The 72,089-nt window shown below is 35.2% G+C and overlaps 1 pseudogene; it reads left to right on the top strand.

Moving 5' to 3' along the window:
* Positions 1 to 40,360: 40,360 nt before the first annotated feature.
* LOC105474995 (probable C-mannosyltransferase DPY19L4) lies at positions 40,361 to 47,904 on the top strand (annotated as a pseudogene).
* Positions 47,905 to 72,089: the final 24,185 nt, after the last annotated feature.

The following is a 72,089-nucleotide window of genomic DNA, read 5'->3' as shown; positions in this document are numbered from 1 at the left end:
TTATCAAAATTTCTCCAATGTATAAACGGGTGAATACAACTTAAACAATTTAAAAATTATGAAATAAATTCAGGTTTTAATTTTACTTTCATCAGTTTTTACTTTTGTGACTCTAAGCGAAGTTATGTAACCTTTTTTCTTCTCTACAAAATGGAGAAAATAATAACTACTTTGCATGGTGGTTGTGATGATGAGTGTAATACACAGTGTTTAGAATTGTGCAGTCACATAGTTTATTATATATTGAGAAAATGAAAACGATTATTTTTATTAGTGGGAAAACACATGTTGAGTCGGAGGAGAAAATACTAGGTTGTTTTGCATATCATATTATTCGGTCATAAAATGCAAGTAATTTCCATGCTTATGAATTAAATATGAAGATTGTTTAAATGCTCTTTAAAGTATAATTATTTTCAAAAGCTTAAATTGTATGAGGAGTTTTTCTAAACCAAATACATTTAATGATTACCTACAAATACATGGAATAATTAAACTTGACGATGTGTTTGTTTGTTTTTATAAAGATATAACTGATGACTACACTACACAGAGGATAACAAGACAACAGGGCACCCAAATGGAGAATTAACCTTGCATTGTATTCCATGTAAGCACCATCTTTAAGGTAGTGATAGCAGAGGTCTTTTTTCTTTGTTTTAGGGGGTGATAAGGTAGTCACAATGTTTGTTACATCATTTTATCTAGGATCTTACAAGTCCAGTTTCAGAACAAAGTGACTGTGTCTGTATCGTGGAAAGAATGTATCTTTAGCTAGGTGCATTCAATGATAAACTATCAGTATCCTTTAGAAAAGAGGAAAATTATTGCAGAGTCAAAATGAAAATGATAAACTAAGTGACCAAAGGAAAGACAGAATGAAGAGATAGGACATTATACATTAAACTAAATAGTAACATTATAAAATATGCTAAATTATTTGGTCCATTATTAGCAGTATCTGTTTCCTTGCTTTAAAATAAGTCATATAACAGCTGTAGTAATATATAAGTCTTTTTACAACTGAATACTTAAATGGATCTTAACATTTGGTGTATGTGAGTTATTCATAATATTGTCTGAGAGTTAAGGGGAAATCCCCAGGAAATCTCCTATGATTATCCTTTGGGGTGGAAGAAGTTTTTCTTGTTTTTGAAAATAGAGCAATAGTTACATTTGAATATTAATACTATTAGCCTCCATGTACCTCCGCCAGAGTTTGGATAGGGATTTTTTTTTTTTTTTAACTGCTCTGTCCATTCATACGTGTCATAGATAACTACTAAGTCCTTTGGGCAACTTTTTTTTCCCCAGTAACTTCACCCTTCCTTTTATCTTTTTCATTCTGCTTTCTTATTACTCTTTTTCCGTCTGGCTCAGTAATGTTGAGGGTTTTTCTTCTTGTTTAAAAATAATACGACTCCAACCTTTGTTGCACCTTTTTGAAAAATATTATACTCTGGAATTGAGATACAAGAATGGGAATCATGGGGAAAGACAATTTACCTTTCAAAGAAAATTTGACCAATTTGGTGTTTGGCTAAATTAAATATCATCTAAAATTTCAAAAATATATTATTACACTTCCCTAGGACATAGAAGTGTCTTTGGTCAGTGTTTGTGTTGAACAGTACGTATTTTTCTTTTCATCAGTCAACATATGGTAATTTGGTGAAATTTGGTACTCAACAAATAAATGGCAATTATAAACAAAATGCTGTTTCTCATCAGAGCAATGAAAAATTATCAAGTTTTTCGTTGTTAAGAGTAAAATAAGGTTTGCTAACTCATTTGGGTATGTCAAGTATAAGACCTATGACATACATCATGTATCAATCCCAATTTATAGATATAAAATATATGACTATATTCTTTTTCCTGTTTCCCCTGCAATGTTAAATTGATCTCTTTAATATTTACCAGTTTGATAAATATTAAATGTAACTCATGGTTACTTTAATTTACATTCCTTTCACTATTGTATTTAAATACATCTTTTTTGTTATTCATTTGGTTTAACTCTTCTACAGGTTGCCTATTCATATATTCTGTCAATTTTCTCTTTATCTTTTTATAAACTAATGAGTTCCTTATTATTATAGTTTTCAATTTTTTCCAAAATTGATTATTCATGTATTCTGTCAACTTTTTCTTGCTTTTTTAAAAATAAAGTAGTAAGAGTTTCTTATCATTATAGTTTTCAATTTTTAAGTTTTTTCAATCTGCAATGCCATCTCTATCTTATATCATAGAGATACATGTGCATCAAAAATATACATCTTCCAGAGCATCACTTACTATGAAGACCTTCATTGTGTGATTTGTCTTCTGCAAACTGTCATCCCATAGAACACAATGAGCTGTGCCTTTTGCAATTTCCTAGGCTAACGATGTTTAAGTATGTTAACAACTGGGCTGAGCTTTAAGTACCAAATATAGAATCACCATGTGAATAAAGAGGTCCAAAGAAAAAATAAGCAACAGGATTACAATAGGCTATCAACAAAATGTGAGTCCTGGAGGACAAATAGAATATTTTTTAAAGTGAGCTAATGTATATGCATACAGGCATTTCACACACACACACACACACACACACGTGCATGCACATATAAATAGGTATACATGCATATGACACCTACAATGATCATATATAGCACAAACTTCAATTTTTGGAATAGAAAATACCCTGCGATTTCCAAAAATAAAACCTTAAATTTTGAGTGAAATGTCCTCACATTCTGAGCAATAATTACCAAATGAGGACAGTCCTGCACAGAGGACTGGGAGACTCATGCATAAAAACGAAAAGTTTCATATATCACAAAACTTAAGTATGCCTATGGAGAAAGAAAAAGGGGATAAAGATATTTTCCCCATGTGTATTTCTTGGGAAATTGGGAGTACAAAAGAGAGAGGGAAAATTCTAAATGTTTGAAGTCTATACATTGATACCTTTAGAATTTCAGAAAAAAATGGTAATGTATTACTTAGTCAAGGGAATGCAGTGAAATTAAAATCAAAGGCACTAGAACTAGCCAGATGATTTTTTACTCAAATCCCACTAACTGAAAACAAGTAGATGACGTCATCAATGATAAATGAATCAAGAGCATATACATATTGTTTCTCAGGAAGCACCATACATTCTCTCCAGATAGGATTACAGTTAGAATTTTCTTCAACTTTGGCAGCACCTGATGTGAAAGACTTAATTTTTGCCAACTGGGAGGGTTTGTAACACATCAGTGTAGCTAGATTTTAAATGTATGATTAATACTGATATTGAGTGCTGTATCATAAAGTTATTGGCTAATCGAGTTCCTTTCTTTGATGTGGGAAACGCTTATTTTTAGTATTTTGTTCATGTTACACTGGTTTGTCTTGTCATTTCCTTGTTGAGTTACAAAATTTCTTTATACACGTTTTGCTTGTGTTTTTAGTCTCTTCATGATGTATGTACAAAGTTTTACAATTTACTGATGCTTACATTTGTCAATGTTTTCTTTTGTAATTAGTGATTTTGTGTCTCATTTAAGCAATTTTCTACCCTAAAGTCATAAAGATGTTTTCCTATATGTTTTTAAAATTCTATAGTTGTGTTTTACATTTAATTTTTTAATATATTTAGAATTGACTTTGTGCATAATATAAAATAGTGGCCTACAATTAGTTCCTTTCTTCCTTTTTCCTTCCTTTTTACTTTTCTCCCTTCCTTTTATCCTTCCTTCTTCTTTCATTTTTCTTTCTTCTTTTTCTATATGGATACCCACTGCTCCTTATTTATTGACATATTTACCTTTCCTCCTCTGATGTGCAATGTCATCTCTGTCTTATATCATGAGGATACATGTGTATCAGTCAAGGTACAATCAGTAGACAGGAATCTCATGGTAATAAGAAGAGAGAAAGTTTAACATAAAGAACTAATAACATGGGATTAGAGAAATGGGGATTTGTCAGTAAGATTTAAGATGAACTTAAAGAACACAGAAATTGCATGTATAAGGAGGAGCTACTACCTACAGGGTTGAGATAGAGTATCCAAGGAAGACCCCAGTTCTGCTCCTCCACTAAAAGACTGAGATCGGACTGTATTGGAGGGTGCCTAGTTGTGGCTCATGGATAATGGAGAGGTGCCATGCTGTCAGGACTCCCTGGGAATCATCCCTCTGGACTTCACATCCCTGTGGTCACACATTCTGAATTGTGGTAGCGTGATATATCCCTGCTTCCTGCAGTTAGCACTTCATCTGACTTGAAAATAAATCTGTTTGCATAATGTAGCTTTGTGGTGTTTAGAACTACAAAAACAAGCTCAACAGAGAAATTAATCTACAATGTGCTCCTAAGTGTGATCTAAAATAATAAACTTACATACATCTAATGAAGTTTTAAATAATGCCAATGAATTTGTACATTAAAAAATCCATATAAAGCTAATATAAATGAGTGATATGATGGGAAATAACCGGTGCACAGGAGCAGCAGGGTAAAATGTAGAGCAACCAAGTAGATATGTATTAGTATCCTTTTTATTACACTTATTATTCATCTTTTGTAACATTAAATTAGTCATAGAAACAGTTTATCCATAATACAACCTGATGCATAATACAGAATAGCACTCATGAAAATTCAGCATCAAAATAAAAACCACCAGATGCACCTCCTAAGATGGTGGTGTCTAGGGCCAGTGGATTAATGGTGGACATGTGGGAAGTTGTCAAGTACTGCATGAATTTTGAAATAGTAGGGACAGAATTTGCTAACGAAGTTTGATGTGTAATGTGAAAGCAAGAGGAATCTACGGTGACTTTCAGATTTTGGTGTGAAAATTAGAAGAATATAGTTACCTTTGACTGAGATAAAAAAGAAAAATAAAGTAGGGAGTATGGGGTGGGAGCAGGGATCGAGGAGTTGAGCTTTGCAAATGCTCAGTTTGAGATGCTTACTACAAACTATAAAAGAGGCAATTGAATATATGTGACCAGAAATCTGGGGAAGGATATTAGGTGGATAAATAAATTTGAGAATCCTCAGAGAATGAATGGGAAAATACATGGTACCTGCTTTGTGGATAAATGGTTAGAACATTCTCTTAAATATTTTCGTGTTTGGCTCTCATATATTGTTAAATAATTTTTGTAAGATTCTAGAGTTTTTAATGAAGAGTTAGGACAACATTAACTTATTTTATTATAGAGAGTATTTTAGGAACATCTAGGTACAGCAGTAAGGCTAGACTTAAGTATTATAAAGAGTCGTGGCATATTCCTAGTGAAATTACAGCTGGAAAAAAAAAAGAAAAATTGTGCTAAAAGTGTATCTAAATTTTACCAAAGCTTTAACAATAGCAGATCACTATATAATGCTCAGTATAACATGAAAAAGTGATTTGCTTATACATAAGATTGACACTGTTTTTAGAAGGCTTTGACTATTGAGATCTTGTTTTAATCAAGAACAATAAAAATCTTAGATGTGTATGAAGATTATATTACTTTCATTTAATTTAAATTTTTATTTGTTGTATTCAATTACATTGAATTAGCAAAATGTATTTGTAAGTATTAGGCCTTGGGTAAAGCAATGACATTGACAGAAACAAAATAATAAAAATAGAGAGAAAATGCCTAACTGTACAGACAGTTATAGCATTTTTAAAAGTGTATTTTGTAATAGCCCATGCAAGGGAACTTTTATCAGGATTTGATAATAATTGTCAATGAAATACTTATACATCACTCCCTGTTAATTTAGGAATCCAAAGGATTCTACATATTACTTCTCTGTCTAAATAATTTTTAAAATCAGGTGTTACCACTCCCGTTAGTCTCTTATTTTCCAGAGCTTATCTTGAAGATGTGCATAAAAATTCACCTGTCATTTTCTGTATTGAAAAAAGAAGCAGTTTGTTTGACCTGACAGACACATTTTTTTTTTCTGCAAGTGACATTAGAAAAGAATAAAGTCGAGGTTTTATGTACTAATTGGGTTGTAATTAGTTTGATGCAAAGTAGTAGTAAATAAAGGTAACAGTAGGACTTAGATTGTGTTAGACCGTAGTTGCCAGTTTATTTGAATCTTATTTTGTATGTGTTGAGGGACAACTGAAGGGTTTGGGAACAAGAATGCAATGCCTATAAAGAAACATCTTGGGAAATTCATTCTACTGCAAGTTATAAAATCAATGGGAATAGAAGGTATTTTCTCATCATACCACACTTCTTCTATGAAGAATTAAAATCCTTACCAACAATTATTTATGTACTTCTAAACACTGAGCAATATACCATGTGTTCAGAGAAACAAAACAAAAACTGTCTAAATGTCTTCTAACCTCAAAGGGTTTGTGGTGTTATGAAACAATAGGAAGCAAATCAGAAAAGATAAATATGATAGTAAGAAGACGCTGAGCATCATCAGAGCGATTAGGCAATTACAAAAGAGGAAGTGCTTACTAAAATTTAAAAAGATTTGTGTAACCTTTGAAACTGCTTATGTAGAACAGATAATGACTTGATAGATGGGGTAAAAGTGCTGAGAATATTCCACATGGGAAAAAAGCATGCATAAAAGTCTATGTATTAAATCGAATGTGAGACAACCAATAAACCAATTGGTCTAAAGTGTAGTGTCACATGGAAAAGTAATAGTAAATAAGAATAAATGAGAGTAAGTGAAGGACTTTGATTGTGACAGACCCTGATTGCTGGTTTATCTGGATCTCATTTTGTTTGTGTTGAGGAACCACTGAAGATTTTTGGAAGAAAGATGCAATGCCTAAGAAACAGGATATTAAGAAGTTTTGTGTAGTACAAGTTACAGGGTCAATGAGGTAGCAGCTTGAAGTGAAGGACTTCAGACAGAAAACCAAATGGGGAGGTGAAGCCTACATTGAAGATAAATGGTGGTGAAAATGCAGAGAAAAAAAACGAAATCAAGAGGAAAAATGAAAGCAAATTTAATATAATAAATGAGTGATTAAATTTGGAAAGGAGCATATCAAAGGTGAGTTCTGAAATATGATCTAGGTGAAATATCCACCACACCACAAGAAACTGACACTCACACATTTTCCATAATCACTTTGGTAATGGAAGCTTATTTCAGGCATCAGAGGAATATGAGATAGAAAATAGTACTCTTTCTAGCCATCCAAGTGGGTTTGTGTGCTTGTAGTGTTCTGTGAACTTCACGAATAAACCTACATGATAATACCACATCTTCTACAATATAACTTAAAATTACTTTGGTTTTAGACAGTTTCAACAGTAAGCTAACGAAGCTTAATCTTCACTGTTTCTCAATTAATCTGTCCCTTTAATGAGCCCTGCACATACTTTTGAGTTTACAAATTCACATATTCAAATATATTTTACAAATTGTTTTACAAATCTACATATTCTCTTAAAGATCCCCGCAGATTCTCAGTTTTAGACCCACCAAAACCTGAAGTTTTACAGCACAAGTGATAGGAATTAATGCATTAAATATTTTTTCTATTTCATCAAAAGTATCAAGGGACATAGAAAGCGCTTGCAGAATTAAGGACTTCTGCATCCTGTCTAGTATAGATGATTAAGAGAATGATTTACCTGTGTAAATTCAGTGACTGGGTTTGGTGGTGCATTAGTTTTGATTGATTTTGGCATGGGGAATGTAAGATAACCTCCATATGGCAAAGGGTAATACCCTACAGAAACACAAGAGAAAGGTCAGAACAGCTCATGCATGTACTGCTGTGCTTGGCTTGTGTTCAGAACTGTCTATATAAGTGATTGGTCACTCAAGAATATTCTGATTTGAAAGAGACATCCCAATAAAGATAGGCACTAGGTTAGCACATGATCTTAAATAGAATCTTAAAAAAAACTTGACTTACTTTTGTTCATTAAATTTTTTCATTTGAATTTGAAACTTGAATTCTGGTACCTCTAGGGATTTGGTTATCACAGAAGAGTATATTGAGAAGCCTGGTTAAAGGGCTATCTTTGATATTTCCAAGAGACAGTCTCCTAGGGGAGCAGTATTCCCTCTCATTAAAAAAAGAATCCTTCCATCTGTGCTCATCAACCTACACCCTTCCATTCCTACGAGGATATTATTAACATTGGTGCTCTCTCTGATGTATTTAACTTTTTTCTTACTGCTGATTTCTTAATAAAGCATTTAAGGATCCCAACGTCTTTCCTACATATAAAAAATTACCTCTGTTTTCTACTTGTTCCCGTGACTGCTTTCTCATCTATCACCACTCCTACTTCATAAACCCTTCCTCATTTTTACATCAGAACCTCAAAGAAAGAGTCAGTAGTTGCCACCTGTTTCTGCACCTCTTATTCCTATATTCCCATTAACTGCCTTCACACTTAAGCCACTACCACTCCACTGGGATCACACCGATCAGTGCCACTGATGACCTCATTATTTAATCCATCCAGTAGAGCCTTTCCAGGTCTGTATTTTTATATCTGTATTGTTTGACAACATTGACTATATTTTTTTTTTTATTAAATACTACTTATTCTGTTGGTTTTCATTGATTTCACCCAGTTCCTTCTCTTCTGGTTCATTCTTTACAGTGTTTTTGTAAGTCATTCACTCTCTGTCTATGCTTATAGGTTGTGGTCTTCAAAATTATTTTCATTTTAATGTTTTTCTTGCTCTCCATATATATTTGAAGTGGGCAATGATATTCAATACCATGTATTTTGTTATAAAACTCTAAAAAGCTACCCTTGCCACTTCTTACCCTGTGTATTGACTTCACATGAGCTTGATCTCTTCTTGTCCTTCATCTAAATCCAATTATATCCACTTGATCATTAAGGTTTTTAACATTTATTCCCAAAATATTTTACCAGTGGTTTTTGTCTCCTTTCCTACATTACCATTTCATTATCACCACTGTAAAGTAAGGCCCCGTCAGATCTCTTAGCTTTTCCTGACTTGTCCTTTAAATCTACCCTCTACGTTGTAGCCATGTTTTTAAGCCTAAATATAATACCTTACGCCTGTGCTTAAAAAACTTTTATATCTGTCCCCACCATTTACAGAACATATCTTTAATCTGACCCAGCAGGTAATACCCTTCACAATTTAATCCTAATCTAAAATTTCAAGGCATATTTGTGTGCGTGTGTGCGTGTTTGTGTGTGTGTGTGTGAAAACATAAATATAATACCTTTAACACACATGGCCATTAATGTAATTTTGTTGACCTTAAGAATCCTGATAGGATAGATTCACAGAATCATAAAATCATAGAACATTAGTCCTAATATAATCCAGACAAAAATTAATACTCAGAGAACTAACCAGAGTTGTTTAAGTGCATAAAATTTGTTATTGACAGAACAAGAACAAAAACCATAGTGTAACACATTTGGAGCCATTAGTCTCCTTCTTGGCAATGCAAATACATCCTACAAATGTACAGAATTAGGGCATCAATACATTGGTAAACAGAAACTGCCAACTTGTTATACTTATTCAACTGTTGCTTGGTAATTGTCAACCCCTTGTTTTGTACATCTGGCTAACATCCAAATTCCAACTGGAAATCTCTGTAAAAATCTTCACAGGTAGCTTATCAATTTTTTGTTATTTGACTTTCAATCAAAAATGAGTTGTTGTAAGATTTTTATTTTATACTGAGGTACTAGATATTTATCAATATTAACTTCTTAAGGACCAGTAGTAGGGAAATTCATGCTAATTGTAAAACATTTCAATATTAAGAATTATAGTGAGAAAAAAAGAGAACTAGTATTTCTTTCTTCTCACCATTCTCTTCTAGTAAATGACATTATCTCTTCAAGATAGAATCATCATAAATTTTCATATATTTTCAAAATATCTTTAATTTTGTTCCATTTATTAATACTTAAGGATTATTTGGTTGTGTTGACATGAAAAACCAAAACTTGGTTAAGTCTGTTAGTCATAAGAAACATTAGAGATTTGTTTTCATCATTCATTTTTATAATAATGGGAAGAAGTATAACTAAAAGATTTGTTATAACTTTGAGAATGACTTCTTAGGGTAATCAGGCTTAGAGAAGGCAATCTCCTTATTTCCTTGGCGTGGGAAATGACATATGGCTGATACAATTTCCTAGTCTTGTTTGAAACAATGGAATACCGTTTTTAAAGTTGCCCATGAAATAGGCTGGAGGGGCACATCCTGTCATCAGAGATTTAAATGAATTTTTAAAACTAGTGTTAGTGAACCACATAGTTTCATTTAAAACATTTCACAAAAAGTAATTGACTTTTTCTTCCCCTACTTGCTTATTAGGGAGTTGATAGATGTCAGAATCACTGTGCTTTGAATACTGGCATATATTATGAAATTTGGTTAACAAAGCTTTGATTGTTAAAGGGTCATTCTTTTGAAACAGTTAATAAGTGATGGGCATAGTCCTCAAAGTGCTGTTTTCCTTGCATGGATTATGCATTTTGGAACTCATTGCTTTTTAATTTAGAATTTGAAATTAACTCATATCACAGCCATTATTGTGGGAAATGACCACCTGCCATCCCCATATGTTGGCTTTAATTATGAATATTTCCTGCATTCTATACAAGATCAAACAAAGAGGACCAACATTTTGTGAAACATCTTTAAGCAAATAATATCTTATTATGAGGAGCTTCACAGCAAACAAATAAATAAATAAGATGACTTGTGAAAAAAGTAATGTTAGAGACACAGCAGATGGTTCATAGTAAGAGATTTGTTAAGTTAGTTACATGAAGCTATGAGAACACAAAGGAATAAGAATGATAAATTGGACTCTGGGGACTCGGGAAATAGTGGGAGGGGGGTGAGGGATAAAAGACTACACATTGGGTACAGTGTACACTGCTCAGGTGATGGGTGCACCAAAATCTCAGAAATCACCACTAAAGAACTTATTCATGTAACAAAAAAAAATGCCCACTTAAAAAATCTTTCACAACTCATAATGCTTTATGATAATTTTTTAAGATCCTGCTCATAGCACAGTAGTTCTAGTATATATTTTCATTTGTATTTCCTTGGTTTGATAATTCTTTTTTCCCCCTCTCTCTGCCTCCTTCTCCATTTTTGCTTCCTTTCTTCCTTCTTGCTTTGCAATTTACATCAAGCAACAATCAGCATTAAATAAAAGTTAACTTTAGACAATATTTCTTTTTTTTTTTTTTTTTTTTTTTTTTTTTTTTGAGATGGAGTCTCGCTCTGTCGCCCAGGCTGGAGTGCTGTGGCCGGATCTCAGCTCACTGCAAGCTCCGCCTCCCGGGTTCCCGCCATTCTCCTGGCTCAGCCTCCCGAGTAGCTGGGACTACAGGCGCCCGCCACCTCGCCCGGCTAGTTTTTTGTATTTTTTAGTAGAGATGGGGTTTCTTTTTTTTTTTTTAATTTATTTATTATTATTATACTTTAAGTTGTAGGGTACATGTGCATAACGTGCAGGTTTGTTACATATGTATACTTGTGCCATGTTGCTGTGCTACACCCATCAACTCGTCATTTACATCAGGTATAACTCCCAATGCAATCCCTCCCCCCTCCCCCCTCCCCATGATAGGCCCCGGTGTGTGATGTTCCCCTTCCTGAGTCCGAGTGATCTCATTGTTCAGTTCCCACCTATGAGTGAGAACATGTGGTGTTTGGTTTTCTGTTCTTGTGATAGTTTGCTAAGAATGATGGATTCCAGCTGCATCCAAGTCCCTACAAAGGACTCAAACTCATCCTTTTTTATGGCTGCATAGTATTCCATGGTGTATATGTGCCACATTTTCTTAATCCAATCTGTCACTGATGGACATTTGGGTTGATTCCAAGTCTTTGCTATTGTGAATAGTGCTGCAATAAACATACGTGTGCATGTGTCTTTATAGCAGCATAATTTATAATCCTTTGGGTATATACCCAGTAATGGGATGGCTGGGTCATATGGTACATCTAGTTCTAGATCCTTGAGGAATCACCATACTGTTTTCCATAATGGTTGAACTAGTTTACAGTCCCACCAACAGTGTAAAAGTGTTCCTATTTCTCCACATCCTCTCCAGCACCTGTTGTTTCCTGACTTTTTAATGATTGCCATTCTAACTGGTGTGAGATGGTAGGTATCTCATTGTGGTTTTGATTTGCATTTCTCTGATGGCCAGTGATGATGAGCATTTTTTCATGTGTCTGTTGGCTGTATGAATGTCTTCTTTTGAGAAATGTCTGTTCATATCCTTTGCCCACTTTTTGATGGGGTTGTTTGTTTTTTTCTTGTAAATTTGTTTGAGTTCTTTGTAGGTTCTGGATATTAGCCCTTTGTCAGATGAGTAGATTGCAAAAATTTTCTCCCATTCTGTAGGTTGCCTGTTCACTCTGATGGTAGTTTCTTTTGCTGTGCAGAAGCTCTTTAGTTTAATGAGATCCCATTTGTCAATTTTGGCTTTTGCTGCCGTTGCTTTTGGTGTTTTAGACATGAAGTCTTTGCCCATGCCTATGTCCTGAATGGTAAGAGATGGGGTTTCACCGTGTTAGCCAGGATGGTCTCGATCTCCTGACCTCGTGATCCGCCCATCTCGGCCTCCCAAAGTGCTGGGATTACAGGCTTGAGCCACCGCACCCGGCCAACTTTAGACAATATTTCTAAGGAAAATTTCATAATCTCCATCTGACCATTTGGTTCCTTACTAGCAGCTCTCATTTTCCTTTTGGCTTATTCTACAGCATGCATTAGTATGTTCTTTTTGTGTTCCAGATACTTTATAGTTGCTGGAGGTGCAAATCATATTAGAACATGGTCCTTTCATTCAATGACCTCTCAGTGAAAGGCTGGAAACAGTCCTGTCAATATAAGGTAAGTTTCAAAATAGGGGCAGAAACAAGCAATACAGCAACTACTGTAGCGTAAAGAACTTACCTGCCTGGAAAGCTCAGGCAGGTAAATTTACTGGAAATAACAGTAAATAATTTTGATGTTGATAAAGTATGGGCAACAGCGTGAAAGATGCTTAAGAATTTTCTAGGAAGCGTCATCCTCATGGAGATGGTGGGGGTGATTAAACAAACATAAATCTCCTAAGGTTGACATTTAGTTTCCTGGGTAACTAACCTCTGTCTCATTTGTAGGAAATCACTGTCATTGTTCTCAACCTATATGTTAGCTGAGAATCCTTTCTTAATCTGCCATAGTGTATTTTTATTGACAATGTCTCTCTTTGAAAACTAAACATTTTCTTATACAAGGAAAAGGGTTTCCAGGGTTGTAGAAAACAACATTTTAAAAACTGACTAAAGGCTAAGTATTTTGTTTATGCAATTTTATCAAATCCTTTCTACCATATTATTAATATTAGGGAGATTTGTTACAAATGGGTGAACTGAGAGTTAGGTCAAGTAAGTCACATAGCAAGTAAGAGATTATTCAGAATTTGAAATTAAGTTCTATATTCAGATTCCCTAGAATGAGGAAGATAGTGGAGTACAACCTTTGACTCTTTGCTTTTTTTGTTCTTTTGTTCTTATTAGAATTCAACTGAACCTCCTATTTCCCATTTTTATTTATGTTATTCTCCCATCTCTGCCACTCAAATTCTAACCAATACTTCCAGACTCAGATCAAATGCATTTTCTCTATGAAATCTTTTCTGATTACTTATGACAAAATATTATTCCTCCTCTGAGTTTCTCAATGATTTGCCTCATTTGCCTAGTAACAATTATCAGGCTCTGATTAAATGAATACCTCCGTGAATTCTAATCTCAAAAATTATAAAAAGAAAAAATACCCACTAAATTTCTATCTGCCTTTCATCAGTGTCTCTTGGGTACACCAACCATAGCGTTTCTTCCTTCATAGAACTACAGAAGCCTAATGATATAAAGATGTGGCTTTTATCTCCATGAAGTGAGACAGATCTGACTCCTTGACGGCAGACCCTGCTTAAAAATAGCACTTTGCAACAAGTCTTTCTGACAACACCCAATCTTAGCAATGATTTTTGTTGCTGTTTCTAACACTACCTTAGACATCTCTACTTCCTCATGTTTCAGCTTGACAAACATATCTTTATCCCAGTCCCTGAAACTACAATATTATCTTACCTGTACTAATAAGTATATCCTGCCACATCTGACATTTTACTTGTCTGAATGTTCCCATGTTACAACCTCATAGGGAGTGGAGAATTGCAGAATTTCCGTTGTTGACTATCTAGTCTAAATAGCTTCAACCTATTAAGCAATATTAAACATTTATAGTGAAAAATAAATATCATACAGTGGAACCATAGGGTACATAGCCTCTTGTGTTTGACTTCTCTTACTTCATTTAATGTTTTTGAGATATATCCATGTATTTGTTCCATTTTATTGCTGAATATTATCTCATCTAATGAATATTACACAATTTTTTTTATTTATTCAGTATTTGAAGGATATTTGCAGACACCGTTTCTGGTTTTTCCAATTACAAACAAAATCACTGTAAACATTTGTACCCAGATCATTGCATGGATGCACACTGAGTCTTTTAAATACATTTCTAGGAATAAATTAGCTGTGGTAGTATGTATAGTAGCATATGGTAGAATATATTTGTATAAGAAACTGCTACTTTCTTGTTCAAAGTGACCATACCATTTTGAATTTCTATCAGCAATGTATGAAAGCTTCAATTGCTCCATGTTCTTGTCAGCACATGATACTGTCAATTCTTTTACTTTTAGCTATTATAGTCTGTGTAAAGTACAATCTTACTATTGTTTTAATTTGCATTGCTGTGGTGATTAATGATGTTAAGCATTTTCCATGTATTTATCTGTCATTTATATACTTTTTTTGGTAAAGTGTCTGTTAAATATTGTTATCCATTGTTTACATTGGTTTATTTCTTTTATTAAATTTTAAAGGTTATTTATATTTTGGAAACAGGCACTTTATAAGAAATACCATTTGTAAATATGTTCTCCCAGTTTGAATATTTTATTTTTAGTATTTAATTGTAAATGTTGGTGAGTACATAGTAGGTATATATATATTTACATGGGGTAAGTGAGATATTTTGATCCAGACATGCAATATGTAAGAATCACTTCATGGAAAATGGAGGGTCCATCTCCTTAAGCATTTAACCTTTGCATTGCAAACAGTCCAATTATACTTTTCACTACTTTAAAATGTACAATTAAATTATTTGACTATTGTCACCCTGTTGTGCAATAAAATGCTAGGTATTATTCATTCTTTCAAACTATTTTTTTAACTCGTTAACCATCCCCACTTTCCCTGCCCATACACTCCTCTACCCTTCTCAGCCTCTGATAACCATCCTTCTACTCTCTATCACCATGTGTTCAGTTATTTGATTTTTACATCCCACAGATAAGTGAGAACATGCAATGTTTGTTTTTCTGTGCCTGGCCTGTTTCACTTAACATAATGACCGCCAGTTGAATCTTGTCTTATTAACTTAAGCATGTTTTCCATACAACAGAACCTTAAAATTAGGATATAGTTCAGTTTTCATTGTTTCCTTTTAGGTTTTATGCTTTTTTGTAACCTATACTTATTAAATGTCTTTGCTTAACTGATGGTTATAAAGCTTTTTCTTCCAGTTCTTTCTAGCTTTATAATTTTAGTCCTTACATTTAGCTCTATGATCAATTTCATCTTATTTTTTATATATGGGTACAAGTGAGGATCTTTGCTCACATATATGCTCATCTATATTTACATCATACATTTCTTGCTTGGGATTTCCAAGATTCTTGTCTCTGTGGCTTTTTGTCATTTCTTAATTAAGATGGAAAAAAATGTTTATTCTTCTCCTATTCCCTTTTCCTTTACCCTCTCAGACTTCAATTGCATAGAATTAGATTTTAGATATTTAGAAATTCTCCCATACCTCTAAAATGCTTTATTTGGCCCTCAGTCATGTTCAGCCTGCTGATAAAGTGCATCAAAAGAGTTTTTAACCTCTGATGTATTTTTTAAACTGCTAACATAGCTGACATAGCTGACTTTCAAATAGTTTTAATCACTTCTATAAAATTTCCTAACTCTTCATTTATGACTTCTGTCTTTTACTCTAGAGCCTATAAGTATTAATCAGTTATTTACAATCCCAGTTTAATACTTCCAACATTTGGGTCATCTCTGGTTCTAGTTTTGTAAACTCCTTTATCTCTTGATTGTAGTCATCAGAACCAGAACTAAAGTTGTATTGCTTTTTTTCTCATTTTTTTGTGTTTTATAATTGTTTAATCAATGGTGGATATTGTATGCAGAAGAATAATAGAGCCTGAGGCATAACCTTTTTGCCTGGGAATGGATACTCCTCTTCTCTCAGGCTGTTAGCTTGGTTGTTTGCTCCAATGTAAACAATTCATTTGGCTGGTTTGGGGTTTTGTTGTTGCTATAGTTATTTTCAGTGCCCCACGTTTTCAAATTTCTCCAGCATTAGACAATTACTCCTGTGAGTTCAGTGTGAGGGTTGCAGAACACTTTTCTCAGTGTTTCTACACCAGCCTCTGTTTGGAAGCCATTGCCTATCTGTGGCACAGAGGGATCCTCTCTTCCTCCTGCCTACCCTAGGAGTATACTTTGATCGTACATACCTTAGCACAGTGGTTGAACTTTTTTCACTCAGTGTTTCTGCTCCAGCCCCAGTCTAAGCCTCTATGTACCTACGTGTCTAAACATGGCCAAGGGATGGGGTTTTCTTAATAGGTTTGCTTCTCTCCCTCAGCTAAATAGTCTCTACCACATAGTGGTGGACAATCTTGTTCTGGAGTTAGATCCCTGCTTCTTTTTCAGCTCTAGCAGATATCTTGAGCTATTGTGAGATATTGGACTGAAGTGAGTTTCTGTTCCTTTCCCAGTGGCAGATGGCTTTTTCTTTACCCCTCTCTCAGATCCAGCAGAACTTTTCCTTGAATTACGGGGTGGATAAGCATGCTGCCCTTCCTGTTGCTTTTACTCTTTAATCCAGCAGCACTGGGCCTTTGATTGCTTCTGGGAAGATATAGGGTTTGTGCTTTTCTCCCAGGAATGAAAACTTTTGTTTCACAGGAGAGCAAAGTCTGGCAGGATTTTATATCACTGCACCACTGAGGAAGGCTTTTCCTTGTCTCCTGCACTGTACTCAATCTCTTCTCTGAGCATCCCGGGAGGCCCATGGAAAAGATCTTGTCTTTGACCCCTCCTTGTGTCTGGGGCTCCCAGAGATTCCAGACAGTCACAATAGTTCACATTACTGGTGTGAACAAAATTGATACATGTGTTTATATGCATAGAATATCTCTGGAAGAGTACAGAGAAAATAAGTAAGAATAATTGACTCTTGGCGGGAAATCTGATGGGTACAGAGGGTGGAAGGATTACTGTTCGCATCATTCATTTTATTGTTTAAATATGTTACCATGTACATTTTTCATCTAGAAAAAATTAGTTAAAGACAATAGTATAAGCAATTTAATTTAGTGTTTGAATTTATTAATGTATGTATGTTGTTTCCATAAAGAAATACTTCACTAAGACAATAGAAAGTGCTGGACATGTGCATTTTTAAAGTTTTTATTTATTTTTTAGTTTTACTTTTGAGACAGCATCCTACTTTATCACCCAGGTTGGAGAGCAGTTGAGCAATCATGTCTCACTTCAGCCTCAACCTCCTGGAACCAAGCAATCCTCTTGCCTCAGCCTCCTGAGTAGCTGGTACCATAGGTGCACATCATCACACCCAGCTCTGGTCATGTGTCTTGAGTCATGTTCTGAAACATCTCTGAGACAGATGTTCTTATGTTATAATCAGTAACTTCTGTCTCATACAGGTAGTTCTCAACTTTGCACAATAACATAACCTGGAGACCTTTTAAAAAAATGCTCAAGTAGAACCTGCACTTAGATATTTTTATTGTATTAGAACTGTATTAAGATTATGTATTAATTTTCTCTTTTATTCAATATTCTGTTTTATTTCCCCTTTCACGAGGCATAGTACAGGAAAAAATTAAAATATGAATGATTAATAAATATTTTAATACTACAAATAAATAAGCAATTATATGTATATATGTATGACCCAGATTAAGAAATACAATATTGCCAGTCTTTCCTAGCATGGTTTCTCCACTTCCTCGTCTGTCAGTGCCTCTAAATAATGACTGTCCTGAATTTTAGGTGGGTTATGCCTTTGTTTTACTTTGTAGCTATGCCTCCTAAAAGTACAATTTTGCATTCCTAAAAATGTAGTTAGGTTTTATCTGGTATAGAACTTCAGAAAAAGAGAAATTTATTATATTACTTCATGTCTTAATAATGTCTATCAATACATTAATAAAAGTTTTATTTTTTATTTTATTTATGATTTGTTTATTTATTTACTTTTTGTAACAGAGTCTCACTCTGTCACCCAGGCTGGAGTACAGTGCCACAGTCATAACTCACTGCAAGCTCCGCCTCCTGGGTTCACACCATTCTCCTGCCTCAACCTCCTGAGTAGCTGGGACTACAGGTGCCCTCCACCATGCCTGATGAATTTTTTGTATTTTTAGTAGAGACGGGATTTCAATGTGTTAGCCAAGATGGTCTCGATCTCCAGACCTTGTGATCCACTGGCCTTGGCCTCCCAAAGTGCTGGGATTACAGGCTTGAGCCACCATGCCCGGCCATCTATTTTTAAAAGTACCTGCATCTACATTAACTTTTAATTGCTGTACTGCAATCCAGTACATGAGCATAGCATGGTATGCATATCTTTTCTTCTCTTGATAGATATTTGTGTCATATCTTGTTTTGGGTTATTACAGACAATGCTCTCATAAACTATCATATATATGTTATTGGGGGAAACCCCACCCCTGATATTCAATGTGGGTTCTTTTCTATTACCCTTAAGCATTGGCTGGTCTGAGAAATAAAGTGAAAGAGTACAAGAGAGAGAAATTTTAAAGCTGGGTGTCCAGGGGAGACATCACATGTTGGCAGGTTCTGTGATGCCCCCTGAGTCATAAAACAAGCAAGTTTTTATTAGTGATTTTCAAAAGGGGAGGGAGTGTACAAATAGGGTGTGGGTCACAGAGATCACATGCTTCAAAGGTAATACAATATCACAAAGCAAATGGAGGCAAGGCGAGATCACAGGGCCACAGGACAGGGTGAAATTAAAATTGCTAATGAAGTTTAGTTTCGGGCACAAATGATCATTAATAACATGTCATCAGGAGACAGGGTTTGAGAGCAGACAACCTGTCTGACCAAAATTTATTAGGTGGGAATTTCCTCATCCTAATAAGCCTGGGAGCGCTACAGGAGGCCAGGTGCTCGTTTCATCCCTTTGTCTTTGACTGTAAAAGATAGCCACCCCCAAAGTGGCCATTTCAGAGGCCTATCCTCAGGGGCTCATTCTCTTTCTCAGGGATGTTCCTTGCTGAGAAAAATAATTCAGTGATATTTCTCCTATTTGCTTTTGAAAGAAGAGAACTATGGCTCTGTTCCACCCAGCTCACCAGCAGTTAGAGTTTAAGGTTATCTCCCTTGTTCCCTGAACATTGCTGTTATCCTGTTCTTTTTTCATGGTGCCCAGATTTCATATTGTTCAAACACACATCCTCTACAAACAATCTGTGCAGTTAACACAATCATCACAGGGTCCTGAGGTGACATACATCCTCCTCAGCTCACGAAGATGACAGGATTAAGAGATTCAAGTGAAGACAGGCATAGGAAATCACAAAGGTATTGATTCGGGAAGTGATAAGTGTCCATGAAATCTTCACAATTTATGTTCAGAGATCGCAGTAAAGACAGGTGTAAGAAACTATAAAAGTATTAATTTGGGGAACAAATAAATGTCCATGAAATCTTCACAATTTATGTTCTTCTGCCACGGCTTCAGCTGGTCCCTCCGTTCGGGGTCCCTGACTTCCCGCAACAATATATATAATATACACACACGCATATTTTTAAATTTTATTTTTAAATGTTTAAATTATTTTTAAAATTGTTGTGGGTATATAGTAGGTGCACATATTTATGGGGTACATGAGACATTTTGATACAGGTGTGCAATGTAAAATAAACACATCATGGAAAATGGGGTATCCATCCCCTCAAGCATTTGTCTTTTGAGGTACAAACAATCCAATTATATATTTATGTTATTGTAAAACAGACAATTAAGTTATTATTGACTAAAATCACTCTATGATGCTATAAAATAGTAGGTCTTATCCATTCTTTCTAATTTTTCTGTACCCATTAACCATCCCTACCTCTCTACCAACCCCCACTACCCATCCCAGCCTCTGGTAACCATCCTTCTACTCTCTCAGTCCATGAGTTCAATTGATTTGATATTTATTTTGCTGTTCATTTGCAGAATTTTCTCTAGAGTATAGAACTAGGAGTGGATTTGTTAAGTCAAAGGTAGCCATATCTAGAATTTTACTATATTAGATTATACTGTTTTTCAAAGTGGCTATTTCCAGATACATTCCTACCAGCAATGTGTAGGAATAAACAGTGATCCATAGATTTGCCAGCCCTTTACTTTGTCAGATTATTTTTGAAAAAAACTTGGCTATGTGGTAGATGTGTAATGGTATATAAAAGTCTACTAATATGCAAAGTTTGATATAAAGCAATTCCTGATTGTCTCCTAAACTCTAACCTGGTAATTTGAAGAGATTCATCCCAATGAGATCATTAATTTCCCAATAACACAATGCAATATATTACATGTGATTATTTTGGTTCCCACTCATAAAATTATGGAAAAATATTACTTAAATGTGCATTTCCATGACTACTAATAGACTTCATGCCATATGTTTATAAGCCTCTTGGATTTTTTGGTGTGCAATGTATATTCATCTTTGCTTTTTGTGCTTTTTTCTTTTTAGATCTCTATGTTTTATCTTTTGATATGTAGGAGTTCTTTATATAATCTCCATATTCACCTTGCTTTGGTTATATTATTGTGTATATATTCTCCAAATTTGGGACTTGCGTTTTCACTTATTAGATGATGTCTTCTGATGAATACCTGTTGTTAATTTTAATTAGATGTCTTAATGTTTTTTATTTTTATTGATGTTATTTTGTGTCTTGATCAAGAAATCTTTCCCTACCTCAAGATCATGAACATACTGTCCTATGTTATCTACCGGGAGTTTTATGGATTGCTTAAGAGTTTTACGTGCAACTGTGATCAAACTCTGACAAATTTCACTGAACTCTCAAAATGTTTCCAATTGTCATCTCAGCTTTCAAACCTGTGTGAAGATTCTTCCATAGCCAACTTTTCAAGGATGCTTTTTTCCTTTTTACTTTTTCTCCCTTACTCCACTCAGCATCGGGGTCCACCATCCATAGAGTTGAAAAAGCTTTGTTTCTAATTCACCCTCACCCTGAGAGTAGATCTCTTTGGAGAGCAAGCTCAAAATGAACACATTCTCCTAAAAGTTACCCCTGAAGAGGGAGGATTTAGCCTTGCCTTCTGCTCTACTCATCTGTAAGGTTCCTGCAAAGCTCGCTCAAATTTGCTTGGGCTGGCCTCTCATCCTCAAGGCAAAATTGTTTTTGTTGCTTGGGTGTTTTTCATACATACAACTTTCATATCCCATTTTCTCTTAGATGTTTGCCTGGTAGTTTTCTTATTATGCTGTCCACATTATGATGCATTTAAGAAAATGATAGCTATAATTCAACTAATACATTTTATTGTGTTTAGTAGAAAACTTATTCTACGTGTGATGGTTAGTCTTCCACATCAACTTGGTGAGACTACAGTAGTCAGTTAAATTGTAAAATATTAATCTAGGTGTTGCTGTAAAGTTACTTTTTGTATGTGGTTAACATCTATAAGCAGCTGACTTTAAATAGAGGAGATTTCCTTCAATACTCTAGGTGAGTCTTATTCAATCACTTCAAAGCCTTAAAAGCAAAAATTGATGTTTCCCAGAGAAAAAGAAATTCTGCCTCACGACTGCAATACCAATTTCTGCATGAATTACCTGCCCACTTGCCAGCACTACATATTCGGACATTCTAGCCCCCACAACTGCATGAGACATTTCCTTTAAATCAGTTCAAGTGTTACTATGGAGAACCCTGACTGATACACTGAGCTGTCTTATCGTTACTGAAATTGAAGTTCTCTCTCTCCCCACTCCCTCTTTCTCTCTCAGTATTGGTTTCTATCTGTGTCTCTTCCCAAACATAACAGCCTAATTTTGTTTCAGGGAAATGATATCACTTCAAATATCTCTGATGAAACTCATCAGGGAACTTTTCTTTTCCTGAATTATATATTTTGTTTCCAATAAGCTCTTCTGCTTCTTTATCTTATTCTTACTCTTTTAAATTTCAGGCTTTGCTTAATATTTGAGAATGCTTTCAAGGCCAGTTGAGAACCCTGTGCATGTGGGCAGGCAGATAAGCTTTAGTTTAGATGAGAGTTTTGGAATTGAGACATTTTTATGGGAGATCTTCAATACTTGAGTTAAAAGGGCATTACTCTGGTATTCCACCATTTTTTTTCTCTCCTTTGTATCACATTAAATCCTGTAGTCACTTTTCCTAGAAAAAAGTCTGCTATTTATTCCACTGATATTATTTCCACTGTATCCAGACACTTCTTATTCTTGGTTTTCCCTCATCCTCTATCTTTGTGTTCAGAACCTCTCCAGGTTTATGAGAACAAGTTGACTTCATCCTCTACTTCCACTCTAGGTAGCAACTTATTTATATTTATATTTTTATATTAATTTATATTTATATTATATTTATATTTCATAAACTCGTTGATTTTTTTGTTTTATTCTCTTTTAGATAATACATCTGCCCTAAATAATTTTCTTACTTTGAAACAAGGTATTAAAGGAAGAAGAGTTATTATTTTTTAAAAAAATTAAATTGACAAGTAAAAATTGTGTATTTTCATCATGTAAAATGTATTTTGAAATATGTATCCATTGTAGAATGGCTCAATTAAACTAATTAACATATGTGTTATGTCATATACTTACTTTTTTGTGGTGAGAATGCAAAATCTACTCTCAGGGATTTTCAAAATAAAACACATTGTTATTAAATACAGTCACCATGTTGTAAAGTAGATCTGAAATTTGAATCCTTGGACCAAGTTCTTCTCCCCAACAGCCATTGTTCCCCACAGCTCCCACCAGTCCCTGGAAAACACCATTTTACTCTCTACTTCTGTCAGTTCAACTTTTTTATATTCCATATATAATTGAATCATCCCATATTTGTGTTTCTGTGCCTGACTTATTTCACTGAACATAATGTTCTCCAGGCTCATCTACATTGTTACAAATGGCAAGATTTTTTTGTTTCTTTAAGGCTGAATAATATTCCATCATGTATATATGCCACTTTTGTTTTCTGGAGACCTAGTGCCTGGCACCGTGAAGCCCTGCCTTTAAGCCTGAGTCTGTGGGGTCTGGCTTGGTGTTGGGACAGGCCAGAAGCCAGAGGGTACTGGGTCCAGCTCTGCACTGGGGTCAGTCCAGAGCCTGGGGACACTGGAGTTGGCCTGGAGTTGGGGTGAACACAGAGACTGAGTATGCAGAGCAGGCCTGAATTCTGAGGCTGCAAGAGCCAACCTGGCACTGGCACAGGCCGGCAGGATTGGTTTCCAGGTACCTGCCTGAAGTCGAGGCCATGGGGGCCTGCCCAGCATTGAGTTTTACTGGGGTGAGTGTGACGTTGGGTTCTAAAGTCTGGCGTTCACTTCTCTCTCCTTTCCCCACACAGAGGACTTTCTCCGTGCTGTGCACCTAGGGTTGAGAGCAGGGGTGAAACAGGTAATGTAATACTGTTCCTCCTACCCTATTTGATGCATCTTTTTTTGTTTCTTTGCTATAGCCATGTGCTGTCATCTCTTACCTGGTTTCCTTAGCTCTTGTGAAAGTATCTTATGGCTATTGAGAGAGATGAGTGCTGGCAAGTCCCATTCCACCATCTTGCAGACATGAGTCTCTTCAATCAAGTAATTTTATGTGTTTGTATAATTCAGTATCTTAATCCAAAAGCCAATTTTATATATTAAAAAGGATGATAAACAAAATCAATTGCTTATATTTTTCAATTCTCTCACATTGATGAATATTTTACTGGAAAACTACCTTTCACCTTTGCTTTCAATTTCAATATATTTCTCATTGTTTATCCTGTTGTTAAAAAGCCACACACTGCTAAAAGTCTGCATAAATTGCTCTTTCCTGCTTCTCTAGTTTCTGCCCCTTCAATTACATGTTAAAACTTAATTATCTCTGATGAAACTAATGGAAGTAGGGAAGAAAAAACTACTTGGTAAAACTCCTAATATACTTGATTAATCATAAACCCAAGACTCATTATTAATTTTGATTGGAATGCTGAAACGCAGTATACTGGAAAGCATAGATTCAGTTGCAATATGTGCGCTCCCAAGGGGAAGACAAGCTTAGGGAATGCAGCAGGGAATAAGAGCTACAATAAATGGTTCCTTCTGTGCATGTTTAAGCTGATTTGCAAAATCAGAATCTTTAAATTCAACACTTCATAATTTCAGAGTTTGTTCCATTGATTTCCAAGTTATTTAAGCACCCAGACTCAATTACATATTTCTTAAATTACATATCTCTTTGTAATTACACATCAATTACATATCTCTATATTACTATATGCTCTTTTGAAAACATGGAAACACTATTTGAAGTTCGATTTTCCAATGAACACTATAGTGTAACTCTCTCAGGTCTAGAAGCATTAATATCAAATAACCAAAAAACAACATGTTGAAGATTCTAGAAAGGTGGCAGCAATTGTATTGTTTTAATGTCTCAGGACTCTCTTAGTAAGTAGACAAGGAAACTAGACAGCAAAAGCAAAATCTCATAGACATTACAGATACTTGCAACAAAAGTAATTGGGAAGTTATCCCTATAATAGATACATGGCAAAAACTTTAAACATTTGTAAGACCTCTGTGGAATCAGTTTTGAGCAGAAGGAAGGAGAGAAAAGAAATGAGAAACACAAAAATATTTTAAATCTGGAAAATCCAAAGTATTCCACAGTTATTCACTGACAATGGGAGGGGTTTTGCCCAATCCAGTAGTTGGTGAATCTAAGGCATCAGAGGCATTGTCTGAATGAACTGAGGCAGTGCAGTCCCTGTGATCCCACAAAGCTCATCAGTGAGAGCTGACTCCAAGGATAAGACATCACATTGAGGAGAAACTCCTGGCATGGCCAAAATTTAAAAAGCAGGAGGATAACAGAGAGAAAAGAAAAGACAATCAAAATAATATTAAAGGGGGTGGAACAGATGTAGTAAATCTCAGCAAACATGCTGCCGAATATGTGTTTTTTTCAAATAACTAGAGTAAAACTATAGAAAAGGGGGTTATACCAAATTAGGAAAGGTACCTGAACCACAGGCCCTTCTAAAAGTTCAGAAAAATAAATTTTACACCTGCAAAAATAATCATAAAAGTTGTAGTTAAGCCTTTTATCGAGTGATTATGAGCTAAACAAGAATGAAAAACACAATAATATTCTTGTAGAGTAGATACTAAGTTAAAAGACAGAAATATGAAAGAGAATAAAACTATGACTTATTATTCTAAATGACTTAAATGAATCAGAGATTCTTTAAAACTTTTACTAACTTAGAATGATTTGTATTTTCCAGTAAATATGTCCTTCTTCCTCCTCATCTGTTCTTACCATAGGTAGTGATTAGTCACATCAATTAGCCTGAACTAGACACTGGAAAGCATGATGTTCTTCTTGCTCTTCAACAGCTCTTTATCTCTACTCAGTCACTGAGTTCTGGAAATACTTTCTCCTAAAAATTTATTGAATCTATTTTTTTTTCCTCTATCTCTAAGTTGAAAACTGTATTATCTCTCATGTATATTAGGGTCACACTCCTTATCTGTGTTCTTATTTTATGGTAGTCATCTCCAGTCCACATGGCAAATTGAATTAATGGAAAATGATCTAAAATAGAATTTAAAAACTGATATTTATAAAATAATGACTTTAATGACCTTTCATTTTCTCACTATAGTCTGCCTTTTCCATCTCATCGTCCACCATTCCTTTTTATGTATTGTATAGAATACTTATGTTTCTTTGCATAAATGACTGTCTTCCACATTCCTATGCCTTTTTACATTTGGTGTCCTTTTTTAGAGGGCTTCATCCCCTTATTCAGCTGGAAGATTCCAGCTAATACTTCAAGATTCAATTCAAATATCCACCTCTCTAAGATGATATCCTCGACCTGATAGGTAAAAGTTTGACATCTCTTTTCTATCATAGTTTATGGCTATTATTTGTTTACATGCAAATGTTACCCTCCATTAGCTCAGAGGTCAGCAAATTTTTCTGCAAAGGGCCAGAGAGTAAATATTTGAGGCTCTGTGAGCCATACAGTCTCTGTCACAACCACTCGACTCTCACTGTCGTGAGAAAGGAGCCATAAACAGTATGTACATGAATGGGCGTGGCTATGTACAGGTAGAACTTTATTTACAACAACAGGGAATCACCCGGCTTTCGGCCCTGGGCCATCGTTTGCCAACTTCTGAGTTAGTTGACTAAGGTTTACATTTGAAGCTTGCTATAAAACATATATGATAAAGTGTTTGTATTTATTATATTTTAATACACATAGAAGTCTGATCTCCTAAAAAGACCTTGAGTTCCCAAAGGAAACCACTGTCTCAACTGGCTGTTTCTCATCACCAACAGATTCTTGTATATATATTAAAATCAAAAAAGAAAAAAAAACTAATCCCATGAATTAATTACAAAGACTATACCAAAAATTAGACATAGTGCATTTTGTTATAATATTGTGTAGAAAATATCCCTGAAAAAAATTGGTTAGGAAATGTACATCTTCATTCTATATGGTCCCTCCCTTTTGAACATCATAAGTTAACCTGTTTGGTTCTATATGGTGTTTTACTCAGAGCACAGCATCATCCAATGTGCCTCACAGGTGTTTTTAGAGGTTCTTTGCTCTTAAGAGTGTTACAGTTTGTTAAAGAACAATGTAAGGACAACAATTCATAAAAATGGCATTTATTTTGATGTATATTTCTTGAGTTTATAGTAGAATAATTTTACTGTAGATATAGTTCCTTTTCTCCTAATGATATTTGCACTGTATGATTTTATGATCACAGCGAGTTTTTCTTGGGTCTTGTGTCAACAATAATCTTTCTAGCCTGCAGGTAGTTATAATTCTCTTCCTTTAAACTAAAACCTAGGAAAGGAGAGATACAGAAATCATTAAAGCGTGTCATATAAAACCTACCACAACAGATTGCTTTTTTTTAAAGATCAAAACCTTAAAATCTAATGTTGTTCTAATTTGAGTACAATAGAGGAGAAGCTATCTAGAGTCTGAATTCTATGTCAACACAGATTTCCCAAGCCCTTCGAATATGACCTAATAAAGGTTAAGCTAATAAGGCATACCCTTGAAGATTGCTATTAAGTTGAAATGAGGTAATATTAGTTTACTATTTTTCAATCAATATAAGGTCCCGCTGGTATTTTCTTTTCTAAATTTAAATTACCTTTCCTCCTAAGGTTTTCAGGAGGAACATTCAAGTGAAGATGAAGTGATCTTAGTAATCATAAGTATTTCGAGTCTGTTTGAGGGTGTGTGTGCACAAACATGTTTTTAGCATATTCCTAACAACATTTGAAATACATATTTTTTCCACTTGAAATAAGTTTGATAAACTGGCGTATTGATTCCAATTGCTGCTGTAAAAAAATCACAAAAAGTTTAGCAGTTTAAACAATACAAATGTACTATCCCACATTTCTAGTGGTTAGAAATCCGGTATGGGTCTCACTAGACAAAAATGCAGGTGTCAGCAGCACTCCTTTCTGGAGATTTTAAGGAAGAATCTGTTTCTGTGTTCATTCATGTTGTTAGCAGAATTCAATTCCTTGCACCTACAGGACCAACAACCCTGCTTTCTTGCTGGCTGTCACCTGAGGACCATTCCCAGCTTTTAAAATTAATCTGCAAAATTTATATATATATATCGGGTTTCTTGACTCGTGATTCCATTTCTTCATCTTCAAAGCCAGAGAATACGGGTGGAGTCCCTCTCAAGGTACGTCATTAGGTCCTTCTCTGCTTTCTCTTCTGCCGTTAAGAGTACTTGTGATTACACTGGGCTCACCTGGATAATCTCCCTATTGTAAGGTTGACTGATTAGAGAACTTGATTCTACCTGCATCCTTAATTCCCTTTTGATATATAACGTATTCACAGGGCCCAGGGTTAGGATGTGGGCATCTTTGGGAAACCCATATTCAACCTGCTGCATTTTGTAATTCCTAATATCCACAGTAGCAGCGGTCAACCCAATTACTACCTACAAAACTTAGGGCAAAATAATAATAACAATATAATGCAATGATCATATTTTATATTTTAGGTCCATAATTACCATAATAAAGAAAAAAGGAACCAAAAATAAAACAGATACTTATAAAGGATATTTGATATGGATAGTGCCTGTGTGAGCTGTAGTCAAATTTTATTGCAATTGTATTGTTTGAACAATAATTCATTTTTAAATTTAATTTTAAGAGAAAGTAACATTTATAGTGGTAATTTCTAAAACTGTGAGCCCAGATGTGGTAGCTCATGCCTATAACCCTGGCACTTTGGGAGGCCGAAGTGGGAGGGTCACTTGAGCCCAGGAGTTTGACACTTGCCTAGCAACATGGCAAGACCCTGTCTCTACAATAATAATAATAACAATAATAATAATAAAATAATCAAATTGTGACAACTGCTGAAGTCAAAGAGGGCTTAAGCTGCCTTTTGTGTATTGCAGAATAAAAGTTCTAGTTGTGGTATAAATATGGATCATAAAGATTAATTCTTAGGTAAACATGAAAAGGTTTTATATAACTACCAAAAAAAGTAATATCGAAAAATACATTCCCAAAATTGTTTGTCCTCTGTACTATCTCAATCAATCCATGTCAGAAGACACAGGATTAATTTTAGTTCTATCATTGGCTAGCTTAGTTTTTCATCCTTAAAATTAATTTGTAGAATTTTGTATTGATTATATCTTTCCACCAACAGTAAGAAACTTCTGCCATCTAAGTGCTCCCAAATTTCTGTGAAAACATGGATCAGTAATATGGTAAATAAATGGGCACCCTTATCCAAAACGCTAGTGACCAGAAGTGTTCAGACATTCATATTTTGAATTTTTTAGATTTTGGAATATTTGCATATACCTAATGAGATGTCTTGAGGATGGGACCCAAGTGTAAACATGAAACTCATTTATATTTCGTGTATACCTTATACACATAGCCTGAAGGTAATTTTACACAATATGTACATAGTTTTTTTAAAAAACAAAGTTTTGACTGGGTTTTGACTGTGACTTGTCACATGAGGTCAGGTATAGAGTTTTCCACTTGCGGGGTTGTGTCAGCATTCTAGAGGATCCAGAATTTGAAGCAGTGTAGATTTTGTATTTTTGGAATACAACCTGTACTTTATTTTGGGCATCAAATTGAAGAAAGACTAATATGCTTGAATATGTCCAAGGGGAATGAATAATAAAATAAATAGATCTGACATTTTTTTAAATGTTTGATGAAATTAGAGATGTTTGATCTGGAAAAAAAAAAAAACATTAAGTGACACCTAGTGTTGATTTTTTAAATATTTCATTGACTTTTTTAGAGAATGTTAGTATAACTAATATTCAAGTACTTTACTATATCTTAATAATATGTTGATATTATTATATTATTAAAATGATGTAAGCTGGTTCTCCAAAAAACTGAAGAAGTATGATTTTGGCATTTAGTCATATGCTTAGGAAGACCCTCCATGTGCCACAAATATTCACCAAGTACCTACATTCTACCAGGATGTTCAAGGGCCATGGAACACAGTGGTGAGCTAACAATGCAACCCAGACAAAAACAAAAACAGAATAACCAAAAGAAAAAATACTTCCTCTCAGAGCTTACCTTTTCATAGTACAAATGAAAATGAACAAAATTAATAAGAAAATCATGTAGTATATCTATATTGAAATCTGTTCATTGTTCCTCAATTTTTACTCCAACCTTCTTTCACATAGTGATGGAGACCTCCCTTCAAGTTCTGGAAACATATCTGTCAGTTACAGTTTAGATTTTCCAGCTTCAGTGTTACCTATGTGATTCATGTGCCTAAATTCTTACCAAGGAATTACAAATGAAATGCATATGTATGTGTAACTTTTGTGTCCATTACCTCAAGGGGGTCTCTTGAAAGGTTATGCTTCTGGCACTGGCAGACCAGTGGGTTTAGGCCAAACCCTCTCAAACCATGAGTAACTGGAAGAGCTGGAGAAAGTATAAAATAAAAAGAATCTATTTGAAGACATCAGAGGAGTATCAAGGCCACGATGCTGGATAAAAGAGAACTCCAGAGAGATGAACCTTACATTTGATATCAATATTTACCTCTAAATAATTTGCTATTTACAAACATTAGCTGAGTGGCTGAAGAGCAAACTAAAAGTAGTGGGGAGAGGCTGAGTTCTTAGCAGCTTTACAGGGAAAGAAAATAACAATAGATCACGCTCTGTATTCCAAGTTTGTTAGTGTCTGTATTTTCTTTGTTTTTGTCACTGTGTACTATATTGCAAGTTTTTTCCTTTGATCTACTTTCTAATTTCCTTATTCTCTTTAAAACCGCGTCTAATTTTCTGTTAGAATTCTGCAATAAATACTTGATTTTCATTAATATGTTTTTCTATTTCTAGATATTCTATTTGGTTCTTTTCTAACCCGTAGGTTGCTTTTTACAGTTTTACGCTCCCTAAAGATATTTTCAGGTTTGACTTTCATTTCTTTAAAAATAACAATTACTATTGATTTCCAATTTCTACCAGATGTCTTTGTAGATACTGTCTGTGACATGTTTCAGCTGGTACCTATTTGCTGTACCTTCTGTGCTTGGTAATTATTTTATCTTATTTTAATTTTACTTTAGGCTGCCCATTTGTCTTTGTTAATTACTCTTGAGGCATAAGATGATGATGACACCCTCCAGAGAAGGAATTTAATTAATTAAGTTTGTTTCCTGTACTAGCTAAATCTTATTCCAACTTTTGTCTTTTTGCTCTGTAATTTTCTCAATGAGTATATGTATTAGTCAGTTCTCTCATTGCTATATAGAAATACCTTTGACTGGGTAATTTATAAAGAAAAGAGGTTTAATTTCATGGTTCCATAGGTTGTACAGGAAGCAGGATGCTGGCATCTGCTTGGCTTCCGGGGAGGCCTCAGGAAACTTACAATCATGGCAGAAGGCAAAGATGGTACAAGTGTCTTACTTGGCAGGAGCAGAACTAAGAGAGAAAGTGGAGAGGTGCTACAGTTTTAAACAACCAGATAGCACAACAGTTCAGTCACTCACTACCATGAGTACAGCATGTAGGAGATGGCGCTAACCCATTCGTGAGAACTCCACCCCCATCATCCAATTACCTCCATCCAGGCCCAACCTCCAATACTGTAGATTACAATAGGACATGTAATTTGGTGGAGGAAGATCCAAACCACATCAATATGTTAACATATTTGACTATGATTGTGATTCTGTCAGCTCTTTGATATATATGTTGAGGTTGTTTGGGTCACCCAGTTATAGGGAATTTAGGCTTTAAATCCCTGCAGGAGGTACCTTATAAATACATTGTCTCAGGCAAGTTATTTTTCTAGCTTAGTAACAATTCAATTTTCTTTGTAATTATCTAAATAGTTTCCTTCGGATTCAGCATTACAGTAAAGGACTTCTTTAGTTTTTGTTTCTGCCCTGCTTGTCTCATAAATCCATCAAAACTAATTGTCATCTGTGCATAGTCCAACTTCAAAGTGGCTTCAGTGCTCTTCTTATTCCTCTGGGTTCTGACTTTCTCGTGGATTTTGACCTGGTATTTCCCTTGTATCCTTTAGGGATTTTGAGGAATTAAAATTTATTTTCAATATTTTATGCAGCATTTAATTTTTTTATTTCTTTAAATAATCTATCAAATTTACCTCCCCAAAATATAAATCCTCTGCTCCTAACTTTATTACTTATTTACTGTGAAAGATTTTCATTCTATGCTTTAAGTTCTTTATTCTATCTTTTTGAATTGCTCTTTTATAACCTGGGGATGTTGGTTGCTTTTGTTTTTTGAATGAATACATTTCCTTCAAAGTACGCCTTAAGTAGCATTTCCTAATTTTAAAAACTTCAGAACATTTTCTACTTAATCCATGGATTGTATTTTTAGATTTCAAACACATTTTTCCTACCAGTCTAATTATTGGTTTCTAACTAATTTCATCGTGGAAAAAAAAAGAGTAAGTTCTATAGGCAACTAATATTTTTAATGAGTTGCGGCTTATGTCATGACCTATAAAAATGTCAATTTTTAGAAATAGAACAGTCCACTGTGTGTGCAAAGTTCTCGCTCTGGCTCTCTCTACATGAGATATATATGTTAGTATAGCTTGTTAATTGTGTTTTTCCAATCTGCTACATATTTTCTGTCTGCTTAGACTATCACTTTTGAGAAAGACATGTTAAAATCATCCGTTATTATTTCTTATACATTTTTCTATGTTTCTGTCAACACTTCTTTTAATGTTAGGAGACCATATTTTTGGGTGTATATACATTCACAGTGATAATATCTTATGCTAGTTTATTTCTTTATCATGTAGTGATTATCTTAGCACTTATTCTTACACCTCATGCTGCTTGATGCCTACTTTTCTTAATATCTCCATGTAGAGTCTTTCTGTCTTATTTTCTTTTAAATATATTTATTTTATGGGACATATGGCTAGATTTTTAATGCAATTTATATCTTAGGGTTTTAGTAGATTATTAGCAATTATTACTACTTATTACAAATATTTCAATTAACTTTTATTTTGACTTTTTCCCTCTTTCTGCAGCCGTTTTTCAATGCACCATTTTTTTGTTAGTAATGTCTTTCTTCCTTTATTCTTTCTTCTTACATTAGAAGTATAATTTAAATTTAAAGTTTCATTAAATTAACATATGACTTTTTTTTTAATTTTAGCAAAGTTTGCTGTTTTTAACGTTTTCTCTTTTATTCTTGAGTAGAACTTGCAATTAATGTGTTTTGTTGCCCCTTGTATTCCATCACTTACATCACCTATATTATTTGTGCTAAAGTTTAATTCTTAATTTTTAAGCATAAAAATATAAGTATTATTTTTAATAGCCTATAGTTAATTAGATTCAACAGTATGTTTTACTAATTCTCCTGGGTTTAATTTTTTCCTCAGTAAGTGTGTTCTTTCCCAATAGTTCTTTCTCAGAAAGTTTTTAGGTGGTAAAATGTTTTAACACATTTAAATAATAATGTTCTTATTTTATTCCTGTGTTATTCATTGGAAAATATTATATTTGGCGATATCAGTCCAGATTGACAAATATTTTCCCTCAGCACTTTTGAGGCACAACATCATCTTCTTGCATCTATTTTTGCTGCTAAATACATCATTAGCTTCATTATCACTCCCTTGTAAGATAGCTGTCCTCCTGCGTAACTGTTAGATATTTGTTTCCTTAATTTTCCCCAATATATTATTATAAACAATTTCAAATTCATGGGAAAGTTGAACAAATGTGAGCCGATGAATGCTTGTATTTCTACCACATATTATGCTATATCTGCTTTATCTCTCTCTCTCTGTGTCCCTCACACACACACACACACGCACACGCGCGCGTGCGCACACACGTACTCCAATATCTATCTTCTTTGGATGACTTGCAAACTTAATCTTAGATTTGATTTAATTAAAAAGTATTGCTATTCATGGCGGGGCACAGTGACTCATGCCTGTAATCCCAGCACTTTGGGAGGCTGAGGTGGGCAGATCATGCAGTCAAGAGATGGAGACCATCCTGGCCAACATGGTGAAAACCAATCTCTACTAAAAATACAAAGCAATTAGCTGGGCGTGGCACATACCTGTAGTCCCAGCTACGCGGGAAGCTCACACAGGAGAATCGCTTGAACCTGAGAGGCAGAGGTTGCAGTGAGCCAAGATCACGCCACTGCACTCCACCCTGGTGACAGAGCGAGACTCCATCTCAAAAAAAAAAAAAAAAAAAAAAAAAAAAAAAAATCGCTATTTATAATTATATTCATAATTAACAGTCTTTTTAAGGTATGATAGAAATGTAATGAACTACGTATTTTAAGTGTAGAATTTCGTAAGTTATGGCTAAATTCATACTCACAATCAAGATAATGAACGTAATCATCCAAGAAAGGCATCCGTGTCTTTGCACAACACATCCCTCAACTCTCCTTCACCAAGCAAACAATTATCTGTTTTCTTACACTACCATTTCCAACGTGTTAGCTTACATTTCCAAAAATTTTATTTTATGATTTATACAGTATGTCTTCTTTCCATCTGGCTTTTTTCACTGAGTGTAATTTTTGTTAGATTACCTTATATTGCAGTGTGTATCAATAGTTCATTATGTTTTTATTGCCGAGTAATATTTCATTATATGAATACACTACAATTTACTTATCCATTCATATGTTCATGGGTATTTGGGTACTTTCCAGTTGTTAGCTATTCCAAATAAAGGTGCTCTGAGTAGTTTTTGTGCTAGCCTTTGCATGGACATATGCTTTCCTTCTTTTGGGTGAATATGTAGTAATGCAATGATTATATTACCTGGTGGTGCATATTTAAATTTTCAGGGAACTGTCAAATTGTTTTCAAAACTATTTTTAGAAATTGCAATGCAAGAGAATTCCATGTATACATATTGTTCCCAATTCTTGTATTTTTAATGTTGATCATTCTAATATATGTGTCCTGGCACCACTGATTTCTATTAACGACTACAGATGTTGAGTAATCTTTCATGTGCTTAGTTGTCTGTAAAACTTCCATGGTCAATTGCCAAATAAAATTTTTGCTCATTTTTAATTGGATTGTTCCCTTACTATTGAATTTTGAGAATGTGTATTCTGGATTCAACTCTATTCGATGTATGATCTGCAAACATTTTCTTCCAGTCTGGGATAAAAGGTATAGTATATTTACACAGCACACCCCACTGAGGGGCTGAAATGTTCTTTTTACCAATGATAAAAGTAAAGTAGTTACTTAAGTTTGTTCACTCATTTTCTGGGGAAACAAAAGACTAAGACTTATGCTCTGTTCAGATTTAATTTTGAAATTTTGTAATTCTATGGAACACAATATTTATACTAAAATTTAATATATTTATATGTTTTTTAATGTCAGGGGTTTTTACAAGTCATATAAGAAAAATAAGAGATCCTCATCTTTTCAGTGTTACACACAAAAATAGGACAGAAAATACTTTCAGTATCTGCAATTAAACACATCAACATGAATGGGATAATCTAGCAGAGGCCATTATTTAGATACTTAATATTTGATTGAGACAATTTAGTTATTAAAATCATTTTTACTTGTAATGGTGTAAAAGCACATTAGAGCTATATTAAGATTGTAATATCAGGGATATAAAGACAAGAAAATTGAAGAAATCTACATTTCTTCCAGCAATGTTATCATAGCCATTTACTATTAAGTTTTAAAATATGTATTTATTATCAAATAATCTTGTTGAAAGTAAATTAATCACTAATTGAAATAAGTGAGCATTATGTCTTATATAGAAGTTGATCAAGTTATAAGAATTCTTTCTGTTTGGTTGAAATATTCCATCTTAATATTTAATTGAGGGTATGAACCTTTACAATTGCCCTTTCTGCATCATACAAGGTATTCAAAATGATTGAGGACAGATTGAGCCAGTGGGTAGGAACATTGCCTGACCTTGAGTAATTGCTTAAATCCAAATGGTAAACTTGTTGTGGTTGCTAATAATAAAGTCTGCCTTAGTCTTCCTCTATACTCTGTCATTTTTATAGTCTCAGTGGACAGTATTTTTTCAAGTACTTCACTAATCCACAGAATTCCTGAATTCTGCTCACTGTTTAGACCTAAAGATATTTTCTCTGTTCTTCCCTCTTGACTGATGTCCTTCCATTTTACATTCATTAAGATTGTTCTCCATACAATGGGCTTGCAATTTTCTTAAGAGAAAACTCTTTACCTGCTTAACAGTTACTTTTAAAAATGGAGGGTTAATACAAGTATTGAATTCCAATTTGTCTTTTTTTTTTTTTGTAGGAATCATGCTATTGAGGAAATCAAAGACTCTCCCTTGTCCGATAATATTATGAGTCTAAAATTAAAAGACATTTAATACCTGTAAGGTCTCATTGTATTTCTCTTACTGCATCTCCAACAATTGTTTTCATATTGATATCAATATTAATTTATTCACTGTTACTTAAAAATTGTGCTTTCCTGTTCTTCCCCATCCCACTCCTTTTACTTGGCATTATTTAATACTTACGTCCACTCTCACTAGTCTTTCATCTCCATTTCCTTTTGTCTTAAATTTGATGTTTATATTTGTTTACACATTTAAAGTACCTATTTAAAATTCTCAATAATAAAATAAAATTTTGATTTCTTGCTCCCTTCTGAATATATTGAATCTTTATTATCTAAAAATCAATAAAAATCCAGATCTTACCCTTGACCCCTTCTTTTTAACCCATTTGTTATTTAATACTCTAAATATTTCTAAGATACTAAAACATAAAATTCATTTACTATTTACTTATATCTGAAAACCACAATCTGCTGTGTTTTCTTCCAATTGATTCCAACAGCTGAAAATCACTGTCTGCCTTATTATAATGATGTAGATATTTTTCTTTGAAAAGTCAAGCAGTGGGCTGGCATTACAGCTTTTCCTATGTGGGGTCACAACCCCCATGACACTCAGGGAAGAACACGTTGGCAATGTCAAACACGTCCTCTTTCCTTGCACATCATCAGTAGTTTCATAACATGACACATTTCTGTTCTTCTTAGATTCATATATTAGTTTCTTGAAGATAGTTATTGGTTTTGTTTTTCTCAGTGTTTCTAATTCTATTATTTTCATTGTTGAAAGAAGAAACATATGCCCTCTTCAATAGATTCCTTCAATATTCCAGCACCTGAAAGACTTCATCTCTTGAATAGAATCTACTCCATTTTTCTATTGACATTTTCCTTACTGCTCAGGAATTTCTTGTTTACATTTGTCCTGATTATTACCAGGCTATCTAGAAAGTTATTATTTTAAAATTTATTTGCTTTGAACTCCTTACTTAACTCTGAAACAGGAGAGTTCCTTGACCTGTGAAGGGGTTGGCTTGTTTACTCAGCCCACAGCTCTCAACCAGTCATGGGAGTGAGATCAAGCAAGTGAGCGTCTAGGAGTTGCCAGCAACCCCTAGAGGCCCAGAGGGTGTGTGTTACTTGCTGCTTTTTTAGTTTTGCCGTCCACGGATGGCTGAAGTGTTAGCCCAGTGGAGGGTCAGTGTGACAGCCTCCTTCACCTGCATTTGGGACCTTGTCTGGCTTCCAGGAGGAATCAGGTCACAGGAACAAATTGAAGGTGGTAAATGTGTAGGATTTTTATCACCGATGAAAGTGGCTGTCAATGGGATGGGGAGCTGGAAAGTGGATGGAGTGGGAAGGTGGTCTTCCCCTGGAGTTTGGTTATTTCCAGCTGAAGTCCTCTCTAAGGTTCCACAGTCAAGCCATCCCTCTGAAATCAAGCTGCTTCTTCTCTTCCCTCCTTCTCTACCACTCTGCTGCTAGTGGAGCCTGGGGTTTTTGTGGGTTCAGGATGCAGGGCAGGGCAGGCCAGGGTGGTTTTGGAAAAGGTGACATGCGAGCAAGAAAACAGGAATGCATGTTCTCACTTTGGGCCATGGGTCCAGGCTTAAGGGTGGAGCCCTTACCAGGGACCCTGCCCTTTTCTACCCAGTATTTCCCTGCCTCCTGTCTGTATCAAATCCATCATTTTTAAAACTTCCACACCTACATCTTGTGACTGCTAATTTTGTTTTGTGTAAACAGATCCTCATGTAACCTTCTCCAAAATGATATGTGAGAGATACATTTTCTGATTTCTTATGTTTCTCAAAACTGCTTTATTTTGCTCTTTCTACTGATTGATTTCTTGGCTGGACATATGATTCTAAGTTAAAAATATTACTGCCTCAGAACTTTGAAGTAATTGTTACCTTTTTTAGTACCAAAGTTGCAGATTTAAAAAAATCTGCTGCATTTATGACATCTATTGATTGATATTTTTTCTTAGTATTCTCTGGATGCTTTTGGAATGTTATTTTTATACATGGTGTGCTGAAATTCCTCAACTATGTCAGTGATGCACCTTTGAATTATTATTTGTATATTGAGCTCAGCAATCAGTGGGCCCTGATATATCTACAGCTAGGTCACCAATCTTCAGCCCTGGAAGGTTGTTTCAGATTATTTATTTAGTAGTATCGCTTTTTTTTTTTTCTTAATGTTCCCCTTTTGAAATTCCTGTTGATTAGATATTGAGCAATCTGGACCTACTATTTACCTATTCATTTTGTTTTATAGGTTTTCTCTTTTTTGTATTTTCAGGTGTATGTTCCAGAAGAACACCTCAAATTTTCTTTTAATCTTCCTATAGATTTTCATTTTTAATTTGTTAACATAGTTTTAATTTCTAAAGTTTTACTTTTTCTGAGAGCTATGTTTTTTTATTCAGTCCTGTTCATGACTCTTGTTTTATAAGAGGCATCATCTAGAAATCTTCTGAAGACATTATGTGTTTTAAGATTGTCTTCTATCTGTGAATGATCTCTGTTTTTTCTTGGGGCCACATTTTTGTGTAATTGACTGTTTTTCTCCTTTCATGCTAATTTGCTTTATATGTCTAGTAATCTGGTTTTCCATTCAAATGAAGATGTAAAGGATTAGATTACTTGAGTTGTTTGTCACATATCTCTTAAGTTGTTGGGTGTTAAGGCTAGAATTTTCCATTAAAATTTTTTTATTGAATAAGGACATTCAATAGGGTAGTACAGAAGCACAGCTTGTTAATTGGCAAACTCTCTTTCATACTCAAATGGTGTAGAACTGTCTTTAAAATGGAAGGCCCCACAGTTTCAGAATTAGAAGCACTTTACTTTGGAATAATAACACACATTCAAGCAAGGTTTATTCTATCTAGAATGTTCTTTCTAATTGTTTTGAGATGGACTTACAATTCAATCAAGTTCCTGTCCGCCACCCTCGTAACTTTCTTTTTACGGTCATGGAAAATGATGTCTCTTTGTATTTTGTCACATTTTCAGTCCTATTATTATCTGTGCTCATTCCAAGTAGAAAAATTTTCTGAATTCAAGCTATCCATTTCAGGCTATCCTATTTTTGTATCTGTCATCTGCTGTATTAGAATTTGAGAAATATATTCTATTTGAATTTTATCAATATGATTTCATCTTTTACTTTTATAAAATTTATAGAATTTCCCCCAATATGTGTGCCCTCCACCCACTTTTTTTTTTTTACAGTTATGGGTTTATCCCCATTTTAATCATTTATGATTTCTATAGTCTTGGAGGTAAAATCTAGACTAACACATATGCGTAATCTGCCATATTTCTATGTAAGTATAAAGTATATATTATTCTTAATTATGAATTGGTATGAATAAGAACTTGAAAGTTGTTTATCAAAATAATTAAAACTGTAAATGTGGAACTTGCAATTTTATTTTAGCAATTTATACTAGATGTTAAAATTTTATTCATATATAGAGTTACATAGATGTTCAATGGAGGGTTATTATAAAAGTTACATCAGTAAAAAAGATTTAACAAAGGGAGAGTATGTCATTAAAATATGGCACATATAATTTTAAGCTACAGAACTTATTTTTATAGTTGTACTCAATATTCAAGCAGTAATTTTCAGTTCCTTCTACTTTATCATAAATATTATTTTTATAACATTATTTGATTACATTTACATTTCTTATTCATTTGGTTTATATTTAAATTGTAATTATTAACATAAGAATTTAAGACAGTGTAACAGAACAAATAAAATACAAGTATGGCTGGCCATAATAAATTTAAATATGCAAAGTTAATCTTACAGAGGCAGAGAGGATAGATACTAGCAGGAATGTGAGATACACTGATTTACAAAATGATGATCAAAGTTTGGTTCAGCAATAAATAGAAGGTTAGACAAAAAATGATAACTTTTTGCATGAAATGAAACTTAAGCAACAATCTACCATGTGATTAATATTCAAAAATGTACTATTATATATATAATTTAACCTGATATGACGTAAGTCTTAGAATAATTGCTTTAAAAGTAATGCACTAAAAAAACAAAGAAAAAAGAAACAAAACAAACAAAAAACACTATGCTTCTAAAGAGCTCTTACATTGACCCTATTATTTTGGGCAATAGTTTACAGTTCATCAAAGGACTGTCTTCAATACAATACAATGATGCCCTATTTTATTTTTGGAGAAACTGTATCTCTTTGAGTGGAGTCTCACACCTTCTGCTATTTTTCTCAAAATCAAACACTGTGTCAAGGGTTTCCAGGTTTGGAAGAGTTTTCTGGCTCAATACAATGCTCTGCCAGACCCTGACTTCTCTCATGGTTTTGTAAACTCAGTTTCTAAACCTATAGCCACAAGCCTAGATTTTTCCATTCTCTGTGGATGAGTTTTCATGTGATACACTTAGGTTTCTTTTTTTTGCTGATGGGCCTTAAATTGAAAGCACTCTAGTCTCCTCTACTTTCTTTAGCTTAGTATGTCACAAATGAGAAGTAGAAGACTACACCTTTTGGATTCCTCAAGTCTCCAGTTTTCTTGTAAAACTTGATTCAGTACTTCTCCGGAGCTCAGTAAGAGGAAAACTTTCAATGTGTTGCCATTTCAGGATTTTGAGGTGAATTCCATATAGACTTTAATTGAGCCAGAATGTGAACAAGATGAAGAAATAAAAATTGTGTTTTCAGATATTCGCTGCTTATGGGAATTTTATTTATTATATAATATATGATTTCTGTGTTTTTCAGTTTGGGCTATTATAAGAACGTATTACACACCAGGTGGCTTAAAAACAGAAGAAATTTTTCTAACAGTTTTAGAGGCTGGAAGTCTGAGATCAGGGTTCTAGTATGGTCAGGTTTTGGTGAGATCCCGCTTTCAGTTTACAAACTGTCAACTTTTTCTTGTGTCCTCATATGGCAGAATGAGAGCAAGCTAGCTCTCTGGCCTCTTCATTTAAGGGCACCAGTCCTATTTGTGACCTAAACTGCTCCCAAAGGCCCCACCTTCAAACACCATCCCATTGGGGATGATATTTCAACGTTTAAATTTGTAGGGGACACATATATTTAGTCCCTAACAAGATATTATTTCTTACATGGGATATATCTCATGTATTATGTATGATATATATATTAGGTATGATATATAATGTGATTTTCCCATCCAACTTTTTATTGGAATAATTACATATACAAGCAAGATGAAATATTAGCCAAGAAAGAAAGAAATGGGACCCAGATAAAGTAAATCCAATAGAAACAACTTGTCAAGCTGTATCTGAAAAATACTAAAAGAGTATCTAATAAAATAAAAATCATTATTAATTTTCACAAAGTTGCTACACAAGGACAATGTAAAACAATGAATTGAATTTCTACATACCATCCAGTTAATAAATAAAAATTGTAAAAGTCTATGATAATCACAGTAATAGTTATAGCAAATATCTAGAAATGGTCCTACATTTATGTATGTCTTCATAAAAAATTATGAAACAAATTGAGATAATTTAAAGAGCTAAGAAAATGTACAAAATATGTTACAATCATAGATTTGAAGACAGTAATTTAAAGATGGAAATTCTCCTTAAACTTCTTCTTAAATTAAATACAAATTCAATCAAAATTGTCCCAACAATGTATTTCTATGTATTTTGGTATTGATAGAAATTTGTAATTGTATTCTATATTTTAAGTGGATATGCAAGTGGCTAACAGCAGCCAAGCAGTCTTTTAGGTGGGAAGCCTTGCTCTACTCATAGTGAAGCTAATACTAAGACAATGTGGGAATAGTACAAGTACATAATAAGGAGCCTCCAGACAGAGTCTAATATATATAAACACTTGATTTATATGTAAACGTAGCCCAGAATAACTGTAGACAAAGGTTTCAGGGAAAAACAGAACGTGAACCATATGTCGAACCTACACAAAATTTCATGTCAATTTCATGTCAGTATATCTAACTGTGGAAATTGAAATAATAGATAATCTAGAAGATTATGTAGAAGTTAACCTCATTATCCTGGGTTAGGCAAAATTTCTTAAGGTGTTTTTAACCTAATGTTTCTGAAAGTTATTTCACTAGAAACTGTGTGTGTGTGTGTGTGTGTGTGTGTGCACGCGTGAGTTTAACACATTAATATATTGGAAAAAATATCTTTTTTCTGAGACCCTTTGGGAAAAGCTTACTTTCAGTTCTGTTTTCCTATCAAATTAGCACAGGACAATCACCAGAATTAAAGGACCGTGATTATCAGGTGAAAAACTTTACAAGAACAGTTCAGGGTATAAAGCCTGACCCCAATCTGATAAAAACATCAAAGCAGGAAACTGCCAAGGAGATCATAAGATAATGAATTTTGGCTGCCCGTCAAGATTGATTTCTAGTGTAACAAGGTTAGCTGCAGTCAAGCATATACGGAGCAACTTATGTCATCGAGAAACATTAACCAGGGAATTGCATAAAATTTCGTTTAGCTTTTCTGGAAGATGTTAGTAGTAGAAAAACAGTGATTAAAAAGCGTATTTGCAGCGGCGGCTGGGAGCGGGCCCGGGGAGGCTGAGGGGTTCGGGGATTCAGAGGGAGGGAGACCTGCCTCGGGGGAACCAGAGGGATGCCCTGGCCTCCGCGGAGACCACAGCGGAGAAAGAAAGATCAGCTACAGAGTTGCGCCAAAGAAAAAAGCCAAAGTCTTCAGAAAATAAGGAATCTGCTAAAGAAGAGAAAAATCAATGACATTGCAATTCCTGAAAGAGCTCCAAAACGAGCTTGAACGGGGAATCATGTTTCAGAGTGACAGTGCCATTTATTAGACCTATCGTAAAGATATGGTAAAGGCACCTTCATTTGAAAGAGGTGTTTATGAACTGGCACACAATAACCGAACTGTATCTCTGAAGATTCTAAATGCAGTGCAGCAAATGTCTCTATATCCGGAACTTATTGCCAGGGTTTTATGTCAAACCACTGGTAGCAACGAGATTATTGAGCCAGTGTATTTCTATATTGGCACTGTGTTTGGATTGCAAAGAATATATGTTACTGCATTATTTGTTACAAGTTGGCTTATGAGTGGAACATGGCTAGCAGGAGTGCTTACTGTTGCATGCCTCATCATAAGAGGGTAGTAAATACAACAAGAATGGAATACTCTATTCCTTGAAGAGAAAACTGGGCACTACCATATTTTGCATGCCAAGTTGTGCCCCTACAGGCTATTTGAAAAAGCAACTGAAATACTTATGGAGAGAGGTTTTACTACTTGTTGATAAGTGCTTCAACTTACATATTTATGATGATGTGGTGTATGGCCGCTATCTCCTGTTTCTTCAAGCAGTCTCTGTATTCCTGCTCGGTATCTTGCCACTGGAGCAAAGTGACAAGGTTTATGAAGTTTATAAAACCTACATATTTTCTCTCTTTCTGGAATTTTTACTGCAGTTTGGGAATCCAGCTGTGTTGGTATTTCCTTTGTTAAGTTTACTAGCAGCCTTAATGCTTGCTAAGTGCCTTCAGCTGAATGTGAAGAAAGAAACTTTTGTAGCTAAAACGATGAAAGTGATTAATTTTTACTTGGTGTGTCCTCTGACAGTGACATTGAATATTATAATGAAGATGTTTGTCCAGCACAAAGAACATGGGCACATGCTCAAATTCCTTGAAGCGAAATTTGGGCTAAATATGACTAAGAATTTTACAGTAATTTGGCTCCTCTGTCAAGAATCCTGGCAGGCACCTTCTCAAGACATTTTTTTTATTTTTATTTTTTGCAATTGACACTCTTCTTTATTACCTTTCTATATCCCAGTGTTAATTATTTGTTTTCTTTCTATACTGCAAGTTATTTTTAGGAGAATTAATACTAAGTTCCTGACAGAAACTGTTATTCTTGACGATGGATGAATTGGAGAAAGGCCAGAAATAATTTATCATCTAATTCATACTATTTTATTGGGTTCTCTTGTGATGGTTATAGAAGGCTTGAAGTACATCTGGATTCCTTATGTGTGCGTGTTAGCAGCATTTGGTGTATGTTTTCCTTAACTTTGTATGACACTTTTCAAGTGGCTTCAATTAAGAACCATACACCCAATATTGTTGGTGGTTTGCAAAGAAGGTGACATGCTAACCTCCTCAAAATATGGGTGATTTTGTCATGAGGTCAAAATTAACTTTCTCCATATGTGAATTACTTCACTAGAGTTTACTGGATCAGATCCTACTTTGTATATAAAATCAACCCTGTGATATCCTTCCAATTTTGAAGAAATAACAGAGCCTTCATTTCAAAGACTACCTGAAGTAGAATGCAGTTTTCTTCCACCTACTCAGTGTCTTTTGCAGATTGGAGTATGGACGTTTGAAATATTGCTACTTCTTTCCCCCTCCTGCTCTTAACTGGATCCAGAGTTCTGTGGGAAATAGAAGATCAAGCAGTACTGTCTTTTGATAAAATGTGATATCTACCATTCTGCAATATTCCAAACAGGTGTCTTCCTTCCTACTGAGAGGTGAAGCCAGCTGGACTTCCTGGGTGGAGTGGGAACTTGGAGAACTTTTCTGCATAGCTAGAGGATTGTAAACACACCAATCAGTGCTCTGTAAAAACGCACCAATCAGCGCTCTGTGTCTAGCTAAAGGATTGTAAATGCACCAATCAGCACTCTGTAAAATGGACCAATCAGCAGGACATGGGCAGGGACAAATAAGGGAATAAAAGCTGGCCACCCCAGCCAGTAGAAGCAACCCACTTGGGTCCCCTTCCACACTGTGGAAGCTTTGTTCTTTCGCTCTTCACAATAAATCTTGCTGCTGCTAACTCTTTGGGTCCATGCCACCTTTAAGAGCTGTAACACTCACCGCGAAGGTCCGCAGCTTCATTCTTGAAGTCAGCGAGACCAAGAACCCACTGGAAGGAACAAACTCTGGACACACTACTACATGATCTTTCATGCTTTTACTGATTGCAATATTTTCCCTGTAAAATCTTCATTCCTTTATAATATTGATCTTTAATTTGAATATGTTCAGGGTCAGAATATATTTCTCAAACATGACATTCAACAAATATGTAATGTGACATAATTGTTTACTAGAAGGAATTATTTCTACCTTTAAACAAATTTCTGAAAGTGTTTCATGATTTATAACAGCTGAAGTTTTACAATAAAAAGTTAAATGTTAGCTGAAAATATGTGGGATTAAAATTAAAATGGAAATTATATAAAGGTAAGTGATTTTTAAGGATATACATAAAGATATATCCAGAATTTTCATGATAATGTTCTCATCATCTGCTGCTTATATAAGTGAACACTTTCTTCATAATACAAAGTGCACAACATTATTGTATTTTATTTTTTATGACTATCTAGTAAGTGATTAGTTTTTTCACTTATGCCTATTAATTTGATACTAATTTGATCATGATAAAACAATAACTGTTACCTGTAATATATTTTTAAATGGACATTTAAAAGAATGCTGTTCAGGTTTTTAGAAAAATATTGATATTGGGTATACAATTTATTCATGGTTTCTACTGAAGTATTAAGTAAAACATTAAATCTTTATCAGAATAAAAATATGTGCCCTAAAATGAGCAACAATTTCTGGAGCTACATGCAGATGCAGTTAAATATACCTCTGTATACAGATGTATTTATTATAAAACACGAGTGATGTTATTTATGAAACTGATGCAGTCTTTGACATTAAGAAAAATGATGATTATAATAAAATTTACAACATGGTTTCACAATTTAAATTCTATGTTCCTTTAAGTTAAATATTTTTATATTTTTAATCATCTATTAAGAGAAACTTTAAAATAATTAATCCGGCCTTATTAAGAGATTCAGGATAGATGCAGCCTATGGATGTATCATTTTAATAAACTGGGATACGTATTTAGTTTTTCCTTGTGCTTCTGCTCAGTGAACAGATTTTCAAAACTTTCACCTGTTAGAGTGCTGCACAAATGGCATTTTCAGTACTTTATTACCTTAGAAGGGAACATTACTTTATTGCCTTTATTTTCTGTTATGTATATATTATAAAAGCACATGCATTCTTAGACTAACTCTAGGACGCTTTGCTCTTTTGGAACTTAAGAATTGTTTGGGCCGGGTGTTGTGGCTCACACCTATAATCCCAGCACTTTGGGAGGCCAAGGCGGGCAGATCACAACGTCAGAGTTCGAGACCAGCATGGCCAACATGGCGAGACTCCCGTCTCTACTAAAAATACAAAAATTAACTGAAGCTGGTGGCGGATGCCTGTAGTCCCAGCTACTCGTGAGGCTGAGGCAGGAGAATTGCTTGTGCACGTGAGGTGAAGGTTGCAGTGAGCTAAGATCACGCCATTGCATTCCAACCTGGGTGACAGCGAGACTCCGTCTAAAAAAAAAAAGGAAGAATTGTTTGATGGTGATGTCATATATCTCACAGATTAGTTTCAGTCATTCTCTTTTCACTCTTAGACATAATTTTTTTTAACTATATTAAGATAGCTGCAGACAATGTGCTTCAGTTTGACTCTGTACATCTGAGCAGTGGGTCACTAGTATTTCACTTCAAGTCTTCCGAAAATATTATAGTTATTTAAGCACACAGTGAATAGTCACATGGTGGTCACTTGAGGATGTAAAACAATATAATTTAAAAGTCATCTTCCATCTTTTGAAGGGGAAATAGAACACCCTACTTTATGTTTAGTGTGAAATATTTAATTGAATTTTTATTGACTCACATAATGAAAACGTGCTGAATTAGGTTTGGTGGTTGAGTTTTTTTGACATATTAGTAAGCTGCTTTTACTTCTTTTTGTCAATTTGTTTCTTAAATAAAATTGATCTGAAAAAAATGTTAAAAAATAAGATATATTTGCATAATTTATGCATATGTTGTTAAAAATATTCTAGGATTAAATGTATGCATATGTTATTAAAAATATTCCATGTTCACCCTTCTAACAGCAACAACACAGCAAATGTTGCAGCCTAAGCATTAGACATAGAGCACTACAGCCAAATGGCTCAGACCAGAGGCTAGAGATAACTTAGAGGCATCTTTCCTGCCTAGCTGACTGGGCTCCCTGAAGGAACCATTCAGACTCGCCCACAAACTTAATGTGACCCATTCACTATTCTGATGCACATTGCAAGATCTCTATCTCCCCCTGTCCCTATCCTCCTCCCTCTCCCTTTGTCTACCTAACTCCTCTTTCCTTCCTCATGTGATCCAAGGTTGGAGGACTGCCCACCCAACTCACTGCATCTTCCCTGCCAATGACCTGTAAATAATAAATCTTTGAACGTGATTCCTGACATGGTGGTGTGTTGAATTTGTGCCTTCCATCTGCAGAACCAGGGGCTACCCTAGCCTCGGTTTTCCCTGCTGTGCTAGGGGTGACACATGATTGGGTTTCCAGCACCAGAGCTGTGGTCAGATACGAGCCACAAGGGGTCTGCTGGTATAAGCAAGTTTCTCACGTGAAGGACCACCTGGTCACTCGTTGGACAGCTGGGCATTAGGCCATCCACCAGGTAAAGGAAGCATACTGTGAAAAACACTCTGTAAACACCCACAGCCAGCAGCTATTCATAGCAGAATTGCTAGCCATGTTGTACTAAAAGCTCAGTTTAGCTGGGGTCTCTCAAAGTAATCCTATTTAAAATAGGTTACATGAAAGGCATTTTCATACCAGCCTCTATGTCTAGATCCATCCCTTATTTTTTCTAAAATATTCTTAACTTTTCTAAGCTTCACATATCTATTTTATAAACTGAGGATAATGCTAACTGCCTTTAATTAAATGATAGAGATGTGGATTATCTTACTGAAGCTATGTCCTTTAAATTAACATTACATGGTAACAAAGGAACACAACAGCCAGAGTCATGACTTAAATTTGCAAGCACAATGGGCATTCCCTCTATAGAGAGACTGGCACATGAAACGATCTATCATGGATCCCATTCAAGGAGAAGTAGCCAATCTTTCATGGTACAAATTGTTCACTTGATGTAGGTACTGAAACATTCCATTGACTAGAGGATTCTCGTAGTCATGTGACACAGACAGACTTCTCATGGGGAAGGACTGGTTCATCTCCACTGGGGCTAATGAAAGGGTTAGCCTGTGTGTCTCTCAGTCATCACCCAGTCATGGGGTTCTGGGGGCGCATGCTTCCCATCTCTGTAATACCCAATTTCCTACACTAGGCCTTTTCCATCCCTGGATTACATGTGGTTCATCTGTGTTCCCTTCAATTTCTCCTGCCATTCATTTGATCACATTTTAATATAACACACTTGAAGGGTAGATATAGTTATCATAATATGCTTGAAAGATAAAATATTCTCATGGATTTTATTAATTGCTTTGATGTTAATAATTGTTAGAAACTTTATAAGTATGTGAACATCCCTAAACTAATGCACACTAAAAATGTAGTAATAGCCAAATTCTTTAGCATTTATGATGTGCCAGATATTGTGCTAAGTGCTTTACATGTATAATCTCACTGAATCCAATTTTGGGTAGTGTTACAATCATCCTTATTCAAATAACGAAAATATGAAGCCCATAGAAATTGAATATGCGACCCAGAGTCGCACAACTTTTAAATAAAGCCAGGCTTTAAACTAAGATTTGTTGAAATCTAAATTTCGAAATTGTTGTGCTTGACCATTAGATCATGCAGTAACCTGTATACCACACAGTGAACAATGGGATTTCCAAAACTATGAGGTAAAATCAGTATGTGCAAGACATTTACTTTAGAAAACCACAAACTGTTATTCATATGATGCCATCATCATATCATTAATTTGCTGGAAAAAACTAATTTCAAATTTGTATTCAAATTCTATTTCAAAACAATTGTAGAGTCTATTAATAAAACAATATAACCAATAAATAAAAAATAAAAAGGTTTGGATCATAAGCTCAGTTATTTATCACTATATGAATTGGGATAGCTTGATGAATCTGAGTCTATTATATTTTTAAAATGTTGCAAGGTGCTTGAAATATTATGCATAGAATTTGAAGTTTGTATGTACAAGTATCTCTTACTTTAACATTAAAGGCATATTAGTTAATAGTAATATTGCCTGAGATTGTAAATATTGCTTTAAATACAGGGTATGAAAATTGTTAACAATATTTAATAAAGGATTAAATGTACCTGCTATACTTTAGAAAGCTGCTGCTATATTTATGACTTCTATGAAGGTCACTCCATGTTTAGCAGCACTGTTTCACCTGACAAGGAAGGTTCTGCCTTAGGCTCACTGAGAACTGCCTACTACTGTTGTCAGTTTAACAAAATGTCACTATTATGCTTTCAAGAAAGCTTGTATTTTGTATAGTAAACAGATCAAAATATGGAGAGATAATAGATCATAATTTTAATAGAATCTGTTTTAAGAACATGATATAAGAATGTATGCTTAAAATCTCTTATGTTCATATCTATGTAATTCAAAGAAATTAACAAAACATGCATATGTCAATATTCTTACTAAGTTACAATCTTCTTGCTATTAAAAGTAGATTTTGCATTAATGCTTGCAAGGCAAATTTCTATTAACCAAGACCACATCTATCATTTTCTAAGACATTTTTTAGAGAAGAAGTATAATCACTATCATTGGTGTGTGTGTGTGTGTGTGTGTGTGTAAATGTCATAAAATCCTGTGTATATTTTTGGTGACTATCGAAGTTTGAACATGTTGAGATTCAGTTTCTTTATGCTAGTGATTTAAGGGATTGTAGATGTTGCTGAAGTCATAAAAAGTAGTGGACTAGAGCCTACTAACAAAAAAACACTACCAGGATGTAAATTAGATCCTTTGTAAAGGGCATTATTGCTACAAATATCCAAAATGGATTTAAAATTATAGGAATAATAGTGCATCACTTGATTCTCAGAAACATAAGACATTTCTAAAGACATCTAAAAATTTCCTTCCTCAGTTCTCTAACTTGTTAAATAATGTGTTACTTTATGGAATCTGTCTAATAGAACTATATCTTAAAACATTATGATTTCCTATATTTAATCCGTCATTTGGAAAACTCAAACAAGCATAATTGAGGAATCATTAGTTTGTTTGAATAACATATATATCCATGCTATGAAATTATAGCAGTATTGAAGGCCATAATATAATTAAGATTCTGACATATATTGGAGATATATTAGAAAATATTTTATTTAACCATTTTCTATCAAGGAACCAAAAGAAACATTTTAAAACAGACATTTTTACTAGTAAAAGATTTGACAGGTTTTTAGTCAAATGAAAATTCACAAAAGATTTTAAGTGCTTACTATGTTTCAGTAACATGGAAGAATATAGGTAAGACATATGCTCTTATATCAAGGAATTTATAGTCTGTCAAGATAAAGAGTAGGGTGGAGCAAGTTACAAGGAAGGTACCTAAAGCAGAATGTTATCACAGACTAAATGATAACAACTAACCCAGACCAAGCAGAAGGAGGTTAGGATGGATTTTAGGAATATCAGTATGTTATCATAAACTTATACAGCTGGATGCACCAATCATCTGCTGTCCTGATGTGGTCTTTTTTTTTTTTTTTCTAGAGAATATAAACACAGCACCTTGTACCTTGTAGTTAACTAATCATCCAGTGAATGCTTTTAACTCTGCACCTGTTAATACAGACCAAACCAGACCCATTTGATTTCACTTAGACAGAAAAAGAAAAAAGGTGTCATTCACTTTCCTGAAAGATATATCAACCCTCCAGCTGTCTCTCAAAATGTAAGGAGTAGGGATCTGTATAATTGTATTCTTTCAGAAGACAACATGCTAGTTCCCTCTATTAATGGTAGCATTCTTAGTGGACGCTGTAAGCAGGATGTATTGAATATCTCAGAAGCCTTGGTAAGATACTTGTATGCCTGAAAATGAAAAATAGAACCCCATAAAAATTCAATGTCTGACCTTTTGTTTAAGTTTCAAGGTTTTCTTCAGTCTGAGCCATGAAAACATATCTGCTCCAAGGTAAATGGAAAGAGGCTATATCTGAAATCTACAACCTAGAAAATAGTATGGTGCCTTTTGGGGCTCTTTGAAGTCTAGAGGCAACATATAACAGTTTTAGGTATGCCACTGCAACATATTTACCAAGAAACTCTGAAGCTCACTGTTTTGACCTGGCCCAGAACACAAGGCTCTAGAATTCTAGAGTGCAAGGCAAAGTTGCACTGCCACTGGGCCATATGAACCAGGAGATTTAGTGGTACTTGAAGAGTCTGTGGCAGTTGGTGTTTTATGGAAAAGTTCCCCTTTAGGAAAACTACAGCATACACTCTTACGATGTGGAAGTAAGCCACTCCATATTCTTAAGGTAACTTTTATTTGTTTGACATACAAACAACAGCAGAAAAGTAATTTCTGGCTTGGTACTAGGTCCTACTAGCAGTAGAAAATTTGATTGGGATTGCCAACATACCACGCAAATCTGAGCTGCCTGTCATGACCCAGCTGTTATCTGACCACAGAAGCCATATATTTTGGCATTTGCAATACTATTCATCATCAAGTACAGGAAGTATATAATATTGGGCTTGAAAGGGCCTGAAAACACAATTAAGTTACATAAGAAAGAGGCTCAGACCCCAATACATCTACTTTTATTTTTAAATTTAATTTTAGTTTTCATTAACAAATAATAATTGCATATATTTATGGGGTACAATGTGATATTATGATACATGTATACATTGTGGAATGATTAAATCAAGCTAATTAACATATCTATTGCCTCACATACTTATGTCTTTGTGGTGAGAACATGTAAAGTCTACTCTTTTTGCAATTTTGAAATATACAATAAATTAACTATAGTCACTATGTTGCACAATAGATCATTATAACTTATTCTTCTGTTTAACTGAAACTTTGTACCCTTTGAGTAACACCATATTTTCCCCTGTCCATTCTGCCACTAGTGTTTGGTAACAATCATTCTGCTCTCTGTTTTTATGAGTTTGACAGTTTTGGGTTGCACATATAGGTGAGACCATGCAGTGTCTGTCTTTCTGTGCCTGGCTTATTTCACTTCACATAATGTCTCGTGAATTCATCCGTGCTGTTGTAAGTGACAAATGTCTTTCTTTATAAAGGCTTTCCATTGTGTATATCTACCCCATTCTCTTTATCCATTCATCCACTGATGGACACATAAGTTGCTTCCATATCTTGGACATTGTAAACAATGTTCCAATGAACGTGGGAGTCAAATATTTCTTCAAGATACTGATTTCCTTTCCTTTAGATGTATATTCAGAATATATATCTGGATCATATAGTAATTCTATTTTTAGTTTTTTTGCAGAAACCATAATGTTTTCCAAAATTGATATACTAGTTTATATTCCCACCAACTTTACACAGAGTTCCTTTTTCTCCACACCCTTGATAACACTTGTTACCTTTTATCTTTTTGATGACAGCAGTTCTAACAGGAGTGGGGTGATAACTTATTGTTGTTTTAATATCTCCCTGATTATTAGTGATAATTATTGAGCATTTTCTTCATATACTTGAGAGCCAGTTGTATGTCTTCTTTCGATAAATCTCTCTAGGTGATTTGCCTGTTTTTTAGTAGGATTGTTTGTTTTCTTGCTGTTGAGTTGTTTGAGTTAATTACACAGTGTGGATATTAGCCTCTCATCAGATACAGTATTTGAAATATTTTCTCCTAATGTGTAGATGATTTCTTCTAATAGTTAATTGTCATTTGTTGTGCAGAATGTTTTTAGTTTGATGCAATCCTATTTTTCTATTTTTGCCTGTGCTTGCTTTTGTTGCCCCCCAAAAGCATGGTCATATCCAAAGAATTATACACATGTCCACATTTAAAGCATTAATTCCTCTCCACAAACCCACACTTAAGGCTTTTGAAATTTCCCATGACAAATTGTCTCAGGAAAAAGAAATGTATATTTGGTTTATAAATGGCTCTACATCTTATGCTGGTGTACTAGAGTTATCCAGAGAAACAGAACCAATAGGATATATAAATCTAGAGTGAGATTTATTATAAAGAATTGGCTTACACATATATTCAGGTTGAAAAGTCCCACCATCTGCCTTATACAAGCTGGAGAACCAGGAAAACCGGGGATGTAAATTCAAAGTTCAGTTTAAATTGAGGAGCAGAAGCGTCAACGGTGTAAGTTCCAGTTCAACGACAGAAGAAGACCTTTGTCTTAGCTCAAGAAGCCAGGTAAAGACAGAAAATTCAACCTTCTTCCACCTTTTTGTTCTATTCAAGTCCTCAATGCATTGGCTGATGCTCACCCAGTGCAATCTACTTTACTCATTCACAAGTTCAAGTGCTGCTCTCTTCCATGAACACCCTCACAGACACGTCCAGAAATAATGTGGTATAACCAGGTCTCTAGGAATTCTATGGCCCAGTAAAGGTGACAAATAAAGTTCACCATCATAGCTAGGAACACCTAAAAGTAGATGACTGTAGTATGATGTTCTTGCTCAGGCATGATGCAGAATAATGGTGAAAGAAAATCTTCCAATGGGAAGAACTCACAAGAGTACATCTAGTTGTTTAGTTTGCTTGGAAAAGAGGTGGATAAATGTCAGATTAATGTTGATTTATGAGCAATGACTAATTATTTGGCTGGATGGTGAAGGACTTAGAAGGAAAAATATTGGAAAATTGGTTACCAAGAGGCCTGGGAGGATGTCAAAGACTTCACAAAATGGACACAAAAGCAAAAGGGTATTTTCATCTTTTGTAAATGTCCGCCAAATGGCAACTACTACAGATCAGGCTCTTGGTAATCATACAGAAACGATGGCCCTTTTTACAGAAGGTCAGCAGACCTTCCTGCCCAGCCATGCTAATCATTGCTGAAAGGGCTGATGAACCAAGTGACTGCGGAAGTAGCTATGGAAGCAGGCTTGAACTCAACAGTGTGGATTATGTGCTATAGCTATTGGTGAATTCCCAACACGTCAACAACATAAAGTGACACTGAGCCACCAATATGATAATGTTTCCCAAGTGAACAAGCCAGCACCTGGTGACAATTTGATTGTATTGGGCCACCCATCACAGAAGAGGAAACAATTTACTCTTCTTGGGATAAAGGATTATTCTGGAAATGGATTTGTCTTCATTGCCAACAGTGATCCTGCCAAAACACCATTCATGATTTTGGAGATTGCATTACTCACTCTCAGAAAATTTTCCACTGCATTTCTTCTGAACAAGGGAATTATTTTAAAGCAAATGAACTGTAACAATAGGTCTTTGCCAATGGAATTCATAGTTCCTACCATATACCCCGGCCCTGCCTAATTGAACAGTGGAATGCACTACTGGCCTGATAGAGTCGAGGAAGGGGTTCAGAAGACACTTAGAACACCTTTCAGGTATCAGGTTATATCCTAGATGCAGAAGTTAAGTTCCAGACCTTATATACCAAAGACGCTTCTATTTCTCCCATAGCTACACTTCATGGGTCCAGGATCTAAGGAATGGAAGTAGAAGCTTTTCTTTTATTGCTATACCTAATGAACTACAACCGTGGCTTTTAAATAGTTTAGAAGTCTTACCTGACTAAGGAGAAATGTTCTTACTAGGGATATGACAGGGACAATGTCAGAGGGAAGATAAGAACTATATTTCTCAGAATATCTTATCCTTAACGTTAGAGTTTGCCAACAAGAAAAAATTGCATGAGACTCTAAAGGCAGTGAAAAGCCAAATCCACAGTTTTCTGGAGGTGATTGTACCCAGATAAGGATATTTATTGATTACAAGTTCTTTCATTACCCGTTTTACTCATTTTTGTCAAAATCCAGTATTCAATATACTGTGACATTTTATTTGATTGTATCTTGATATTTCAGTTTTTTTACAGTTTACTGACTTGTTTCATTGAACTATTATAATAAAGAATTATGAGATCTCATCTTATTATTCCTTATTTTCAATAACTTTACTGGGTATTTAAAAATCTTACCAATCCCTCACAATAATAACAGGTCAAAATCTCAAATTATAATCTTCCATTCAAAACTTTTCCCTGTGTGCAATAGCATCAATAGTCTATTAACATCTTAAATACTGTAAGAAGTCCAGTTCAAATCCTCCCTCTTTCATGAAAACTTTTCTTACCATTATTTTTCTCTTGACCTGTAATTCCCCAGCCCACAGCCTATGTCACACAATACACTGGCTACATTTTTCCTGAAACATATTGAGCATATATTGTGCTATTGAAATGCTACCTGTATCAAATGTTGCTGGTGAGACTTGACAGAGAGAAAATGGGGTCCAATATGCCCCTCTGAAAACTTCTTACAATCTATCCTATTTCACCATTAATAAATTTATTAGAAAAAAACCAAAGGTTGGTTTTCAGGTAGACTATTTGGTCATCTTCAGAGATATTAAACAAGAAGTGAGTCACTCAGCTCAGGAAAGTCAGGCTACTCCATAGGAAGTTAGGTCACTAAACACAAAAGTAAGAGGTACAGAGTCCTGGTAGTACTCTGACAATTCCCCTTCCATTGCACTGTGAAGCATCTGATTGAATCCAGAAAGAGATATTATCTAAATTAAAAGCATATGCAATATATTCCCTGGAGGTCCAGGATGCCTCTCCTATGTGGCAGCTGCTAGAGCTGTGTCTTACACACCAGCAACATCTGCTGAGAGTGAAATGGAGTGATGTAAAAGACCCATAACATCACCTCTCTTAATTTTGCCTCAGGCTGCATGTCAACATTTATCTGTTTGTAAGTGGTAATGATTGAAGGATTTATGGTAAGAATTTCAACATCACTTTATAGTCTTCTGTGGAGGTAGAAATCTAAGAAGAGAATTTTTGATAAACTAGTCCATCCTTGAGGAGTGATATTTCATTTCTATTTATTGCAAATATGCGGTTTTCAGAATGAAATAAAATTCAGCCCAGGAGCAGTCAGAGAGCAATGAAAAGAAACAGCAGGCTGTGGTTAGAAAAGAAAGCTTAAAAACAGTGTGGACAATTCCTTTTTCTGGTTTTAGCAGCTTGTATTTGCTCATTTCTCCAAACCCTTTTCAGACCTGGCAGGTAAGCGTGAGACTGAAGATTGCACAGCAACAAAAATTACCTCCATGGTTACCAAATATCACTGAGAATAAAAGTGTTGTTCTGATTGTTAATGGAGCCCAAAGTACCCCCAAAAGAGGCTTTGAGGAAAGTTGATCTGAAAAGGAAAGAGATACCCAGTCCTTATCCCAACTTGACTCTTCAATACATTTTCTACTTCCCGTGGACAAAACTTCACTTTTGTGACATGACAAACAAAATCTTATGATGAAAAGCCAGGACCAAAAGAGTGTCTCTGCCAATGATTTTTAGGACAAAAATTAAAAAAGAAAAGAAAAGAAAAGGAAACCTAACCTAGCAGTTAGTCGTAAAGGCTAAACTGGATTTTGTTGCAGTTTCAGCTCTACTACAGAGAAGATCTTACTGAGAGTCATTTGATAAAGTCGCTTTAAAAATGCCATCAACTCTGACATACATATAATCCAGCCCTAGCTGGAGACATTTTGCTATTTATTCCAATAACAACTAGATGCACATAACTAATTCGCTAAAAATACTTATTTTTCCATATTCGTAACCACTACATTAGGTGAAAAGGATAAAAACTTTGCCTTGGAATCTTATAGAATGTAGTATAGAGTTACAAGTTTGGGATTTAAACCAAAGTCTCAAAAATGGCTGTAATAAATCATGCTGCTGTAAAGACACATGCACAGGTATGTTTATTGCGGCACTATTCACAATAGCAAAGACTTGGAATCAACCCAGTTGTCCATCAGTGACAGACTGGATTAAGAAAATGTGGCACATATACACCATGGAATACTATGTAGCCATCAAAAAGGATGAGTTCGTGTCCTTTGTAGGGACATGGATGCAGCTGGAAGGCATCATTCTCAGCAAACTATCGCAAGAACAGAAAACCAAACACCGCATGTTCTCACTCATAGGTGGGAATTGAACAATGAGATCACCTGGACACAGGAAGGGGAACAACACACACTGGGGCCTGTTGTGGGGAGGGGGGAGGGGGGAGGGATAGCATTAGGAGATATATCTAATGTAAATGATGAGTTAATGGGTGCAGCACACCAACATGGCACATGTATACATATGTAACAAACTTGCACGTTGTGTACATGTACCCTAGAACTTAAAGTATCACAACAAAAAAGAAAAAAAAATGGCTGTAATAAACTCTAACCTTTGTTTTTTAAAGTACATATTAGATTTTAGCTCCTCACGGTCCCCTCCTTTTTCTTTTTTCCCTTGTCTTTATTTCTTCATTTTTCTCTTCTTCCCTTCTGTCCTTCATTCTTTTATCCTATTTTTTCCCCTCTTTTTGTTAACCTTTGGTGGCTAATAGGGTGTATTTAACCCCCTTCCTCCTTTTGCATTGGTACAGTCACACTCAAATCAGTTAAATTTTCAGGCTCAAAATAATTCACTGGGTTGCAACAGTGAGATTCCATACTAGATAGGAGATGATAGATAGATAAATAGTTAGATGATAGATGGGTAGATAGGTAGATGTAAAAACACAGACATGTAGAAGGCAGAGAGGTATTTAAATATATCCACATGATTATATTTCACAAGTGTACAGTAATCCGATGTCCCATGTTTTAAAATCACATTGAAAATACAAGCAGCATCTTTAATGTTGGCTCCCAAATAATTAACTGAGCAGAGAAGAGCAAAAGTGATTTTAAAGATAGCGCAGGGTAAGGACTACAAAATTAGAAACCAGGTTATGTAATTCACACAGTTCTTTCTCATATCTAGCACCCATCTGTCACTGTTTATCCTAAATCACAAGCATTCATTAAATTTTTAAATCCACTTAATTTTTCCTCTTGCTCTTTAACTTCCTTTTCCCCAGTGTTCTCCAAGTTCTCAAGTGCTATTGTTAATTTATGTTAGATATGTTTTTAGGTTGCTTCTTACTTTCCTTTCTCATGCTTTTTCATACTCCCTGTCAAGTGTCAGAATTATGACTGTACAAGGTAGGAGTTCCACACTTACCCTTTAAAGACACTTTTTTCCATGGCATTTATGTAAATCCAGGGCTCCCCAGACCTCTAACAACTTTGCCACATAAAGTTTAAAACAATCTGTCATAATTGAAGCTCTCGGGAACCGAGGAAGATAGAGGACTGATTTGACACAGTGGGATGAGAGCCTGGGGCAGGAAGGAAGACCAGGACACATTATAAAAGTGCTGTCACTACATTTCTTAAATAAATGACTTTTTTATATAAATGTATACTTGTTGTGGGGCTTATAATTCATAAAATGCGAAAAGCATTGATGAAACTCACTTCTCTTTCTAATCTTCCACTTTATCACATTTCCCTTTTATCAGCTAAAAAGGCTTAGAGCATTGCTTTATCCAACATAACATATAATAGCCAAATTGACACACATTGAGTAATCACTGTGCTCACACAATGGGATATTTATTTGTATGCCCAGAGCCTGTTGGGTAGTTTTCAATCAGAAGCCTCGCTGGAAATTTTTCTTTGATGTTCATAAGTGGGCAAAACAAAAAAAAAAAAAGGAAAAAAAGAAAAATCTAGATGTCAGCTTTCTTATTCTCCATTGATTCGAGTGTAGGAGAGAACCTCTTCTGTAAGGCTGTAGAAGCTCATGTGGTGTAAACTATCAGATGAGTGCTGAAGAGAAGCATTTTCCAGTCTTTGGAAGAGTATTGATCTGACCAAGAATGGGCTAAAATTCCAAATGACAGAAAATACTACGGGATGAAACAATTCTCAGAAAAATCCTTAGTCTGAGAGGACACCCCAGATATTATACATGGGAGTAAGAAAATTTAATCCTGGAGTAAAAGTTATCCTGGAACTGTCCGAACAATGCTTAAAAGCAAGCCTCAGAGGAAATAAGGTGATTTGCAAGTACGTTCACTACATGCTGAAACAAAGCCCAACAGTCCTTAGAGTAATACAAAAAAAGCGCCTTTTGCAACATAAAATTCATAACGTCTGGTATCCCAAAACAGTTTACCAAATACAGTAAACAAAAGACAACATGCCTAGGTGCCCATCTTACTACATTTCCTCCCAAAACAGTAGAGACAAAAAAATGTGGGGGTTTAGGAAGTGGAGATTCTATTTTGAATGCTTGTGACCCTCCTCCCTCACTCAAATTCATATATTGAAACCTATTCCCCACTATGAAGGTTTTAAGAGGTGGGGTCTTTGGGAGGTGACTAAGTCACAAGGGTGGGGCTCTCAGGAATGGGATCAGTACTCTTATAAAGAGGCCTGAAGGAGCCTGTGGCCCTTCCACCAGCATGAAGGCACGGTCTCTGAGGAAGTGAACCATCACCAGGCACGCCATTTCCTTGATCTTGGACTTCCCAGCCTCTAGAACTGTGATAAATAAATTTACATTGTTTAGAACTTACCCAGTCTAAGATATTTTGTAATAGCAGCCTGAAGAGACTAAGACAGAGATGAAACGACAAAACAAAATAAAACCCCCAAACATCCTCAGCATAATTTTAGCACTGAAAATTTGTAAAATTCAAAACATCTGTAAAGAAAAGAGAAAAACAGCAGATCTCAGTATGCAACCGCTTATGCTCTCTTCCCAGCTCCATTCTATTGAAATACTTGAGTTAAGCAGAGGCAGGCTGAGAAAAACTGCTGGGAAGGCAGAAGCATGGGCTTAGTAAGATGATGCTCTAGGGTTCATTTAAAACCATCACCAGAAAGTTCACCCTCTGTTTGAATATAAATTTAATTTTTTATAAGAGAAAAAAGCCTGAGTAGGTGTGGTCAGCTGAATAATGCTCCCCTACAAAGGTAACCTCATGCCAGAACTTGGGAATATGTATAATTGTTCTTGGCAAAATGACTTTGCAGATGTAAATAAATTGAGGAGATTATATGGGTGAGCCTTGTCTTATGTGGATTCTTAAAAGCAGGGAAACTTTCTCAGTTGTAGTAAGGGAGAGAGCTGTGCTTAGGAAGAGAGAACCTGAAAGGTGGCTGCAGCAATATGAGAAAGACCCTCTCGGCTGTTGAGGGCTTTGAAGATGGAGGAAGGAGGCCAAAAGCCTACATATGTAGTCATTCTCTAGAGCTGGAAAAGGCAAGGAAATGAAAGAACTCTGCTGACACCTTGATTTTAGCCGCGGATGCCCATGTAAGACTTGTGACCTACAGAACCGGAAGAAAAATGTATGTTGTGTTAAGCCACTCAGTTTGTGGTCATTTGCTATGGCTTCAATGGAAAACATACTAGATCGAACATAAACTGCAGGGAAGGGGTTTTAAAAGTTCACATGATCTCCACATACCTATTGCAATTGAGCTGGTTTGTATATGCTTCTCCTGACTTTGTATTTTCCCTATTCGTGCCTGATTTTATGCAGCCCCATGTTCAATAATTCAGCAAGGAGGTCAGTTACTGCCTCCTGAATTTACCCTTGGCTCTCAAAGAAGCAAGTTACATAAAGCACCCAAGTTAGTGAAGTCCTCCGATGACAGTATCTACCATAGTCATGTCAGAGGTGTTAAATTAACACGTGTCCTTCTGACCTCCATAAAGCCAGTGCAGGTCACTTGCATTCATTACACTCCCACTACCTTGAAAGGGATATTCTATTTTTGAGTCAGGGAGGGGGAAAGGTGATTATACCTCACAGAAAACTGTGTTAAACCCACAGTTTCACCCACTGCAGCAGGGTAGTTGTATTATCCTACAGAAGAGTCAGCTTACGAAAGTATGAAGCCACTGGGGGATCAGTTTTGACCTAAATTACACCTTACATGCAGCAGTATTAAAATTAATAATGTATCCCTCTCCCCTTTGATCATTAATTATAAAAATCTATGCCAATATTTTTTGTCAGGCTTCTACTGGTACTTCTTGGTAGTGATATAACTTCCTAAGAGAGTATTTTCAGGATTTTGTAGTAACCTGACTTTGGTTGGTCTCCAAGTACTCATGTAATTTTCCAGTAATCAATAGTCTCAGCTGAGTTACTTTGCATGGAAGTATTGAGATTTTCCAGGAACATAAAATATACAAGAGGATATGAAAGTCCTTTCTGTGCAGAAGTAATTTGATTTTTATTTACTAATTTTAAAATATATTAAGATTTTCTGGTTAGCAATTTATTACTGATTTCTTGCACAATATAGTTTAGTAAGAGATACAGTGCCCACAGTTAAAACTTGTTGACACTTGGCTCATGGATAAGCATATGACCATTTTTTGTTATTTTTCTATTTTGCTTAAACAACTGCCTACTTGCTCTTGTTGGATTCAGCTTTCTATGTGTGTCCATGAAATCAAATTTCTTTATCATGTAGTTCAGATATTTTAAAGTCTTACTCTTTTCTCTTATTGTTCTATCAATTATTCTGACCACATGTCTATTTTTGTATTTGTTAATATTTGTTTTATAAATATGTGTGTGTATATGTTTCTGTACATGTATGTACATATATATGTTATTTGTGCATGGCAAATTTAGAAGTTGTATCTTCTTGTGTTTTGAATGTTTTATTAAAGTTGTACTCTGTTTTCTTCAGATTTTCCTGTTTCAGAAAGAGGATTGATCTGAATCAGGTACTCAGCTACTGTTAGAAGTAGAATAATTCCCTATTCAATCATCAACCAATTTCTTACTTAGTTGCTTTTAAAATTCTAAAATTTCTAATTATTTTTAATTCTTTTCATTTATCTGCTGAAATTCTCCATCTTTTCTCTTAAAAACTTGAACGAGAAAATATAGTTCTTTGGGTATTTCTTCCTGATATCTCACATGTCTGGTTCCTCTGCATATCAGATTCCAATTTCTGTTGTTTCTACTAGTTTTTATTCACTTTCCCTTTTATCATATTCTTGTTAATTTTTTATTATGTTAATTGTAGAATAACCTTGTGGACAATAATTTACTTCTTCTTTGTGTATATTTACTTATGGAAGATAGTTACTGACACAAACAATTCCAGACAACTGTAATTCTTTTTCAGAAGTTAAGATTTTTGAGGCTGAGCCATATTGCTTGCCAAAAGCTCTGATTTACTTTTATTCTTACTACTGTGATATAACCCTTTGTGGTCCAAACCCAAAATGAAGGGTTTACAGTTACTATCTCCCTTATTTAGCTGGCTCTATTTCTCCAATTTCCCATTGGGATTACTTATCATGTCAATGATGGCAAACCTTGCCCTTGGATATTTACCTGTTATCTACAAAATTCATAAATGCTCCCATAAAATATGTTCCACCTGACTGAGTCATTTTCCTGTCCTAATGGTATTCTCAAAGTCTTAATTATTAGTTTATCCTTTTGATGCTCTTTAAATAAATCCATTTTATATTATGTTCAGCTGTTCTATTTGCCCTCTATTTTTGAGGAGTGGGATTAGAGATTTTGGTCTGATTTACCATAATCTGCCATAATCAAAATGGTATACTTACTTTTAGTTTTAGTTACGTCCTGGTTGCTGTAGTTGTCAGTAAAATATTGTTCTCTCATACATTTGCTTTTAGAATCACCTTTTACCCTTATTACCTATATTAATCCCACCATAAACATAAAATTAGATCTATTGGTAAACCACAGACCTCATAACATAAACAGCCTTCTTTGTACAAAGATTATTTCTAAGTGGAAATATTTACTTAATTAACTTCAGGAGAGCATCCACCAGCTTTTCCATTGTGACCAATTATTTCCTTGCTTCACTTCTCCTGTGAGCTAGCATTTGAAGAACTTTCTATCCAGAGAGATATGGAGCAAAGTATCAAAGATCCATAAGTCAATTAACATCTTTCTTCATACATATTGACGTTTTAAAATTCTATTTATCAATTTTGGGACATCTCATAATTAAATATTAAGAGCAACTACCTCCTCAGAAATAATCAAGCTTCAAAATAAGGTCACATTATGATGAAAATTAACTAGTTCTCAGATGTAAGGCATTTATACTTGCCACACCACCTAGACTTTCCCTCATTTTCTATTTCCCTAGAGGACACAGGGAACAATGCTAGTTGGAAAATAAAGTTCAATCACCCTTACAAACATGTAGACTAATGCCACTTTCTCTGATTACTAAAGTAACAATTCTGGGATGCCTCTGAAAAATAAGCAAAATGAAGAAACAATCAACTACATCAAGATACAAGCTCTTAAAATCCAAGTACAGAATTCCCCAAATATAGAAAAATATAAATAGGAATACATTACAATGACAGTCTCCTGCTGTCACAATGGGTTGCTTTGCCATTACACACAGTCAACCCTATACCTTTTGCAAATGAAGAGAATTTTAGCTCCAACCATAATGGAGCTGTAGATATAGATACAACCATAGTATCTTTATAACGGATCATAGGAGACTAGTATGCCTTGTCATCTATTGCTTTATTACAAGTCACTCCAAAATGTAGTAGCTTAGAACAACAATTATTAGCAGTTTGTACTGGAGTCAGTTGGCTAATTGTTTTGCTGCCTTTGCTTAGAGTCATTCATGGAGCTACAGTATCCGTCACCTCAGCTGTGGCTAGATGGTGTAAGATGATCATTGATGTCTGTTGACTGGTGCTGGCTGCTGGCTACGAGATGAGTTAAGAATCTGGTATGCTATCCCAGCCTTCCTGAGATGACAGTCAAAAAAAAGATCAGGCTTAAAATTTATACAGTATCTCTACTGCCATATTCTATTGGTTAAGGTAACTAACAAAGCCAGTCTAGATTAAGGTATGAGCAAAGAGACTCCACCCTTTGATGAGAGTTACTGCAAATTATCTGTGGTTATTTTTAGTCTACCAATTGCTAGTGAGACCTCCATCTCAATAAATAAATAAAAATAAATTTTAAAAATCAGACGCTCCTCAGATGCTTTCCTCAGGGAAAATCGTAGGCATTCTTTCTAAATACAAAAAAACACTCATCCTGTTCTAAGATATTCAAAAGTCTTAGTCAATCAAGGCATCAGGTTCAAAGTCAAATATCTTTTAGCTGCTTCTGGTTCAGATATGGATGTTGCCTCCTTGGGTGCATCTTCTCAAGGGTAGCTTCTCTTGGTCTATAGACATGTGAATTTAAAAAATTAATTTGTTCCCTATGGATCCAACAAAAAATTGTACAGGTATTGCATGGCATTCAAAAGAGACAGGGTAAGTTCATGCATTCACTCATCTGCATAATTCTAAAATCCAGCTGGGTATGTGTTGTAAGAATCCTCTATCTCAGGTGCAGAAAATGTTTCTTCTTTAAAACCCAATTTTTCTTCTTTGGAATGATTCCATAATCCATTGGCCTCCAGAACTCAGGATCCACCCTGTAGACTCCTGACTAACCCACTGAGACAATTTTTCTCTTCTATTAAAAATGGTCCATGTTTGCAATTGGCTAGATTTCTCAGCCAGCTTCTTGCCCACAGATAATTGAGTGCTCCAAAAATATTTTTTATTGGAAATTGTCCCTGTCCATTTTAATACATACCGATATAACTCTCTTAATAATGAACAGAGGCTGGGCACAGTGTCTTATGTCTATAATCCCAGGACTTCGAGAGGCTGAGGCCGAAGGGTCACTTGAGCCCTGGAGTTCAAGACCAGCCTGGGCAGTATGGCATACCCTGTCTCTACAAATTTGTTTTTTTAATTAGCCAGACATCATGGCACATGCCTGTAGTGCTAGCTACTAGGGAGGCTGAGGTGGGAAGATTACTTGAGACCAGGAGTTTGAGGTTACAGTGAGCTATAGCTATGATGGTGCCACTGCACTCCAGGCTGGGTGACAGAGCCAGAACTTGTCTCCAAAAAATAAAAATAAAAAATAAAATAGTGGGTGAGCTTTGTAATCATCAGTTTATAGTCTACTAAATTAACAAATGTCACACATACATTTTAAGACTACTTTCCTCCATACTTATCAGTGCTATTTGAGAATGGGACCAAACTTAGGTACTTACACACCTTGTCAGGTAGCTGAAGATGTTCACTAGAACTCCACCTTAAATATATATGTATTTTAACAGAGGTTTTAGGTTTTAAAAGAGTCTTATTGTCAAGAGTCTTATAGTCACATCCTTAATAAACTATTTATACTAAGGCTATTTCTTATTTGGGAATCTTTTGCCATCTTGAAAATAAAAGTGGCTGGGCACGGTGGCTCACTCCTGTAATCCCAGCACTTTGGGAGGCTGAGGCGGGTGGATCACGAGGTCAAGAGATTGAGACCATCCTGAACAACTTGGTGAAACTCTGTCTCTACTAAAAACACAAAAATTAGCTGGACATGGTGGCGCGTGCCTGTAATCCCAGCTGCGTGGGCGGCTGAGGTAGGAGAATCACTTGAACCCTGGTTGCAGTGAGCCGAGATTGTGCCATTGCACTCCAGCCTGGGCGACAGAGCCGACTCCGTCTCAAAAAAAAAAAAAAGAAGGAGGAGGAGAAAAAGCAATATAAATCTTTATTTTCCAACTCAGCAAGTACTGGTTTCTTTATATTTTCTTTACATTCTTCTTACAAATGGAACAATTCTCTTTTTGGTTTACTTCTCTCTTCCCATACTTTATCATCCACAGTCAAAAGGAGCCAATTGACATTTCCAACTTCCTGTTTGGAAATTTCTTTAGCTATATCCAAAGTTAATTAAATATATGTTTTATCTTTCAATTAACCTCCAATTGTTAATAGCCTTGCCGATCGTTTTCACACTTTCTCAAGGCTCAGCATTTAATTTCCTCCCTGTGTTTCTGCCCCCACCAGAAGTATGAAAGATAGCCACTTTCACAACCTCTGACTGCTTGCACCCAAATGTCATGCCACATGTTTGGGGCTTTTAAAACATTTGGGGGCTCTATAACCCATTTTCTATTGCTATGTGATAACCACATCGAAAACTTAGTGTCTTAGAGCAAAGCTATTTTATATTTTACTCATGGTGAACTGTCCTCCTGCTCATCTCACCTTCCTTCAGTCCTAGGGTTGCATCATCCAAATTCTCATTGGAGCTGGGGAGTCTGTGGTGGCCTCATTCACATATGTGACAGTGGGTGCTGGCTGTTAGTTGGGGTATATGGTGGCAATATCCAGTCATGATAATGGCACAAGTTTTGAGCCTCTTAATGCCTGGACTTTGGAATTGCATAATTTTATAGTTTTTAATTTGTCAAAAAGCAGTCAGAAGAGCAGTCCACATTCAAGTCGTGGAGAAACCAATGCCCCTTCTTGAAAGGAGAAGTAGTAGAGAATTTCTGACCATTTTAAAACTACCTACATCCCTTGTACATTAGCTGATTTTGCTCTCCAATCTCAACTTCCTGTATCCAAATGGTGTGGTTCAAAATCAGGATGTGTTTACTAATAATTTTCTCTCAAGAGCTCTCAGTCTGTTTTATAACAACTTATTTTTGTCTTTACCATTGCTTTTCTGCTCAAAGTTTCTTATCAAAGCCAGGTGCAGTGCTGCATGCTTGTCCCAGCTAGTTGATAGGCTCACGCAGAGAACCACTTGAGCCCAAAAGCTTGAGTTCTGCCTGAGCAACTTAGAAAGACCTCCCATTTCTAAAAGTAAAAATAGATTTAAAAAATTATTATTATTATTATTATTATTATTATTATTATTATTATTATTTTTTTTTTTTTGAGACGGAGTCTTGCTCTGTAGCCCTGGCTGGAGTGCAGTGGCCGGATCTCAGCTCACTGCAAGCTCCGCCTCCCGGGTTTTGCGCCATTCTCCTGCCTCAGCCTCCTGAGTAGCTGGGACTACAGGCGCCCGCCACCTCGCCCGGCTAGTTTTTTTTGTATTTTTAGTAGAGACGGGGTTTCACCGTGTTAGCCAGGATGGTCTCGATCTCCTGACCTCGTGATCCGCCCGTCTCGGCCTCCCAAAGTGCTGGGATTACAGGCTTGAGCCACCGCGCCCGGCCAAAAAATTATTTTTTAATAATTGTTTTATACAGATTTTCTTTACTCTCCCAGAATAAACAGACTTAAAATATTTAATTCATGTTTTCATTTCATTTTCTTTTTTTAAAATTTTATTTTAAGTTTTGGGTTACATGTGCAGAACATGCAGGTTTGTTACATAGGTATACATGTGCCATGGTGGTTTGCTGCACCTATCAACCTGTCATCTAGGTTTTAAGCCCTGCATGCATCAGGTATTTCTCCTAATGCTCTCCCACCTCTTGCACCCCACCCTCTGACAGGCCCCAGTGTGTGATGTCCCCTCCCTATGTCCATGTGTTCTCATTGTTCAATTCCCACCTATAAGTGAGAACATACGGTGTTTGGTTTTCTGTTACTGTGTTAGTTTGCTGAGAATGATGGCTTCCTTCTTCATCCATGTCCCTGCAAAGGATGGGTTGGTTCCAAGTCTTTGCTACTTGGGTTGGTTCCAAGTATTTGCTACTGTAAATAATGCTGCAATAAACATACGTGTGCATGTGTCTTTATAGTAGAATGATTTATAATCCTTTGGCTATATACCCAGTAATGAGATTGCTGGGTCAAATGGTATTTCTGGTTCTAGATCCTTTTTCTATATTTAACATGATAAAATCAATTTGAAATAACTTGTGTTGATTATCTTTGGTACTTTAATGCCATTTCCTGAACATCCTACCCATATATAAATCACAACAAGATCCTGTTTCCAGGCTTTTCTCTATCTTCTCTTCATTTGACCCACATTATTGTACTAGACATCCTAATCCACCACTACTTTAATTATTCCTCTCTTAATCAAAATCCTAGAGCAGTTCTTGATCATGCAGCTAGCCATTCTGAGTATTTCCAGAATTCTGAAGACTTTTAATGGTGTAATACTAATATGGTTTGGCTGTGTCCCAACTCAAATCTCATCTTGAATTATAACTCCCATAATTCCCACCTGTTGTGGGAGGGACCCAGAGGAATCATGGGAGTGATTTCCCCCATACTGTTCTCATGGTAGTGAATAAGCCTCATGAGATCTGACGGTTTTATAAGGGGTTTCCCCTTTCACTTGCTTCTCATTCTGTCTCGCCTGCTGCCATGTAAGATGTGGCTTTGCTCCTCCTCGCCTTCCACCATGATTGTGAGGCCTGTGAGTCAGCCCCAGTCATGTGGACCTGTGAGTTAATTAAACCTCTTTCCTGTATAAATTATCCAGTCTTGGGTATGTCTTTATTAGCAGCATGAAAACAGACTAATACACCTTACTTATCCAATTTTACTATTATTATATATTTATTTCCCCATATTATTATCTCATATGTTTATACATGGCATGTTCATTTTTGACTCTTTGCTATATTTGTTTTTCTTTAATACTAAACATGAAATTATTTTTTCACTTGTTTGCATATATGAATATAGTGTCAATGCCCAATTTAATTGGAGTCTGCTCCTCTAAGATTTCCATAACTACTTGAACTAAAACAGACATCTACTTTTCTTAAAGTCCCAGTTTACTCATATTTACAAGCATACAGGTTAATATCTACGCCTTTACACTTTCACGGTCTTTTTTTTTTTTTAATTCCCCAAATATGTACTGATTTACTTTTATACAACAGGCACTAAGACATGTATCTGGGATACGAAGGTGGGCACAAAGACCCCAAAATGGACAAGGCCCTTTTGTGTCTAATAGTTTCATGGAGTGGGAATATATTAATAACATAATAACTTCAACATATATGTGAGCACAGCAGGATAGTTGCTGCTACAAAGAGTGTGCAGTGCTATAAAAACACAGATAAATGTGGAGCTGTCCTTACCTTTGAGTTAGAGATGGTTCTTGGAGGAAGTGTTGGTCAAGTTGATATATGTAGGTTTAGTTGCAGTTAAAAAGTAACTAAGTGAAGAGGAAACAGAAAGAGATACTCAGTAATGGAGAGAACGGTGTGAAATTCTGTGTAGTCAAAAGAAAACAATAAAGAAAGTTGAGATGATCAATGTGACTTGAAAACACTAAGAGCGGTGTAATCATCTGAGTGGAGGCTGGAGTGGGAGACGTGAAGACACCCACCCAACAGAGTCATTTAGAGCATGTTAAGTCATTAACATGTTAAGTCATTTAGAGCATTCTTTCTAATAGCAATGGGAAGATACTGGATGATTTAAGTAGATAAATAATTTGGTTTGATTTATATTCTGAACGATTACTAAAGCTGTGGTTTAGGAGGCTGACTGATGAGAGGCTGTCAAGACGAACGGAAGAATCCTTAAAGAAAGCACAATGATAATGCTGAAATACAGGATAAAAGTTATCTTTACATTTTGTGAAAAACTCACGAGTAAGTGTATTTAGTTGCCTAAGTAATGGTGGGTAGGAATGATAACCAAGGTGACGATGGCATGCTAAGTGTTCAATAGCAGGAAGGACAGTGTCTGTGTTTTGTCAGGAAATAAGCAGGGAAAGGTAGGTATCAAAAGAAGAAATCTTGCTGTAACTCAGTAAAGAAAGTTCCCATCTAAAGGCTTAGCTTTTTGTTTCTTTTATTTTTTAATCAACCACTTTATTTAAGTAAGAATGACATGTTAAATATGTGTATCTTTTATTTCTTGAATAGAAAATGTATCATATCCCTCTGTTGCCCCCAACTCTCATCATGTAGTAATCACCTCCAGTTGAGTCATAGCTTCAGCAGAATTATGTGTGGTCTTGGGCTTAATTCACATTGACAATGTCTCCAATGTGCACTCTTCACTTTCTGCTTGGACTTTTCTGACAGCTACAGGTATCTCCTGGAGCCTGCTGGACAAGAACATTGAGTACTCTTGAAATGCAGGATAGTTAACAATTCCCAGAGAAACCCTTAGTCAATAAAGATTGAGAAACAGAGTAGATATTCAATCCTACGATGGACAGTTCTGAGAAGGTTGTAGGTAGGGTCAAGTCCCAGTTTTCCACAGTGATGAACTTCATAATGTACTCCTATATTGTTTGTTTCTCATATTTCTGTTCATTTTTTGGTCCTTCGCAAATGAACTACACCCATACATATCCTTGTCTTGAACTTTGCTTCAGGGAGACCCAAGTGAAGATACGAAGCTGGTTCTTTTTGGAAAAATGAGAAGAGTTGTTGTGGTCAGAGGTTTGAGATGATTGATTTGGAGAGAGAAAACTGAGTTGTACAGAAAAACATCATAGAGACAACTGGTAAGATTTTTTTTTTTTCTGAAATACATGCATGCCCATATTTTCACCCCAATTAGGTTATCTCTCTAATAGCAAACATGTGCTTAATAACTCCTGTGTTTTTCTTATAGCAGGTTTCTGAGTGTGTGAAAAATACTAATAGATAATTGTTGATTTTACAATAAAATTGATTCATTATGAATTGCTGTTTTTTGTACTGGCTATACAATTGCTTATGTATCAGTATCATATTTTCATTAAGGAAATGATCTATATGAAGATGTAAGTAGCTTACCCAAAAAGATTTTTTTTGAATATTGGATAATAGATTTAAATTATTGTAATTTGTGGCTATGATAATTACCCTTCAAAATCTGAAACATGTAATTGTTATACATTAAAAATATTAAATAATTTTTATTTTTTCTCTCATAAAGGAATTGATTAGTAATATTGTAAGTCGATATGGACAGAACAATAAGGTATTAATCCAATAAATCACCCATTAAAAACACTTAGTAGAATTATTTTCGCATGCTCAGATAGTGATCAGTTTTGGATTACATCAAAAATATTGTGAACAACACGTTTTTAGTGGTTTCAAATGTAAACATAAGAACAATTTTCTCAATGGTGGTGTGAGGAATTTCTTAAATCCTCTCTCCAGGGAACAACCTTAACTGGCAAAAATTGTTTTAAAAAATCAACCATTTAAAATGTTTGTAAATTGTCCTAAGGGCATAGAGCAAGTGCAGAAACATTTACTCAGGTAAATCTACTACATCTAAGTAAGAATCACTGAAGGTCTATGGTGTTCCCTTCCTCCCCATCCAGCAGAGGTTGACAAAACTCTACTCTGAGTGGGTGTGGCCAAGAACATGGAGCTCCCTCTTTTCAAAGCTCTCCATTGAGAACCATGGCATCTTTCTGGAAGGTGCAGGTGGCTAACATTTCTCATCCATCTCCACCCCCAGCTCCATGTTGTAGAGGCTAAATTCCAGGTGAGGAAAACCCAGAAGTCCAGGGACACACGTTTCTTTACCCAGTTGACATCTGTGCGACTAGCCCCGGCTCTCTCATAGGGTGCCTGTTGCAATGCAGGAGAGAGAAACCAAGGAATATGGAGGCTATTCCCTGAGAGAAGCAGGTCACCCTTCCCATCTCAACTCTGGAACAGTGGAACTCTACTGATGCCTGGTGCAACATCGGTGAACCTGGAAATACTATTCTAAGTGAAGGAATCAGTCACAAGAGATCACATATTATATGATTCCAATTAAATGAAATGTTCAGAATAAGCAAATATGTAGAGACAGAAAATAGATTAATGGTTTCTTTTGGATTTATAAAATTATTCTAAAATTAATTGTGGTGATGGTTACGACTCCATAAACATTAAAAAAGCATAAAATTATATGTATTAAATGGATGAAGGGTATAGTATGGTAGGTGAATTACATCACAAATTTGCTGTAAAAATGTG

The sequence above is a fragment of the Macaca nemestrina genome, chromosome 4 (genome assembly GCF_043159975.1).
Source record: "Macaca nemestrina isolate mMacNem1 chromosome 4, mMacNem.hap1, whole genome shotgun sequence".
NCBI lineage: Eukaryota > Metazoa > Chordata > Mammalia > Primates > Cercopithecidae > Macaca > Macaca nemestrina.
Note: the sequence above shows the minus strand (reverse complement) of the source record. Positions and strands in the feature narration are given on the sequence as shown.